Genomic DNA, 72,089 nt, shown 5'->3' on the forward strand with positions numbered 1-72,089 from the left:
TGAATGATTATGAATAATTCATCCGTTCACACTCGGATGACTAGAGTTCTTATTTAACCAAAAATGTGCATAAGTCTATTATTTCTCCATTATTTAGATAGATATGATTGTTAATCCTTATATTTTTCTATAATTTCCAACCATTCATCATTACATTAAAGGTCGTTGGTTCACATATTATATTTTAATATAAAATTGCTTATGAGTAGATTGATAATGAATGGATTGTTATACATGATTACTTACTTTAAAAGAATTTTATCTTTAAATATTTTAATATATGTATTGCTAATACGTTTACTCTTATTTCACATTTTATCTCACATCAAAAAAATATATAATGTGATATTTATTTTATATGTAACTAAGCAAACACTGTATTAATTATCTTATGCGAGATCTTATGCTAAGACTAATTATTCCACTCTTGTGTATATACATGTGTTAGCATTTCCCCTAATTTTCTACCATGATTAGAATTACTTCTCTCGGTGGAAAAGAAAAGGTTTTCTGGGTAGAAAAAGACTTTTTCATATTTCTTTTCTCGGAGGAAGAAGTTTTGTACTTTTTAAAATTGAGACTTCTTTCTCACGCAATGACACACAATAACATCCACAATTTAATCATTAAGAGAGCCTTGTTTAGGGGGAAAAATTATTCGTTCGGAAGGTTTTTCTTTTTTCTTTTATACTAGTAAATTTATGTAGGTCAATGGAAAAAATCATATGCATCTTTTAGTCTTATAATTCTCTTTTTTATTTTGTCTGATTTATCGTTACCCATGTTTGGTTATTAACTTTCGACGCGTTGTTATTTCGATCCCAAACACACTGTTGTATTGTTAGCTAAACAAATGAGAATTATGAGGTAATTCAGGATACATTTGCATTGAATATGATAAGTTAGGCCTATTCATAAGTGTCTTGAGGTTGATGAGATCATTCTGGTTTTTCATGAAGCGGCTTTGTGAGGTCAATGCCTATACAGCTACATTAACAGTAGTTATATAATCGATTCGAAGTATTCTGCGAGAAGGGGAGGGTGAATCAGGGACTGAAGTTTTATTAGGAAAGGAGGGACATTACATAGGATTTATAAATCTTAATTTAGAGTGTTGCAATGGGGGGCGCGCCGGTTAGAGGATGGATTGGGGTGCTATTAGACAATTTATTATGCAGCAATGGGATGGGAATGATGCATTTGAGCGTCTTGAGAATTTAAGAAGAGGGATAGGTTAATGAATGACAAGAGTTACAAGTCCTTGTTGAATACTTTCTTAATCAGGACTAAGAATCTACTAATTTGATACACCTACTGGTGTTGGTAGTTTGATGGTTGTAAATACTTCTATTTGCTCAGAAAATCCAGATTTTTCCCTTTTTAATTGTTGGGGGTAGGGGGAGGGGTTCAGAGTATCTGCTGTGGCACAAAGAGCTTATTATTTGTCCTATGTCTGCTGGAAGGAAGTGCCGTATGAATTCTTATCAGCCTTCGGGGGCTAAATACACTCTTCAACTAATTAAGTATTCTTACAGCATATATCAAGAACATCATCTGCTTAACGGACTATCTTTTTCTACCTTACATTTTGAATATTCTCCATTCTATTGCCTGAAAGGTTTATCCAAATTGTTGATTAAAAAGGGAGATTGTTTGAGCAAATGAGGTGATTATTCTTTGGTATAGGGATTCCGAAAATGATTATCTACAACTGTTGGGGATGTGAGTCAGATGTTGAAATGGAGTAATACCAGATTGAGCATTCATTGACCATATAGTCCAAGACCAAATTCTGCACCTTCTTATCTCGAGGTATTATCATACTGCAGAATGTAACTTCAGTTTTTTTCTTGCTTGATATTTCCTTCCCATCGATGTACCTTCTTTTATTTGCAAGTCTTCACGTCTGCTCACGCATTTATAGCCATCTTAATTATCAACGTAAGGGAAAAATTGAGTGATCTCGCAATGTCTCTGCATTGTTCTTCCCTGGCAGCCTAATTTTGGACACTTGCTAGGACCCATCAAGTACATGCTAAATGACACTTATATTTGTGATTTTTTACAAATTGAGCAGGACTTTTAGTTATGTACAATCAATGAAGAATTTTTACACTATGAATGCAATTTAGCTGGATATAGCAAGTTGTTATTCTATTTTATAAGTTACAATTTATGTGAAGTTACCTGTTGTTGTAGGTCAACGTAACCTGATGGTGCAAAAAAGTTATATATTGTCAGTGAACTTATAAACAATATGAGATATATAGATTAGTTGCAAGCAAAACCACCACAATTGTCCTACAAGGGCGTCTCTTTTGTTAATGACTTACATCGGCTAATTATCTAATGGATGCCTTGAGTTATCCCCCTTTTTGCTCTTTATAACTTTTACTAGTGGTTCCTTGTCAACGATAGCATCGCAATCTTTTTTTCTGGGCTTTTGCCCTTTTGGCCATAAGGGATTGAAGCTGGAAATCACTGAGCAAGTACGCTGTCAGGTGTATCACTCCACCACAAGGGTTTCTGGTTCTTTCAGTACATTGTTGAAGATTTGATCAGCTTAGGAATTCGAAACAACTTAAGAAAAAACATAATTCTTTAATCAACTCTTATAAACTAGAAGTATTTAGTTCTTAAATGCTCGACATTAGTGCCTTGTCACGTTTAAGGGAGGCAAGAGAGAAACCTGCAGTGATTGATAGGAGTAACTCCCAGTACTAATCTTTCTAGTAAATGCACTTATCTAAGGTTGCGCATGGGAACTTACATCTAGATTTTGTTGAAGCAAATATAGTTTTGTTGGATAAACATAGTATAAAGGATGTAGTACAGATTCTTTTATTTTTCTCTTGTAAAAAACATCACCTTTGAACACTTATACAGCTGCTATGAAGGAGATTTTAAGGAATATTAGTTGCGTAGTGGTAACTTTGTTTTCATTTAGAAGGAGGTCAAATGCTATGTGGACAATCTATATTTCAGTTTATGCTCTCAGGGTAAGTAGACGGTCGTAAATGGAGAATGTAGTAATGTTATTCAGATTCAGTCAATGATAATATGAAACTTTGTGGTTCCTCCTCTCCAGCATCATTGTCAATTCTTGTCAGAAAATCAAAATCTATAAACCCAAATGTCTACTTGATCCGAGATTTATGTTACAAAAGTAGAAACTAGATGTTATGAACAGTAAGAATAATTAGATAGAGAAAAAATGAAAACCTGAGACAGAAAAGTGTCTCTCTATGTCATTGGGTTCCTTGGCATTAATATACATGTCCCTTCCTCACAATTAAGTATCTTTACATTGTTCGCTTTAATCCACTGGTGTTCCTTTGTATAACTAAACGTACTTGTCTCACTCTGACACCTTCCTAAGTGCTGTTATGGACTTTGAAGTCCTTGAGGATGTGGTATAGTCACCATACATGTCTTCAGATAGCATCGAATCTTCGTTAGCTCTCCATCTTTGCAGGGCTTGAGGAAGGCTCATATTGAAGTCAATATTGAAACTATCATCTCCATTAGATGCAGTTGGAGTCCATTGCTCTACCAGAGGAGCTAAGACACTCACTGCGTGGCCCATATCTGGTCTCTGAGATGGTTCCCTAGCAGCACAGTGTCCTGCTAGCTCTACTACTTTGCAGATGCTTTGGTAAGTTTCCTCGTCTGGATCCACGGATGGGTCTAGAATGTATCGAATGTTCTCTTTGTTCATTACCATCCTTCTAAACCAAGGGACTAAATGACTTCTGTCTTCGGGCAGGTTTTCATCTAGTGCTTTTCTGCCAGTGATCATCTCCATCAACATCACTCCAAATGCAAAGACATCAATTTTTGTAGTCACTCTTCCAGTGGCTAGTTTCAACAGACAAAGATATATATGAGAATAAATTGTAGATACTTAGCATTTGTAAACTGAACATGCATCAAGAACATACATGATCATATTCCTAATCAAACATGAATATCCAAAATACTTAGCTTGTTTTATTAGGGATAGTTAAGCTAGTTGTTGCGTAGTTCCTTTGTTTGTTCTGTGTGTGTTAGTGGTTTAAATTAAACTAATTCATGCAATAGTAAAGGAGTGTGGTACATACAAGCATACTCTGGTGCAAGGTACCCAAAAGTTCCTGCTAGCTTCGTCTCGACGGAGTACTTCCCATCAGGTGCGTTTTTAACCAATCCAAAATCGGCGACCTTAGCCCTCATGTCATCCCCAAGAAGTACGTTAGAAGGCTTTAGATCTCTATGTATGAAACTCTGTTGTGCCAAACCATGCAGATACTCGACCCCTCTGGCCACGTCTAGTGCTATTATTAATCTTTGCTTCCAAGTGAGAGGTGGAAATCCCAAATGTTCATGATCAAACAAGTGCTGGCCTAATGTCCCTTGTGGCATGTACTCATAAACTAAAAGCCTCTCATATCCATTGACGCAGAACCCGTGAAGTGCAACTAAGTGTCTGTGCCTAACCTTTGTGAGTACTTCAATTTCAGCTTTGAATTCGTTCAGCCCCTTGTTACTAGCTATAGAAGCTTCCATCCTCTTCACAGCAATCTCTGTCCCATCATGGAGTTTACCTTTGTAAACAATCCCAAAACCGCCACGTCCCAATATATTTTCTTCGTTAAAATTGTCTGTCGCCTCTCGCAGAAGTTCCACTGGGATTGTTACATTCCCACCATCATATATATAGATTTCACTATTTGCAGCACTACTTTGACTGGCCGTGCTTGGAATAGCACCATAACCATTCACATTTTTAGGGGAATTGTTCTTCAGTTTTTGCTCCTTGCCTGTCTTAACTTTACTCAATTTTGATTTCCCATTACACTTGTATTTATATATCACCAAGCACAAAACTAGGATTAAGATGATAGCAGCAATAACAATAGCAACAATCACCCACGTAGGGACGGAAGATTTATGTGCACCTATTGTTGGAGAAGACGGATTATCTGTCCCACCAGGCGAACTAGGACTTCCGGGTGGAGAACTTGGTGGCAAATCTTTCCCCATAAATGGATTACCAGATGTTTTCACTATGACATCGGGACGGAATTTTGGTATCTTCCCAGAAATATTGTTGTTGGAAACATCGACAAGCTGCAGCTCTGGTAAGCTGGTGAGGCTAGCTGGAATAGGACCAGTGAGATTATTATCACTCATGACCAATTGTTTCAAAGCAGTGAGATTAGCAGCAGCAGGAGATATTGTACCAACCCAATTCTGTTTAGCAAAATTGATTACAATCACACTGCCCTTAGGATCGCATGTAACAAAGTCCCAACCTTTACAAGGATTATTACCAGCCCAAGACTCAGCCACTCTCATTGGATAACCCACAGCTCCAGCAACCTCAAGCAACACAGTTACCTGTGGATCACATGGTTCTGGACTAGGATTACAAAAATGGTTCATATTCCCAAGACTCACCTGAACACCTGTTTTAAAAACCGGCATTGGGCCCATAAATATGTTATTTTGCAAAGACACATTAGCCAGCTTAGGAAGGGAAGTTAAAGAAGCAGGAATCACCCCAGTTAAGGTATTATCGCGAAGTTGAAGATCAACCAAATTAGTACAAAGAGAAAGATCAGGAATTGGGCCCGAAAACTTATTAACATGGATCCAAACCTGAGTCAACTGTTCCATTGAACCAAGAACATCAATCCTACCTGAAAGTCCATTCTTTTGATTATTAAGCACCAAGTTTTTAATCCCAGAGTTAGCAAAAGACGCCGGCAAAAACCCCGTTATGTTATTATACGAAAGCCTCACATTCTCCAAACTAGGGAACGACCCAAAAATATCTGGAATTTGACCCATGATATTAGCATTAGACGCTGAAAAATCAGCCAAGGATGATGAGTCCGTTAAACTATCAGGGATCGTCCACGGAGGAAGACTGGGATTTTCATCAATGCTAAAATGTTCTAAACTCGTTAACCCTTTAAGGAAATTAGGAGGAACGGACGTAAAATTATTGTTATCAAGATGAACTTCTTGAAGAGAAGAAAGGTCTGATAAAGGAGGCAACGAACCATAAAGACGGTTCCTTTGGAGATTAAGGGATTGAAGACTAGAAAGCTGGTTAAGATCTGGTGGTAATTCACCGGCAACAGATTTTGATATAAGGCTAATTGAAGAAACTCTGCCTGAAGAGTCACATGAAACGCCTGGCCATTTACATACGTTGGGACCTGACCAGCCGGTTGGAGTTGGCGCAAGAGACTTAGCCAATTTAGCCATGACGGCTGCATCGCCGGCGGAGCCATCATCGGCGGAGGTAATTGTGGCTATGAGGAGGAAGAAGAGGAGGTAGCAGAGGAGGATTAATTCGTAGAATTTGTACTTTTTTTTGCCCATTGTGGCTACCTTTCTCTGTCACCTCATTGTTCCGATGATTAGGGTTTGTGAGAGAGGAGGAGAAAGAGGAGAGAAGGGTTTGGCTTTGTATTTGAATGCTTGAATTAAGGAAGGTAAGCAGAGAACGTATGGCATGGCGAGAGAGCTTGTTTATGGCAAGTCTCCAAAACTTTCATAATTGCTTTTGGTAAAAGGAAGGCCAAATAAATATTTTTGAATCTCCCACGCGTAAAACGAAACGACGCAGTATTGAATATCTTTTTGGGATTTTCTTGCCTTTATTTAACTTTTGTTCTATTTAATTAAATTTTACAAGACGCAATTGATGGAGTATCCATTTGGATCCTGGTTTTGTGGGTCTCTACAAATTTATTTTTAATTTTATGATCCTATCTTTTTTTTTTTTTACACATGGGAGATTTACTTTTACACATAAAAAATTTAAAAAGATTGTAAATGACAATGAAAGCTCATTTCCTCTAACAACAGAACATTATTTGTTTAAAATTATGTCACTCGGATAGATTTTACTCCCTCCGGTCCACTTTAAGTGATTTTTTTGCCTTTTTTGTGTTCCACAATATTTGATTTTTTCATATATCAAGAAGGAATTAACTTTTTCTTTCCAAAGTTGCCCTTGAGTAAAGTGCCTAGGAGTAGTTTGTTGTATTTTCAATGAGCAAATTAAGGTTAATATGATCAATTTTATTGTTAATTAATGCTAATAGGTGAATTTCTTAATATGTAAAAAAGGTTCTAAAAAACCACTTAAAGTAGACATGAGGGAGTATCAATCACGGGGCATAACTTGGACATAGCTTTGAAACCTATTAATTTTATATCGTTAACTAAAATTGACAAAAAAACAGGGATCAAAGTTAAACATAGGACATGAAGGGACATTGGGTGAAAATTTTTGGATGTCATTTTCCCTAATTAATTGACCAAGACGGAATATTTGGAGTGCAAGTTCAACGACGTGTCGGGGAAAGCGAATGTGGAAGTTGAAAGTCCAAGAGGAGGGGGGAGGGGGGAATTAGCCGATTTGTAAAACTTAGTTGACTATGTAGGAAATTAATCGACTAAACTTTACTCAGGAATTAATCGCAGCAGAAATAAACTAAGCAAACAGAAAAGTAAAGGAGGCGTAACAGTTTTATACTGGTTCAGTAACGGTGTGGTACCTACATCCAGTTTCCTTGGGTCACAAGGTTCTCTTAGATCTTTAGTAAGCGTTTACAACAGTGATGGTTTTAGTACGTTCATTACCAACGATATACAACAACAATGTTTCTTTCTAATGTTGACACAACTCTTATTTTATTTTCTAACTCTTCCTATCTTTTGCGACATTTGTAGACTCGGCTATACAGTATTTGTACTAAGAACTAGAAAGGTGTAGAAACAGATGTGATGCCCTTCTACTTCTTCCTTTATAGCTTGATGAGTCTTCTGATTCCTTGTCTTATGGATCGCATAGCAATAATTATTGGAGGCCTTTCCTTGTGAGGAATATATATCTAAGAGTGAGACCCATGGGTAGCCTCATAAATCTAGCTTGAAAGGGTAACTAGATTCATCCTTAATCATGACGAATTGGTTCCTCCATTTATCCTTGATTAGAGCTTCCGCAGATTGTTCTTGATTTGTTCTCTAGTCATGATTAGTTCACTTTCCTTTCTTGCGCGCTTGAGGATCTTTAGCAAGTCTGATTGATTGACTTTCCTTCTTTGTTCTTTGATTGATTGATTCTCTTTCCATTAGATGTAAAGTTCAAAACACATAGCCGTTGAGTTTCTCTGATTTCCCATATGATCTTCTTTCCTTTCATCAATGTCGTTGCTCTTGATCATAGAATCTGCACACAATGAGATGTCATTAGTCAAGGCTTCTTTAGATTATTGATCATTATTAAAATTCTAAACTTAACAATCTCTCCCTTTTTAATGATGACAATAATCTAAAAAGAGTTCGACTAATTTAGGGGATACTTCCCTTTACGAGTGTACTTCTGCTCCCCCTGTCTTTAAGTTTTGTTGTGCCTTGTTTGTTCCTCCCCCTGTCTTTGTACTCTTTTTCATCTCCCCCTTTGATATCAATCAAAAAAAGCAAGAAGAGAACTATCACGATCCAAATTCACGTGACCGGTACCCGGCACACTACCTGACCCGAGTGAACCAACCCATATGTCAAGACCAAGTATAATTGCGCAAGACAATTAAAAATATTGTACATTTTCAAATTAAGTCACAATATATTTTTTTCATTTCCAAAGTCATACATGAAACCTTTCATAAAAATGATATAATCAAATTAAATGATTATTCCTTTATGAATGAAGTCCACAGTCCTATTTTTACAAACCCACAACTATCTATGGAGCCTCTATACCAAAGAACAGAACCAACACTTGGAGTAATTCCAAAAAAATAAAATAAGAAAGAATATGATAGCTACCACGAAATAAAAGTGGTGCTTCATAATACCTCGGAAAGAGAGTCATCCTAGTATGACCGCATGCCACGTATCATATATCATCCTGAAACATATAAAGTAAGCGGGACCCTGGAGGGGGCCCCTAAGGACTGAGTACACCACAACGGTACTCAATAAGTGTCATAGACTCTCTCTAGCTTAAGTTCTTGGGACAAACTTTATAAAAATAATGCATCAATATTTGATATAAATGATAAAAAAATTTATCAATTCATGATCCTTGTCATTTTAAATAAAAGACAAGTAAAACATAACCCACAATATATACTTTTAAAATATTTATATCAACCCAAGATTTTAGATAAAATCATACAAAATCATTCTATTTGCTTTAAATCATCAAAATCACTTTAGGCTCCTTAGGCCTAAACATAAAAAAATCATCCTTACCTTTCACTAGGAGTACTATACTATCACCGACATAATAAGGTCAACTAGGTTATATACCTAGCGGCAAGTATCATATACCCTACTTGCTCAGGTCGTCTCATCATAGTGTCATACGAATCGACTCAGCCATGCTAATAATAGAACAAAATAGTACTCTCTCGAGGGAGAGCACTCTGCCGTAATCTATACCACAAAGTGGCCATCTACGCCTACACCAACACGTGTAGTTTCATGACAATGAACACAATATATCCGAAGTCAATGTCGGTGAACACAAGTAACCCCCAAAATATTTGATACTTCAAAAAATAGATTCATAGCATAGTAGCTTCAAAGGATCTATTTTTACCAAATCATAGCATTTATAGAAAATCTAAATTATTTGAACAAAATTAAATAAATAACCTTTTACATGCTAAAACCTTTAGCAATTTAACATCAATCTTTAAAAGATACCATAAGTGCTATTATGCTCATCAATTTTTAAAAGAAATACTTTCCATGAAAACTTATCTTTAGCACTCATATATGTATACTCTTTGCAATACGTAAGTTTTGATAAAAACTTATAACATTTACCTTGAGTGTCATTTTGCCAACAAGATTTAAAATAAAATTTTATAAAATAACATGACACTACATATGCAAAATAATATTTTAGTGCATGGAGATATCCGTACTTGTTTGTCCCTACAAGCACGAAAGAACATTTGCAAATAACTTAATTATTAACTCAAAACATGCTTTTAGAGAAAATTCCTCAAGTAGAGTAAGTTTTAATCAACTTACCTCGCTTTCGCTTTATTAACATTCACAAGTTTTCAATCCTCTTCCATAATTTCAATGTTGATTAAAATGCCCAAACATCACCAACAAGTCGATATCTATAATTAGATATCATAATTACATCAAAATATGACCTAAAATATTGATCAATATTCATATATGGCTCATAAGTTGGTCACGAGCCTCCAACAACTCAAATCGCTAAATAGATTCACATGCTAGACCATTCAACTTCATTCTTATATTTTAATACACATTCAAAGTCATTAATGATACTACATCAATAGTCCAATGCCACCAAGTTACTATTCATCATCTTCCATAATCAACACTTGCAAAATATACAATTCGGGTGATTACTTAGTTGATCACTTCCATCTTTTGCTAACAAATAATTTCATAGGTTTATTGTATTCATCAATTTCATCACCAAGATTACCATTTATCTTCTCTCTTATTTTCTTAAAAGTACTATTCATTCCATAAACTAGAGTTTTATAATACAATCTTTTAACCATTAAAACTTGTAACAAATGCTTCAAATATTTCTAACTACTCATAATAAATGAGTTTGAAGCATTGGAATTACCTCTAGTAGATCAATCTTGAAAAATCACAACTTTGGTGATTTTTGTGTTCTTGAGGATTTGATGATGAAATCTAGTATTTGGATATAAGAATTATGTTAGAACTCATGTATATTGAGTAAGAATCAATCCAAAACATTATTAACAACTTACCATAGTTGATTGGACTTGATTTGAGCTCAAACTCACCTCTTCACCTCAAGAACCCTAACCCCCAATACATAAAATACTCTCTTCCCCCAATTTTGTATTTATAGGCCCAGATTTCTGGGTTTCTGATGCGGCTCCGGATGCTTTGCATACCCAGTTCACTCCTCTTCGAAGCTCGGATGCAGACACGGATGTTATGGCAGTACTTCATTGCCAGCCTTTCTTTCGGATGCGGCCCCGGATGCTTCGCATCCCTAGTTCACTCCTCTGCCAGCGTTTGTTAAGCTGGTCATAACTTCCTATAGGAATATCCAAATAACAAACGGTTTGAAGCATTAGGAATTATACTCGAAGATCTTTCATTTGATAGTCTATACATCACATAACTCTTTATGTATATGTAGATATGCTCGTCCAAAGTTAGGTCTTGTGTGTACTCATTTGGAACTTTAGTCTATCAGGGAATTTCCAACTTGATTTGTCCCAAGGGCTCTCCTTATGCCCTATATCACTTCAAATACACCCCGTACACTAATTATCATATCCAATTAATATCTATCATATTAATAGTCCTCGTCTGCACACAAAATAATATAATTAGCACACATTAACTTTCTTAATAGCGCTTAAGTATTTCAAAATTTTTCGGGGTACTACAAGAACAATAGCTAATAATAGTACTAGTTAAGCATGCAAAAAATATATACAGCTAGCAGTTATACCGGGTATAGTCGACTGACATGCCCATTCAAACACATCCAAAAGAAGAAGTTTTAACACCCACCATACAAAACAAAATAAAAATATTGTCTAAACAACCCAGACACTTAATTCCTTCCAAGGAAATACTTCAAGGTGTTGATCACTTTGGTGTAGAAACTGTCATGTGAGGCATCAATATCCTTGGTGACTTGGTCAGCTTCTCAGTTACATCCTGCATTGCCCTGATTCCTTACCTCTTTGTGGCTTGGAGAGTGATCCTTAACCTAGCCACATCTGCTGTTTACTTGGTTACTGCCCTGATCTTGTCCACATGTTCCTGCATAGAGGTTAGCAATTCCTTGATACATGCAATGTTTTGTTGCATTAGCAGCAACTGATATGAGGAAGAGGATTTGATGGCTTCAGATTTAATCCCTCCAATTCCCTGTTGAGGGATGGATTCAGGTGCCTTATCTTTCTTGAGCCAAGTTCCCTCAATCAAGGTATATCCCATCGTGGCAAAGGCAGTCTTGTCATATATGCTGGAGATGGTTTTAGGGGCATAGAGAGACAGATCCACTTTCATAACTTGCAAGATGTGAAAGATTAGTAAACCATAGGGCAAACTGTTCGCATGATGCTTTCAAGCATGTACTACGTACCCAAGCAAATCAATTAATAGCCTTCCCGTTTACCAGGCAGTACAAGACAAACACATCTCGGAGAGATAGGGTGCTAAGAGAACTAGTATAGGGTAGCAAAGTGGTAGCAATAATGTAGGCTAGTACACAATGTTTAAATTTCAAACTTTTTGGACCACTATCAGGGGTTTTTTTAGACAACACACTTTTTGCTTTCTCAAACGAGACTTCAAAATTATCAGGCCAAGAATGTTGCACAAATAAACTATACCCAACAAACTTTGTTGCAAAAATTTTCTCAAACTGATAAGCGTCAAGAATAATACAAGTTCCTAAAATAATGGATTCTAGATCATCTTTATCATTCACAAACATATTGACATAAACATACGCACATGCTCTTCATAGACAGTGTCACCTACAGTAGCAAAATGATAGACACGTTTTTGAGTTTCAAACACAGAGATAACATCACAGTGAGAGTTTTTCATAGATTTCAAACTTATAGTGCGATCATAAGCAATCGACTTTCCTTTGAAAGCAACAAACCTAGCCTTCTCTTCGGGGCCATAAAAATGCATCTTGTATTCAGGGCCAAACTCTATGCTTTCAGTTTTCTCTCTTTTTTGAGACGATTGCTTAGGGATGGACTCCATTGGACGCTTTCCAGCCCTCTTTTGGGAGATGATAATATCTTCTTGAGAATCACTGGAATCATCCTCGAACAATGGATGATATGTGCTTTCTGAGTTTTCTACATCTACAGGATCATCAATTTGATGGTTTTTCTTGAAGCTATGGCTTCTTCTGAGCATGGAGGAGGAATGAGAGAGTTTGGTTTTGGCCTTGAGTAAAAGAGAGCAGAGAGAAAATGATTTTCTTTGAGAGAATGGGAGATATGATCGAGGGGAAATAGGTTAAAAAGAGTTTGAATGGACGCCTCGATTCTTGGAGAGACATGTGAAGGGCAACTGAAAAGTTGCCTTCTGCAAGCCCGCCGTCAGTTCAGTCATTAATGCAAATACAGAATAATCAAGTACTAAAAGATTTTTAGGGCGAAAATTATGAAGAACAATTATGGAAAAATTTATAAACTTATACAATTATGGAAAAATTTAGCACAGTTAGACGGAAATTAAACAAATACCAGTTTTGTCATGAAGGAAACAAAATCTTGCTTCAAGTAATGATTTTATAAAAATATCTGCTAACTGATTTCTAGTATTGATAAATTGTAACACAATATCGCCTTTAGCAACATGATCACGTATAAAATGATGCTTAATCTCAATATGCTTAGCCCTGGATGATGCACATAATTTTTTGAAAGACAAATAGCACTAGTATTATAAAACATAATAGGAACACAGTTAAGACGTAAATCATAATCTAACAGTTGATGCATAATCCATAGAACTTCTGTGCAACAGTTGCCTACAACCAAATATTCTGCTTCAGTAGTGTATAGGGCAACACAACTTTGTTTCTTGCTGTGCCAGGATATGAGAGATTTTCCAAGTAATTGGCACGTTCCACTTGTGCTTTTCCTGTTAATTATATCTCCTGCAAAGTCTGCATCTGAAAAACCTTTGAGATCAAAGACATTTAAACTTTCGTACCATAATCCATAGTCGACTGTCCCTATTATATATCTGATAATACATTTAACAACAGTCAAGTGGGACTCTTTGGGAGCTGACTGATATCTTGCACATTTGCAAACACTGAACATAATATCAGGTTGACTAGCCGTAAGATAGATTAGAGAACCAATCATACCTTGATACATTATTTCATCGACACTCTTACCATCTTTATCTTCATCCAGGGTAGTTGACGGACTCATATGAGTCCTTATGGCCTTTGCATTAGACATGCCACACTTTTTGATGAGCTCTTTTGTGTACTTTGTTTGACTAATGAAATTTTTTTTCTGTACTTGCAATTGTTTGATTTGAAGCCCAAGGAAGAAGGTTGATTCTCCCATCATACTCATTTCAAATTCCCCTTTCATGATGTTTGAAAAATCCTTGCATAAAACAGGGTTAGTACTGCCAAAAATAATATCATCTACATAGATTTGTACTATTAAATTACCTCCAGTCAATCGTTTGATAAAAAAAGTAGTATCAATATTACCTCTGTCAAACCCATGTTCGACTAGGAATGAACTCAACCTTTCATACCAAGCTCTAGGAGCTTGCTTTAGACCGTACAAAGCTTTGGACAGTTTGTAGACATGATTTGGAAATGATTCATTTACAAATCCTGGAGGTTGCTTAACAAATACTTCCTCATAGATGAACCCGTTTAAGAGAGCGCTTTTCACATCCATCTGAAATAATCTGAAATATTTGTGAGCAACATAGGATAATAAGATGCGAATAGATTCTAACCTGGCAACAAGATCGAAAGTCTCCTCGTAATCAATTCCTTCTTGCTGTGAATAGCCTTGAGCAACCAGTTTAGCTTTATTTCGTACTACTTGTCCAGACTCATTCAACTTATTTCTGTACACCCATTTTGTTCCAACAATTATGTATTTGGAGTTTAGAAATGAGTTCCCATACCTTATTATTCTCAAATTGATCAAGCTCTTCCTTCATTGCAGTTATCCAGCTTTCGTCTCCAAGGGCCTTATCCACATTTTTTGGTTCAAACTGGGATATGTGACCAATATTTGATGTCTGCTTTAGTGATCTTCTAGTTTTCATTCCTTCCTGAGGATCTCCAATGATGTACTTATGTGGATATCCATGCTCACTTTTCCATTCATTTGGAACAACTAATACTGGCTCCTTTTCAATGAGAATTGACTGTTCAACTGTAGGAAGTTCCTGATTATCTACACGACTAGCAGTCTACTAATCTTGCTGATCAGTCACCTCATCACGAGAGTTTTCACCTTTATTGATAGACTTTGTAACTATGGAAATTTTCTCATCTTCAGGAAGTTTTTCATTCCTTAAGCGAGGGTTAGTATCCACAAAAATAACATGTATAGATTCTTCAATAGAAAGAGTACGCTTATTAAAAACTTTATATGCTCTACTGGAGGGAGAGTATCCAAGAAAAATACCTTCATCGCTTTTGGGATCAAACTTACCAAGATTGTTTTTTTCATTATTGTGGATGAAACATTTGCAACCAAAAGGATGAAAATAACTGATATTGGGTCTTTTACCTTTCCACGGTTCATATGGAGTCTTCTTGAGAATAGGTCGAATTAAGCATCTGTTGATGATGTGACATGTTGTGCTTACAACTTCTGCCAAGAAGTGGTGTGGAAGGGAATTTTTCACAATCATAGTTCTTGCCATATCTTGCAAGGTTCTATTTTTGCGTTCTACCACTCCATTTTGTTGAGGTGATCTTAGAGATGAAAAATTGTGGGAGATCCCTTGATCATTACAGAAGTTCTCAAATGCTTTGCGTTCAAATTCTCCTCCATTGTCACTTCTTATAGAAGATACGTAGTAACATTTTTCCCGATGTACTTTCTTGCAGAAGACTTCAAAATTTCTTAATGCCTCATTTTTATGACTTAGAAAAATAACCCAGGTAAATCGAGAAAAATCATCTACTATAACAAAGGCATATTTTCTACCACATATACTACCTGTTCTAGTTGGACCAAAAAGTTCCATATGCAAGAGTTGAAGAGGCTTTGTAGTAGATACTATGTTTTTAACTTTAAAAGAGGACCTGGTTTATTTTCCTAGTTGACATGCATCACAGATTTGATCTTTTGAAAAATCTAGTTTTGGAAGACTAATGACAAGATCATTTTTGAAAAGGTTATGAATAGTATGCATGTTGGCATGATCAAGTTTTCTATGCCACACCCAAAGATCATCAATCATAGAGGCTAGACAAATTACTGATGGTGTAGACATTCCTACCTCTATTTCCAAAAAGAATAACTTTACCTGATTCGTCTTTAATAAAACAACCATATTTTTTTTAAAACGAACATCATAGTCATTGTCACATAGTTTACTGATACTGAGTAGGTTATAGCCAAGTTCATCAACTAGGTACACTTCGTCTACATCACATGTTGAGCTGAGAAGAACTTTTCCAACTCCAATTATATTTCCTTTTGATTTGTCTCCAAAGTTGTTTGTTTCTCCATCTAGTTTGGTGACAATTTTGAACATTTGTTTGTCACCTGTCATATGTCTGGAACACGCTCTATCAAGGTAGCATTTCCCTTTTCAATTCTTCTTATGGTGTTCCTGCAAAAATAGATTACTTATTTTTAGGTACCCAAGCCTGCCTGGGTCCTAAATGGTTAGTGTTTCTAATATTAGCTTGACTAGAGAGCTTGGGTCGCCAGACCCATCTCCTGTTGTTCTTAAACTGCAATGATTAGAAGTATGACCAGGTTTTCCACAATAAAAACATGAGTGATTATTGAAATTTTCAGAGACTTTTTCTCCTCTAATTCTAAGCCTGCAGTAGTTAGAGCTGTGGCCATTTTTGCCGTAATGAGTGCATGCAGAGCGATTTCTAGTTCTAGTTGGTAAATTATGAGGAGCAAACTAATTTGATCTAATTGAGCTATGATCGGTGGATTTTCGCAATCCATTCAGTTGAAGTTGAAGTTCATTAACTTCATCTTGAATCATATCTCTCTCAATTTCACAAACTTCTAATTTCAGAGCCCAGTCTTTCTTTTCTCTTTGGATTTTTTTAAGTTCATTCAGAACTTTTTCAGTCTCTTCAAGAGCAATATCAATAAATTCTTGGAGTTCATGATAGTTAGGATATGTAGAAAGACGTACCTCACTTGTTCCTTCGTCTGCCATGAGACCAAGCTCACCCGAGTCTTTATCGCTATCTTCTTTGATGGCCATGAAACATATGTTGACAATTTTCTCATTGTCATATTCTTCTTCATCACTTCAAGCTCCAAAGGATTTCTTCTTTTGGAAATTTCTGCTTAGTTTCTTTTTCAGTTCAGGGCATTCAACTTGAATGTGTCCATGTTTTTCACACTCGTAGCATCTTCTGTCATTTTTGTCATTTTCAGTATTCATCTTACTTTTTTTTAAATTTGATTTACCTCTTCTGCTATTTCTGTTTTTCCTCATCATGCTTGTTACAACTTTAGAGAGCATAGTTATATTCTTATCTTGTTCACCTCCTCCTTCTTCTTCTGCTTCTTCTTCTTCTTCTTCTTCTTCTTCTTCTTCTTCTTCTTCTTCTTCTTCTTCTTCTTCTTCTTCTTATTCAGTTATAGTTGCTTTGAACGCAACTGTCTTCTTTTTTTCTTGTTGGACTTTCCTGTCTTAATGTGTTTTCTCAAACGCAATTAGATCACCTCCGAGTTCATCATAGTATATTTTGTCAATATCCCGACATTCTAAAGCAATAACTTTGGGTTGCCAAATTGTAGGGAGACTTCTCAGAATTTTTCTATCTTGTTCTCCACTTCTGATTGGTCTACCAAAGGATTTCAAGTCTCCAAGGATTTTGTTGAACCTAGAGAACATTTCCTCCACTGATTCTCCATCCTTCATTTGAAAAAGATCACAATCTCGAACCAGGAGATTGATCCTTGTCTCTTTCACTTTGTTAGTTCCTTCATATATGACTTCTAACTTATCCCACATTTCCTTTGCAGTTGCACAACTAGATATCTTTTCATATTCTTCTCCGCTTATAGCATTGCACATCAGATTTTTTGCCTTAGCATTCACTTGGATAATACTGCTTTTTCTTCAGTGTAATAATCTAAACAAATGATACTATGATTTCACCATCTTTATCCTTCTTTGGCGGAATTGGAAGATTTTCCTTTTTGATCACACACTAAACCTTAATGTCATATGACATAGTATAGGTCTCCATGTGCACTTTCTAATGAGAAGTGCTGGCCATTGGAGTAAGGAGGTCGTACCTCAGAAGTTCCTTCTTGAAATAGTACTCCAATGACTGTGTTTGATGCCATGATCTTTTCCTCACTTACTGTTAAGCAATGTTCATGAGTCCCGCTCCGATACCAATTGAAAGTACAAGAGGGGGATGGGGGGAGGGGGGGTTAATTGTAGCCGATTTGTAAAACTTAGTTGACTATGTAGGAAATTAGTCGACTAAACTTTACACAGGAATTAATCGCAACAGAAATAAACTGAACAAAGAGAAAAGTAAAGGAGGCTTAGCAATTTTTATACTGGTTCAGTACCGGTATGGTACCTACATCCAGTTCACTTGGGTCACAAGGATTCTCCTAGATCTTCAGTAAACGTTTACAACAGCGATGATTTTAGTACGTTCACCACCAACGATATACAATAACAATATTTTTTTCTAATGTTGACACATCTTTTGTTTAGTTTTCTAAGTCTTCCTATCTTTTGCGACACTTGTAGACTCATGAATACAGTGTTTGTACTAAGAGCTAGAAATGTATAAAAACAGATGTGAAGTTGCATGCTCTTCGATGCCCTACTATTTCTTCCTTTATAGCTTGATGAGTCTTCTGATTCCTTGTCTTCTGGGATCGCATAACAGCAATTATTGGAGGCCTTTCCTTGTGAGGCATAGATATCTAAGAGTGAGACCCAAGGGTAGCCTCATGAATCTAGCTTGAAAGGGTAACTAGATTCATCCTTAATCATGACGAATTGGTTCCTCCATTTATCCTTGATTAGAGCTTTTACGCAGATTGTTCTTGATTTGTTCTTTAGTCGTGATTAGCTCTCTTTCCTTTTTTGCGCGCTTGAGGATCTTTAGCAAGTCTTATTGATTGATTTTCCTTCTTTGTTCTTTGATTGATTGATTTTCTTTTCATTTGATGCAAAGTTCAAAACATATAGCCGTTGAGTTTCTCTGACCTCCCATATGATCTTCTTTCCTTTCATCAATGTTGTTGCTCTTGATCATAGAATCTGCACACAATGAGATGTCATTAGTCAAGGCTTCTTTAGATTATTGATCATTATTAAAATTCTAAACTTAATAGATCGACGAGGATATCACGCACCGTATATGGGTGAGGTGGATAAAATGTAAGTTAGCGTCTGGAGTCATGTGTGACAAGAATGTGCCACCAAAACGTAAAGGTAAGTTCTATAGAGTTGTGGTTAGATCGGCCATGTTGTATGTAGCTGAGTGTTGGCCAGTCAAGAATTCACATATCCAGAAGATGAAAGTAATGTTGAGATAGATGTGCGGGCATATTAGGCTGAATAAGATTAGGAATGGAAATATTAGGGAGAGGGTGGGCGTGGCTCCCATGGACGACAAGATGCGGGAGGCGAGGCTTAGATGGTTCGGAAACGTGCGGAGGAGGAGCCTAGATGTCCCGGTTAGGAGGTGTGAGCGGTTGACTTTGGCAAGTACGAGAAGAGGTAGAGGGCCTAAGAAGTATTGGGGCAAGGTGATTAGGCAGGACATGGTATGACTTCAGATTTCCGAGGACATGACCCTTGATAGGAAGGTATGGAGGTCGAGCATTAGGGTTGTAGGTTAGGGGGTAGTCGAGCGTTTTTCCTCGTTGTACCGACTAGTTTGATAGTGTTGTGTCTAAAACTGCTAGCGTTTTTTGTTGTGTTTTACACTTTTTATTTATTTATTATTATTATTATTCCCCTTACATTTACTTGCTATCTCTTACGGTGCTTATATTATTTTTCTGATTTCTGTTGTTACAGATCTTTTGTCAATGAGCCGAGGGTTTCCCGGAAACAACTTCTCTACTCTTTTGTGACAGTGGTAAGATCTTTTGTATTTTCCATGATTAATTGGGCCCTTCATTGATGACAGGGACGACATTGTACAGCTCGTCCGCGTGGATTTCATGATCGATGACGTGGAAAATAATGATTGGTTCCGTGGTTCTTTTATTACGTTGGAGATCCGCGGTGGCTATTGTGGATCTGCCTTTATATTTAGCGGAAGGAAAGAAGAACAAGAGGAGATTCGCAGTGTGAAGAAACAGAATCGACAATGAAATTCAGCCGCGCATTCAATGCCGCTTCAGTTCTCTTAGTTCTTCTTCTGATTACCATAGGTAATCTCTTTGAAGGTTATATGTCACGCTATTGATTTTTGTATCAGATCTGTTAATGCGATATTCAACGTGCTAAAATTCTTTTCTTTTCTTTTGAGCTAAAAATCAAATATTAAGTCAATAGGAATACTGTCAAATACGGTCTAAGTTTCGATTTGTATTTTCCAGTTACGGCTAAGAAGTCCGGTGATGTTACGGAATTGCAGATCGGTGTGAAGGTAAAATTTTTGGCATTTCTATTCTTCGACGATTCGTGGTACTTATAACTGATTAAAGAATGAACTGCGTTTTGTTTATATAGTATTAAGTTTCGTTTTGTTTGAACTTCTTCATTTAAAGATCTCTCGTGTATGACTTCCATGCGTGGCAATTTTTCGATGAATATTAGACTATTGTATTTCAAGTTTCTTATATTTTCAATTTCTAAAGAGAGAAGCTCGCGTTGGAGGATACTAGAATCTCTTGCTTCAGGCATAGTTTTAGGTTGCGGGTATTTAATTAAAAATTTAAAAGGAGCATAGCTTTAGGTTACAAATGTCATTTCGTTCAACATTCTGCTTTAGACTAATGATTTGCGAATTGAGTCATATTTTCTCTATACTGTTAGCTTTAGCGGAATTGTATAGAGAGATTCTGCACACACAGGGGGGGGGGGGGGGGTCTGTTTCTTTAATTGCTTCGACTGAATCCCCTCACCAAGTTTGGATATACATCAACTGTATACTCACACTGCTGAGTGGATAAGAGAGCATGAAAAGCTAGTATCTTTTGGTGGTTCATAGCTATGAGAAATAGTGTATTTGGCAGAGAACAATTGGTGAACAGGAGAAAAATAGATAAGCATTCTTTCTTTCCGTTACGCGTCTCTTACCTTCCATACTTGTCCGTCATATAAATATATTTTGTCATGCTATGGGATTTATATCTATGTTTTTTGTCCCTCACGGAGCATTTGTCAACTGAAAGTATTGTTGATCCATCTTGCAGTAAAGTAACTGTGTTGCTGTGTCCACGAAATTGAGACCTACTTGTCCAGGAATTAAGTATGCATAAATTTATCAAATCCAGTGCCACAGCTACCTGGAGAAAAGCATTGATTATTGTTACTCTCATGGGATCTTACTAACTATTTGTTCTCAAATGTTTCACTACTATGATGTTATTAATAAATACACTCTGCATTTATAGTCATCAAACTTTTATGTTTCTCAATGTTGATAGTAATGCTTGTAAATTGTGCACAAGTCTCCTTCATTTGGTGATTCCGTAGTCTAAACCCTAACCTATTATTTTCTTGGTCTTTTGCAGTTTAAGCCAAAATCTTGCGAACTTAAGGCTCACAAGGGTGATAGAGTCTCAGTACACTACAGTGTGAGTAGAAGTGCTTCTCTACTTAACTATTTAAAAGCTCCTAATTGTGGATGGAAGGAAAGTTACCCACTAAGAATGAGGTGTTTCTAATTTATTGCAATCCCTAATGGTAGATTAGCAAATTATTGTGTTTACTCCTTTAAGCAATACTTACTTAGCTTTATCCAAAAACAATGGCAATCCTTAAATTGATTACTGGGTTTCTGTCAATTATGTTGGAGAATTATATTCATGCATATGGGCTAGAAGATGAGAATGGGGTAGTGAGGTGAAAGATTTCACTTGATTATTCAGATTTTTTACATAGTCCTTTTCTTTCCTTAAGACCAACTCAATCTCTACGAAAAGTTCTATCTCTTTCCTCAGTTATTAAGCTTCATTTTCCTTTTCTTGTTTCTGAAGTTGCTCCTTCTTCTTCTTCTTTTTTTCTCTAAAGAAAGCTTTGGAAGCAGGTCAATCATTAACTCAAAATAAATGTATTTGATAACATATACATTTCAGCATTAGATCAAAAACACAATTTGTTTTGTATACAACATAAAAGCCTAGACAATGCGTGGATCAGAAACATAATGATTGAAGGAGAAAAGGGATCGGGTGTAGAGGAGGAGGTGTGCTTGAAGAAGCTAGGTCCTGTGCATTTCTCTTTCAGATTCCTTTTATTTTCAATCAGGGTAACGAACCAACTTAGGGGCACTTGAATGATCAAAAGAAAGTTAAAAAACTTTTCTCTTGATTGAACCATCCTCTTTCACTTGTCTTCGTCTTATTCTTACTTGTTTGGTTCTCTTTCAACTTATGGATTTGATAGCTTAGTTCTTCTCCACTTAACTGTATGTATATGAGAAAGGCGTTCCATGCTCACAAGGAACTTGGAGTAATGAATACATGCCAATCAGGAACTATGAAGGAAATGTCATGTGACAAAGGAAGGAGGCAGCATTAGCATTGGCATATGTGATTAAACAAACGGGAAAGGATTGGGGAGGGAGAGTTAGTGGTTGAAATTAGGCAATCCAGTGAGGTTACTAATAGAAACTTACGACAATATTTTGCTGACTTCATCTATATTTAACGGGCATATATTTTGCTGACGTCATCCATATTTGACTGGCATATCCATATTTAACAGGTATATGTACTAACACTTTAAACTGCAGCGCAGTTTCTTGTATTTTCTATGTAAGAGGGGAGTTTGGTTTAGTTTTGTTGAGCTAGAGGTAACGTCCAAGTGATTTACCCTATATCTTAATGTGCCTGCAGGGAAAACTTACAGATGGAACTGTATTTGACTCCAGCTATGAGAGGAATGACCCCATTGAGTTTGAGCTTGGAAGTGGTCAAGTGATTAAAGGTTTGTTTTGCGTTTTTTTTATCAATACCCACTCTACATCATTTCTAATCCTTTGGAACTATGGCCCACGTGAAATAATTGCATTGGTGCATTTTCTTCCTTTCTTTTTCTTCTTTGATGGTTTCCCTCAATGATAAGCAGTTGTGGGAAGCATATTAGGAACTAGAATCTCAGCGAAAAATCATTGAGTTCTTGACAATGATAAGTGCTAATATCCGCACGCAGTAAATGGGTGTAGTGGTGACAAAACAAAAGATGACATTGTTTTTGTCTCTTGCTTTTCAAGGTCTAGTTCTTTTCACTTTGTGGGAGCTTATGAATATAGTCATATACATTGGACTGTAAAATTTTTCCTTTTGATATGTCAAAAAATCTCTCATTTATAATATACCAAACTCGTTCCAAATATTGACATATAGGGTTGTGGCTTAACAAAGGAATTCTCTCTTTACACCAAAGTGAAAGTTGGAAAAAGAAGAGCCTGGTTATTACTTAGCAAGAGAAAAGAAAAAGGAAAAACAGCTTGAGATGTAAATAAAATCTGACAAACTGAAATCATAACATTGTAAAAAGTGTGTGCCTTTTCAAGATATGAGCCCTTTTGGGCTGTTGGCTCCTCATAAAGTATGAGAACCTCTTTTGTATGTCCTATTCTTCAAGGTAACACATCTACTCCTCATGAAGTAAAGCAGTCTATAGTATGAATTCCTATAAGCTAGATTTATGTTTCTTTGTTCTGAATTACCTTCTATGTAGTTCATTAAATATGATACTCTCGCAGTCCACAATGAGTCATATTTATGGACATAGACAAATATAGATGTTGACTGGAGATATATAGAATATTACTTTTTCTAAAAAGATATATTATGCGAATGATGGTAAGCTGTCCTGAAAGGGTTAGTTAACAAAAGAACAGAACAAGCCATTGGATACTGAATGTCGCCTTGCAGGTTGGGATCAAGGACTTCTTGGAATGTGCGTGGGAGAGAAGCGAAAGTTGAAGATCCCTGCTAAACTTGGTTATGGCGAGAGTGGATCTCCACCAAAGATTCCAGGTAACATCAGCTACTTCTTTAGTAACTTAAATTCTGCTTTATGCATTAGCTGAACCTATAGACCACAAACTTTAAGCATTATCCTTTGGTACACTGGTCAACTATTTTCCGGTGTTTATTTCTTATTCTGAACAAATAGTTTTAATAGACTTGCTTTCAGTAGCCGTTAATGTACTCTCCTGCTGGTGGCATTGCTTCTGTTCCATTTAGCAAGGTTGCATTTGTTTTTGAGTTATTGGAGAACTTGCAAAGGGATTTTGCAAACATTTCTTGCAACTGTTTTTAGGTTTCCAAAAAGTGTGTGTTTGGTGAAATTCTCTTCTCAGAATTTGCAAATTCTGGAAAAATGGGCAATTTTTAAGCTTGGAATTCTTTTTTTTTTTTGTTGCAAAAACTTGGAAATAAATGAAGATTTCGAAAGAAGTTCAAGAGTTTTGCCAAAATATTGTAAAGGTCTTTCTTCACTCCGAATGAACTGTCTTTGTTGGCGTTGCTTTCGATTTATATGTGATTAGCCACAGTAGCAAAACATCGTAAAGGTTTTTCTTCAAAGTAATTTTGGGTCCGCTGTCTGGATTAATAACTGAATTCATCTCCATGATTCCTCTATATATATATATAGAGAGAGAGAAAATGGGGTAGGGTGAGGGGCGGTAGGCTGTATTCAGCATGTGGGTTTAATGCTTCTTAAGTTCATATGACGCGACATCTATCCTCTATCGAGATCCTCTATCGAGATTCTTTTACTTCTTGCTTGAGTTTTGTACTCTCCCTTGTTATGTAAATTTTTCCTTGAGTTAGCCAGAGTCGTATTTTTATATTTTCTTATCTGTTCAAACATATAGGTGGTGCTACACTTGTCTTCGACACTGAGCTGGTTGCTGTGAATGGAAAGAGATCAGCAGCTGATAGTGAACTGTGATTTAACGATGTCTCTACACTCTTCATTAGCGACTTCTAAATCTATTTTTAGGTTATCTTATAGTTATATTTGCTTCTTTTTGATAATTTAGATACTAAAGTATTGGCTGCTGGCAAAATGACACCTCAAGTGTGTTTCCTTTTGTCACTAGTTTTTTCCTCTGCTAAAGTTAAGTGGATGGACGATGAACTCCCAAGATGGTTTTGCCATCATTACTTTTAAATTCTGTACCATTGATAGTTTTTTTCTTTTTCTTTTCTACCTCAAAAGTATATGATAGTGGATACCACGAGTATATCTACGTAACAATCGCGGAGCTAAGTAAACTAAAATTCTTGTCAAATTCCACGAGCATGTCGATGACTTCCAATGTGTATTACTGCCTTCACCACATTTCCAATCCCAAATCTACCTCCGGACATACGTTTAAGTCCGAAATTACCATCCGGACCTAATAGAACCATCAAAACTCCGAATCGAGATCAAATACGCAGAAGTCAAACTTGGTTAACTCCTCCAACTTAAAGCTCCTAAAATGAGAATCATTTTTCCAAATCAATTCTGAACCGCTCGAAAACAGAAATCAGCCATCGCAAGTCATAATACTCATATGAAATTACTCGCGGCCTCGAATCACCCAACGAATATGCAAATGATCAAAATGATATGAAGCTACTTGCGACCTCGAACCACCGAACGAATATACAAATGATCAAAATGACCGACCGAGATCGTTACATTTAGCCTTTTCTTTTCTTTAGATCTAATTTGATGAACAGTGGCTGTAGTCTTGCAATATGCGCCAATAGATAAAAAAAGAATAATAGAACTAAATACCACCAGAAAGAAAGAGTATAGTGTTTTAGGCCATGACATGAAACATCCTTCTGTATAATATATAAACATAATATATTTACTAATTATGTATATTATGTTATATATATATATATATATATATATAACATAATGTATTTATTAATTATGTTGTTGACAATTGATTGTTGAACTGCATGCAGTGAATATATCAGAGAAATATATATCGGCATAAAGAGAAGGATAGACAGTTCTCTTTGGCAGTAAACAATCATAAGCTCTAACACGCAAACCATACGCTTGGGCCTAATTTCTAATACCGTGATCTTCAAACTCTAAACCCAAAAGCTTAATTCCGGCACGTGTAAACACTAACCCATATGAACTATATAGAACAAAGATGACATAAAGAAATATAAATATTTTCTTCATTACTTATATAAACATAAAGATATGGGAATACTTTCATTGTTTCAAACAGACCCAAGAAAATGATAATAATGCAAATCCCCAAACGTGCATGCGTAAATCAAATACAATTATTACATGCATATAGGAAATCCAACAATAACTATCCAAAAACAGAAAAGTAATAGAGTAGCCATAAATACAGCGCATTAAACAAATCAAAATGAAGAACACATTATCTGAACTAATTCATCTTAAATCCACAATCTCTTTGTAGACCATGCTAGATGAATATCATTGTCAAGATCTTGCCACACCTCCTTTTTTGGGGAAATGAGTTTTTTCACTTTAAGTGACATTATTGAAAATAGATTATTTGATTTAATTAAGAGTCGCCACTTGAAATTATTTAATTGGGGTATTCCAAGTCACTAGTTTATTTTAATTCCAATTCAAGGAAATTGACTCTGTTTAAGTCTGCGAAATACAGAAGACCAGGTAAGGAATTCTGTTAACCCGGGAGAAGGTGTGAGGCACTCCCGAGTTCCGTGGGTCTAGCACGGTCGCTTTCATAATCTTACTTGGATTAATTATCTGATTATTGCGTATTTTAAACCTTTGTTCATTTTTATCTTTTGTACCGCTTTTTATTTGCATATTTTAATTTGTCTTAGGCATTTATGGAATTATTTTAGAACAAGTTACGATGTCGTATACTTGTTGTTTTATACACATCGCAGATTGCGCCAAATAAAACGTACCCGCAATTTACAACATGTTTATTTTATCACTTTGAAGTTGGGGTCAAATGACACAAGCGTGCACTCGAATTTGGAGTTACGTATCACGACTATGCCACGGGAACCGTACCCATAGTTATAATAATTTATTATTAACTATGCCTAAAGCAAGCTACGATATTCGAGAGTTGTTTATTTCCTAAAGTTTGGGATTATTGCAAAGGGTTCAAGCGTAATGCAATTTTGTAGAAGTACGTACATCAGCGAATTACTACACCAATTTTGGTGAAATATTTTGACTCTATAATTTAAGAAATTAGCGCTTTACACACGCGAACATTTTAAAGCCAAAACTGTTGTTACTCTATACGATCCTAAATTGAAATCTGATAATCCTTTTAAAAAGGTTCTGCTGATATGAAGTATAACGATAACTCTACTTTGGTTCAAATTACTTCAGCCAACATGAATGTGTATATTTTCTGAAACCCAAAACCAGGCCAGATAGAGTGGCTGGTGAGTAAAGCACCCAATGGGCCAATTGAAATTGGTCACATAGGCCCAACTGGACTCTCGACATATTAAGTGCAGCTTGTTTCATTCAAAGAAGACCAGTCCTCTTAGATCGGGCCCAATAATTTCTAGGAAACACGACCCAACAATTCACAAAAAGAGAAATAAAAAACTCCATTCAAACTTTTACATGATTTGCATATTCGATTTGCATATTCAACTACGAAATCATAAGCAACAATTATATAATACTTTGAACATCAATGTATGAATACCTGAATTTTAGAATTAGCTCATTACATCAATAGCCCTAATTGAAATCATATGATAATAGCCATTTGTCAAATCTATCTATCTAATATCAAATTAAAACGTGTTATTACAGACTTTTGTAACAAATGAGTTCTAAGCAGTTTATTCTACTCATGCTTTTGATTCTTATACTCCTAGGCTCGACAGTCTACTCTTCAACTTCAAACCTCGAAAACTCCAAGCTAAAACAATCACAAACCTCTTATCATAACAACACCAAACTTTAATTTATCAGAACGTAAAGATAAACTCAAATATTAGTTGTTAAATCTTAAACAAAGCATCATATATTTTACGAAGAAATTTATAGATTAAACTCGAACTAAACATATGAGATCAATTACAACTCTAATCACAGAATCCATTTCAAAACAGCTTATCATTACTAAGTAGATCTACAACATATTTTAAGTGTTAACTAAATAAAACACTTCAAATAAGTTGATAAATATTTTATTTATGCTCAAAACAAAATGGATAACAGATTCAACCAATCACAGCAAATGAATTTAGAAGAATAGCCAAAATTTCATTGTAAATCAAAGAGTAAATACAGATTTGAGATGTGTACAATTTGTGAACTTACTAGAATTTGCCAAATAAAGGCTAGATGAAGGAAACAAGATGAAGTTCAGCTACTACTCCAACAGAAATCAACAACAATTCAGCACCAAATCACCTAGAAATTATAGAGTAAAGCGTGGTTCGAAACAACTTATAAATTCCTTTTTTTCAACGATTTTCCTTCTTTTTTGAAGTTTTGTTTTTTGTGTTTGAAGACCTTTTTTGAATTTTAAGATCTGAAAAACCCAGTCTCTCAGCTTTTTTTTTTTTTAGAGATCTTATGTATGTGTGCGAGTGTGGATGAGTATGAATGAATGGAAAGGGTAAAGGAAGATTCCCTTTTATAACCAATTTCATAGATGCTTTCGGTTGATTCCTTTTCTTTTTTAATCCCTCTATTTTCTGTTTATTACCCCTCAGTCCCCAATACTTGACCTCCTTGTAGTTTTCCTTTGCTAACAGACCCCTAATCCCTATTTCTGGAAGCTTCTAAGTTAGTTATTCAAAGATTTTTTCAGGTTAAAATATAAATTAATCCTTTACCCCTTAATATTTACCACTAGTTGTCAGCATATGCCTAGGCTTCTTGGCAAAAAGGCCCATGGCCATCACCTCCAAAACCAATAAACTCAATCTAGTGGGCCTATAAGTCCATATTCAAAATGGAAATAACAATTAAACTACTATAAACTCAAACAATAGAAACAAAACAAACACATAAATCAATTCACCCTAATATATAACTAAACTAATTTAGACAAGCAATTTAACTATTAAAATAATAACTAATTATGCTCAACAAATAAACTCAAAATATTTAAGGAGATAAGGAAGGAAATTACCTAGAAGAAATACACCCCTGCCAACAGCAAATACGGCGGACAATGACAATAAAGAGGAACGACAGACATGGGGGAAAGAGGGGGGAGGGGTAAACTTCTGGCCGGTTAACGACAACTTGACCGTATTCCAATGACTTCGAATTGAGTCAAAATTAATGTCAATAGAGCAATTGATCAATGTAAATTTCAAGTTAAAACGAGTTGAAATTATTGAAAAATAAAAAAGGGGACATATTGGGGTTTTGGTCTTTCCTAGATCTACTAAACATTGCATTCTAGAAATATTTTGATGGAATTGAAGGTAGGAGAGGTACGGGGAGAGGGTGGGGATTGTTTGGTGATGTTTTGGAGTGGTTTGGGGTTGGACTGCCGCCGTAGGCAATTTTTGGTAGGCGGCAGAAGGTGGAGTATGAGAGAGAGAGAGAGAGAGAGAGAGAGAGAGAGAGAGAGAGAGAGAGGAGAAAAACAGTTCTGAGAGAGTTTTTGGGGTGGGGGGTCGTTCTCTTAGGATAGTTTTAAGAGGAAAGGGGGTAAGTTCCTAGCCGTTAGATGAGGGGAGATGAAGGGTGCAGATTACCTGGGCTAAAACGGCGTCGTTTATTTTATGGGGGGAAGGCTGGACCGGGTTTTGAAAGTGAACCGGGGTAGCTATTTTTGTGAATTTTGGGCTTCAAATAACTGTCCCAATCGAATTTGAAACACTCAGCAACCCACTTCCCTCTTATTCTTTGTTTTAATTGCATTATTAACAAACTAATTCTAACTGGCACTAATTTTGCAAAGCTATCCTAACTAATTAATTTTCTAACTGATGGATATTGTGAATTAAAGAAAGGGAAGTTAACTAATTTTAAACCTAAAAATGCTAAAATGCAAGATGGCTAATGTATTTTTTATGATTTTTGTTTGACAATGCATTTAACATGTAATTAAATCCTAAAATGCAATTAGAATATAAGAACGCAATGAATGAAATAAAAAGTATTTTAGGTGATTTTCTATGATTAAAATGTTCCTAATTAATAATGCAAATAATCTAAAAATACAAACAAACAAGGAAAATTCTTTAAAAATTCTATAAAAATCTAAAATAATTGAAAAATCTATTTTTGTGTCTTTTTTAGGAGTGATTTAAGCTTAGGGCAAAAATCATGTGCTCACAGCTGCCTCTCTTTACTCAAAAATATGAAGAGTTTTCGGACAAAGATAAAGTGAGTGATTATGAACAATTTTTGCCCGTTTGATACTCCATGGGAAATAATTTTTATAAAGTTTGACCGAACCTTGCTTCTGAGGTTGCCTACGTATCCTTGGCTATAAAGAAACCATGTCAGTATAGTTCTGGAAGTTTTGGTAGCTGGGACTACCGAAAAGCTTTGATTTTACAGCTGTTACAGTTTGCTGAACTCCTTGTTACACCAAAAATCAAAGTTAAAAAAAATAAACATGCCTATCACCTATGAGTTACAAAATTCCTATCTATAAGTCTTCTGAAACTCGGTCTTGAGTCTTGACTGGTTATTTGTGCAAACTTCAACTTAAACTTTAATGTCTCTCAACTGTAGGTGCTAATTCAATATTCTATGGCTTCTTCAATCATCAAAGTAGGGGATGTAATGCTTGTGACTTCATTCATGTCCTGAGCAGTCTACGTCCTCTTCTATCTGCTTTTCACCTTGAATTGACTTCTTTTCTTTTCTTTCCTTTATTTCGGATCAAGATTCCTTCTTATAGGCATCTAAGACCATGTGCCTTGAGGTAAGATGTGCTTAGACACCAAAACAAACAAATGACCGAATTTTTCTGTCCCAGGTTTTACTAGAAAATTTTTGCTAGTTATTGTAACAAAAATTCTAAACTACTTCTTTATTGAAATCACTAAAATGCCGGGAATTGTGTATATTGAGAAAATCATGATTCTTTGGGGAATGGTGTACCCTCGTTGTGAAAATGATGTATCAACTAAGTATTGATGTACCTTACGTTAAAAAACATGCGACAAGGAAATGGTGTACCCTATACTGGTAATAGAATCAGGGAATGGTGTATCATGCATTTAAGATCATCAACTAGGGAGTGGTGTACCCTGTGTCTAAAATATCATCAACTAGGAAGTGGTGTATCCTACGTTGGAAAACACAGTTAAGGATTGGTGTACCCTATACTGGTAAATAAAACTAGGGAGTGATGTACCCTATTTTAGCAATAAGATCAAGGAGTGGTATACCCTGCATTTAAGATCATCAACTAGGGAGTGGTGTACCCTACGTTGGAAAATACAGCTAGGGATTGGTGTACCCTATACTGGTAAATGAAATTAGGGAGGTACCATATTTTAGCAAAGAGATAAGGGAGTGGTGTACCCTACATTTAATATCAATAAATTAGGGAGTAGTGTACCCTACGTTAGAAAATACAACTAGGGATTGGTATACTCTATGCTGGTAAATGAAACTAGAGAGTGGTTTACTCTATTTTAGCAATGAGATCAGGGAGTGGTGTACCCTGTATTTAAGATCAATCAACTAGGGAGTGGTATACCATATGCTGGAAAATACAGTTAGGGATTGGTGTACCCTATACTGGTAAGGACTAGGGAGTGGTGCACCGTATGTTGGAAAACACAACTAGGAATTGGTGTATCCTGTATTAGTAAAGAGACTAGGGAGTGGTGTACCCTATATTAGCAATGAAATCAGGGAATGTTGTACCCTGCATTTAAGATCAATCAACTGGGGAGTGGTGTACGTTAAAAAACACATCTAGAGATTGGTGTACCCTATATTGGTAAAGAGATTAGGAAGTGGTGTACCCTATATTAGTAATGAGATCAAGGAATGGTGTACCCTATATTTAAGATCACTAACTAGAGAGTGATGTACCCTACGTTGGAAAATACAGTTAGGGATTGGTGTACCCTATACTAGTAAAGAGCCTAGAGAGTGGTGTTCCCTATGTCTAAAATCATCAATTAGGGAGTGATGTACCCTATCTTAGAAAATAGCTAGGGATTGGTGTACCCGATACTAGTATGATTTTGAATGCATTTAAAAGTAAGAGAGAATTTTAAGAAGACTTCCCTTTTGTGAGTTTTGTCTTGCGGAGTTGTTTTCAATCTCTGCATGATTTCTTTTTTGTTGTACCTGCCTCTTGCAAGGTTGTTTTTCATTGCACCTTTTTTCCTGTTTTTCAACAAAGAACAATTGTTAGTTCGAAACAGTGGTTGGTTTTGTGGATATGAGTGTTTCCGTCACTTGATCTTAGCCCATCTTCTTTTGATGATGATTTCAACTGCAACAGGTTATTTCATGAACACTAATTTGCCTTTTTGGCCCCCCAGGAGCCTTTGAGTTTTCAAACTTTTTAGTATGATGTTTAATCACGCAGTGGTACTTAACCTTTTCAACTTTATTTTGTTTTTGTGGGCATTTCAATTTGACTTCTTTCCTCCGAAGTTTTCAATGTTAGAGCAGTGGGGAGCCTTTGGATTTTCAAACTTTTCCATGACCGTTAGTCTTGTGAGACTTAACCTTTTCAACTTTTCTTTGCCTTTACGGGCACTTCAATTTTATTTCCTTCTTCCAAAGTTTTTAATTTTAAGGTATCGGCCAATCATGGCCAGTCGGGGTCGACTTGATGCCCTTGCCGAGGCTGGGTGCCTTTTGAATATATCAGCTCGCTTCAAACGAGAACCCTATAATCGGTCTTGTTTTCTTTTCTTCGCTTTATTTTGACACAGAGTTAGACCGAAAGGGATTCAAAGAAAAACTTCAATCGAAGAAAAGAAATAGCTTAAACAAGATGTGTCCTTTTCGAGAAACATAGAAAAGGACTTATCTAGGAGTACATGCGAACTTCAATGAACATGACATGCGTCTTCGACTGGATGCCCGATCCGTGTAAACTGTTTGATCCTCAAAAACTTCATCACAACTCTTGTCTTGAAACCGAGAAACCCTGCCCAGGACTATGTTGATGCTATGGCTGTGTAGATCCTCTTTTCATTAGTAGTACCCTTTGCGGGTTTTCACTAGATGACCTCTCTCATTTCTCTTCTCACCGTCGCCTTATAGTGCCCTTTGTGGGTTTTCACTAACAAGACTCTCTCATTTTTATTTTCTCTACTTACCATCACCATACGGTGCCCGTGAGGGTTTTCACTAATAAGACTCTCTCATTTTATTTCTCTCATTTTAGTAGTACTAGGTCCAAGTACCCATAGCCTCCAATCTTGAACATTCTTGCCGATTAGTCGGAAGGACTTGAAAGGGATTTGGGTAAAAAGAATTTGTATTGAACTACAACTTTAGAACCTTTCAGGCGGAATCATTACCGAACTATTATAACAGCTTCCCCCATGTTTACTTTGGGAAAATATGGATTTTTTGTTTGGTGTGACCGAACCCAGAGTGAGACTGCCTACGTATCCTTTCGGAATCAGGTTGGATGTAGTTAAATTAACATGAACTTATTTTTGATTTTTTTAATTCTTTTATCTTTTCTTTTCTTTTTTCTTTTCTTGGTTCCAAAGAGGGTGATCAAGGAAAAAGTATCCGGCTCAAAGGGTTTGCAAAGGGTTATAGTGTTTGGGTAGCGAGAATGAAAGTATTCGTCATACGAATCAAAGAATTTAACATTGAGAAATTGGACAAACATAATACCTTTTGACCGCATCTGCGTTGATTATTATCTCATGGACATTTTCTTCGATGTCTCCCATATGCAACACTCCTTTGGAAAAACTCTAATTATAATGTATGGACCTTTCCAATTTGGAGAAAATGTTCCTTTAGCTTCTTCATGATGTGGGAGGATACACCTCAAAACGAGCTGCCTCACTTCAAACTTCATGGGTCGCACTTTTTTGTTGTAAGCATTGGCCATTATTTGTTGGTACAACTGCTTGTAACAAACTACGACTAATCATTTTTCATCAATCAAAGTCAATTATTCCAAACGAGTTTTGACCCATTCATCATCTTCAATCTCGGCTTCGACAATGATCCAAAGAGAGGGAATTTTAACTTCTGTCGGTATCACGACTTCAGTCCTACAAACCAATAAGTAGGGGGTAGCCCCAACTGATGTCTGCATAGTTGTACGATATCCCAATAGTGAAAAAGGAAACTTTTCATGCCACTGGCTGGAGTCTTGGACTTTTTTTCTAAGAATCTTCTTGATATTCTTGTTTGCGGCTTCAACGACACCATTGGCCTTGGGTCGATAAGGAGTAGAATTACAATGTATAATCTTGAACTGCTCGCATACCTCTCTCATCAAATGGCTATTTAGATTTGCGGAATTGTCCATAATGATAGTTTTAGGAATACCAAAATAGCAAATGATGTTGGAATGCACGAAATCCACCACTGCTTTCTTAGTGACGACTTTGAAGGTAACTACCTCAACCCATTTTGTGAAATAAGCAATGGCTACCGAGATAAACCGGTGCCAATTTGAAGCTTTCAGCTCGATTGGCCCAATAACATCCATGCCCCAAGCGATGAAAGGCCAAGACGCTGAGATATGATGCAACTCCAAAGGCGGCGAGTGAGGTCACTGTAAATCTGACACTGATGACACTTGCGTACAAAACTGAAACAATCCTTTTCCATGGTCATCCAATAATAACCTACTCGGAGTATTTTTTTTGCAAGGACGTACCCATTTATATGGGCCCCACATACTCCTGAATGCACTTCATTCATGATCCTCTCAACTTCTCGAGAATCTACACATCTCAATAGATTCAGATATGGATAGTTCTTTTGTATAGGATCTCTCCACTTAGAAAGAAACTGCTGGCAAGCCTTATGATAGTTCTCTTTTGACCCCACTGGCTTGTTCGAGATATTCCTTTGCCTTCAGTAACCTTTTGATATCGTGATACCATGGCTCGCCATCCGATTCTATTTCGATACGAGTATTACCCGGGTGCAGGAGCATTGATGCCAAAGTAGGTAGTGCATCTGCTAGCTCATTTTGGAATCGAGGAATGTACTTGAACTTAACAGACTTAAACCATTTACTGAGGTCTTCCACATGTTTCTTGTATAAGATGAGTTTGATCTCCCCAGTTTCTTATTCATATTGAGCTTGCCGAATAATTAAGTCAGAATCTCCTATGATCAATAATTCTTTCACATCCAGATCAATCTCCATGTTCATTCCCATTATGCAGGCTTCATATTCGGCAGTATTGTTCATGCAAAAGAACTGAAGTCGGGCTATAGCCGGATAATGCTGACCTGCGAGCGAGATGAGAATTTCCCCAATCCCTACACCTTTTGTGTTTAAAGCTCCATCAAAGAACATTTTCCAGGCCTTGATGTTTTCGGGAACTACTTCAACTGAATTTACCTCCTCATCCAGAAAGTAAGTATTCAAAGGCTGGTATTCATCATCATCTAGGTTTTCAACCAGATGATCTGCCAAGGCTTGGGCTTTCTTCGTCGTGCGAGTGACATAGACAATGTCAAATTCAGTGAGCAAGATTTGCCATTTTTCTTATATTCCAATTGGCATCGGCTTCTGGAATATATACTTCAGGGGATCCATTCTGGTTATGAGGTACATCATATAAGCAAGCAAGTAGTGTCTTAGCTTCTGAGCGACCTAAGTTAGGGCGCAACAGGTTCTCCCCAACAGAGTATGCTTAACATCGTAACTTGTGAACTTCTTGCTTAGCTAATAGATTGCATGTTCTCTCTTCCTGGTCACACCATGTTGCCTTAGGACACATCTGAAGGAATTTTCCAAGACTGTCAAGTACAAGAACAAAGGTCTTCCCGGTTTGGGTGGAACTAACACATGCAGATTTGACAGATATTCTTTGATTTTGTCAAAAGATTCTTGACACTCATCCGTTCACTTTATCGCTGCATATTTCTTTAAAATCCTAAATATGGGCTCACAAGTCGTAGTGAGTTGATCAATGAACCTGCTAATGTAATTCAATCTTCCGAGCAGACTCATGACCTCTTGCTTACTTTTCGGAGGTGGCAAGTCTCGAATGGACTTTATCTTTGACGGGTCCAACTCAATGCCCTATTGATGACTATGAATCCTAGAAGTTTCCCAAATAGAAGTCCAAATGCGCATTTACCCGGGTTCAGTTTCAAATCATATTTGCGAAGCCTCTCGAAAAACTTCCTAAAATCCTGCACATGATCCTCTTGCAATCTGGACTTGATAATAACGTCATCCACATACACCTTAGTCTATTAATGCATCATGTCATGAAATATGGTGGTCATGGCCCTCATATAAGTTGCTCCAGCATTCTTCAGACCAAAAGGCATGACCTAGTATGTGCCCCTGGGTGTGGTAAAAGCGATCTTTTTTGCATCTTCTTCATCCATCAGAACCTAGTGATACCCAACATAACAATCCACAAAATGATGTATCTTATGTTTGGCATAATTATCAACGAGGATATGTATACTCAGCAAGGGAAAGTTATCTTTGGGACTTGCTTTTTCAGATCCTGGTAATCGACACAAACTCGGGTTTTCCCATCTTTCTTTGGTACTGGGACCACGTTGGCTAACCATGTGGTGTATCGGACAACTCAAATCATACCAGCTTTCATTTGTTTCGTGATCTCTTCCTTTATCTCATCACTGATGTCAGTTTTAAATTTCCTTTGCTTTTGTTGGACAGGCGGAAAACTGGGATAAGTAGGCAGTTTGTGCACCACCAAATCAACACTTCGTCCTGACAAATCATCACAAGCCCATGAAAACACATCTTTGAACTCAAAAAAAAGTTGGATCAAGGCATCCCTGATTTCCTGGTCCGTATGGATGCTTATCTTTGTTTCCCGGACCTTTTCTGAACTGCCCAAATTAATTGGCTCGGTTTCATTTAAGTTTGGCTTAGGCTTATTCTCAAATTATTTTAGTTCTCGGTTTATTTCTCTAAAAGCCTCATCTTCTTTTATTTCGTTTCTTGATTCATTATTTAAAAGTTAGACAACGTTTTAGAATATGGGCACGAAGTCCGCAAGCATGTAATTTTATTAAAGTCCATATTATTATAACTGAAAAGAAGAAAAGAAAAATAACAATATTAGTAAAAAAAGGAAAAAACATTCATGGACGATGAAATATTGATTTCATTGAATTGAATTAGAAAGATAGAATGGTTTACATCAGAAAGTAAAGGCAGTAAAGTGAAAACATTCGGATTACACCCTGAAATAATCCGAAATGTAGAAAAGACAGCAAGACTGACTACCGGGATTCCAGTCTGACAGGGAATAGGGTAGCCTCCCAGTTCTTGAGGTTGAAATCAGGTCCCATGTATTGCACTTCAGCACGACTTGTGCCTTCCCTTGGCTGGACCATATTGGACTCATATAGTATCTGCTTCAAGGCTCCGCAAATCTCATATATTTCCTCCATCATAAAGGGACTTGATCCCGTGATCTTGGAATTATGCCATTGGTACCAGGTATGCTTGGCACAAGTAGGCCTTTCTGTATGGCGAACGGTGGCTTGCCTATGCCGGTTGTGTGCAGAGACTGGGGAAACCCTAACCCTAACACACATTATGAATCTCTACTATCACAAAATCTTCGGTAAGGGAGTAATAAATTACAATAAACGTGGTCACCATGCCCTACATACCAGCATGGATGATGACAATGACTGTGGATGGATGGAGCAATTTTTCATCATTGCTTCTAGGGATATCATCCCGGCCACAACTCCATCATTTCCTTAATCATGTAGTCGTTCACGTAAGTTTGTAATTTATTCATCTTTTTTCCCCGTTAAAAAGGATGTTCCTTGTCATTGTTGACCCTTTTTGCCTCCATTATTTCAACTACTCGGTGGACACCACCAAGGGTTCAAGGTCTGGACCAATGGGTTCAGAAGATTCTGGATATTAGAACACCGAAAACCTGTCGGTGGAAGGAGATGGCTCCCAAATATGGGTGGAAGGCCAAGAACCACGGTAAACTGAGTCCTTCTACTTTCTTCTTTTGTATGTACATAAGTAAATTTGCTAACCATATCTTTTGTTTGATTTAGGACTCCAGCAGGGCATGTCACCTGCCCCGAAGTCGAGATTTGGGCCGACCTTGCGGAGGCCGCGAGATTGTTACAAAGTGCTCTCGCTCGAAGTGGTGCCATCGGGTTTGCTTCCGGTGGGGTCACTTCCTCTCGGAGTCCCCAGCTAGAGAACAAGCAACCAAAAAGGCGGCGTTCTTCCTTGGATAGGGATAAAAATAAGAAAATAAAAAAAGGCCACAAGTGAGCCAGCCGTGGCCACAGTGGTCATTGAAGACAACTATCTTCATAAGCTCAACCAAATGCTCAACCGGGAGAGTTTTTAGAACCGATCGATGAAGAGGCCCAAACACTGTGGGGCGATATGGATCTAGTAGAGAATGCCAACTCTCGCTGTTTTGTCCCCGTTGTTGTTCCTAGTCTAAGGAGTTCAGACCCCGGGCCTTTTCTGCCTTCGGTTGATGAGCAACTAATAATCAGTGTTGCTCCCGTTGCAGCTGCTTCTCATCCTACAACACTAGAAACTTCACGCCCCTCTAAACCAGCTGCACCTTTGCCATCATTATCCAATGTATCTCTTCCGCCGGCCACGCACACCTGAGAGAAGGGTGCTTCTCTCCCCAGTGCCCTGATCACGGGAATTTGGGGCACAATTACTCACCCCTTCCCTAGATCCCCGAGGGAGGAGGAGTGTCACTCTCTTGGTTTCAAAAGGGTGCCATCTGTTGTCCAGGCCGCTGGATCTGGCCAACTACCTGAAGCCACTGGCTTTAGAGAAAGATAAGAAAAATATACATTCCTTTTAGTGGAGTGCATGTCGAATAATACCATGCACAATGCGGTAGCGGTACCGTACTTGTTCTCTAATTGCTTGTTCTTTACTTATCTATTATAACAAGGTTTCTCACTTTGATGTAAGTTTTGCAGGCCAACTTCCTTACTTTCGAGGGCCTTCAGATATTGATCCTTGATAAAGAGGGACCTATGTACGAACGAGATCAGTTGTTGGCCGAAAGTAATCAACTTGTTGCACGCCTCCTAGTGTTGGAGGCAAAGGCTGCTGAAGCGGTCGAGCTTGAGGCTCGGTTGCAGCATAGTGAGCAGGAAGTGATGGCCCACAACCAAGAAGCCACTCAACTACATGCACAACTTCAAGATGCTAAGGCTAGGTGGGTTGAACTTCAGGATGTTGTTCTTGCTGCTGTCGAGCGCGAGTCTGCCTCCATTAAAAGGTGAATAATTTGGAGGCAGCCTTGAACTCCGAAATAGAGGAGGCTAATGCCGCCGAGGAGAAGCGGGCCTCGATGGAGGAGAGATTCAAGAAAATCATAAATCAAAACCGGCTTCACTTTTCCATAATATGTGATCTTGATTCTAGCCTGATCCAAAAGGGATAGCCTTTTGGCTGAGGTTGATAACTTAATGGAAAGCTCAACACCAAGGGGATTCCCTCATCTTTGAAATGACGTACGCTATGTATCATATGAGGAGAAAAACCTTGGAGTAGGCCAAAGCGGGCATCATTGACGCGAGCACTGGAGTTAACTGCTTGAGAACGTCTCCTGGCTCAACCTGACACAACTGATTCTTCGAGTACCGATTCTGAATATTCGGGAACCAAGTGGAACTTGAAGAGAATAATGATGAAGGAACAGGTCCCACACCGGCAGCTGATCCGCCCACTTCTCCTAGGGGCGTAGATGCCTCCTAGGTGGCGAAAATGTTTAGATTTTTCTTCTTTTCTTTTGCTATTATCCTTTTTACTTTTGTACTTAAGTCGTTTGGCATTTTGATAAATAAAGAAAACTTTTCTTAAGTATTGCGCAAAGTTTATTCTTTTTGTGCCGAATTAGATAAGGCTTCGGGTGTATTTTTGCCCGATAGCTTTTGATTTCGGGCATAAACTCTTCCGGAACCAATCCTTTACTATGAGGATTTCATAAGAGAGGGCCCTCTTATGTTTATGGTGTTCTTGAAGAGGACCTCTCACGTTCATTTTGGTACAAGCATTTTAAATTTTCTGTTAACTTTCAAATGATTAAATTAACTCATCATTTGGAAAAGAAACAAGATAAAAACAAAAGAACTTTATTTTATTCCTTCCATCTTTAAAAGTACATAAGCGTTTCTATTTCTAAAGAAAAGAAATTTCCAATACATGTGGCTAACTCGTACAACTTGTTCCTACGGGGCTGGCCATGCAGTCCCCGGTCCCGATGAGACATTGTTGTTCCCAGGTTTCAAAGTCCCGATTTTCGTGGTATCCTTGTTGCCATATCCAATACTATTTCCCCCAGTGTCCGAATCTGAAGTATGAAAATTGGAACATTGGAGGTCTTGCTATGTTGGTTAAACATTTGTGAACGGTTGGATAGTCTTTGGCTCATTGGCAAGTTTTGTTTCCCATTAGGTACTTGCCATGGAAACAAAGATTATCTAACCATCCCATAGTGGTTTATGATCTCAATGCCTTGTTATTTAAAGGTGTTAATTTTGCCGATGACGCTCCCTTCGTAGTATGCTTTCGGTTGCTGCCTCATTAAAAACCCAACCAAAAAAACCCGATTGGGACAAAATTTGGTCGAAAGGAAAAAAAGTGCAGCACATACTTTCAGTATAGGTAGGATCCATCAGCAGTAATACCTTTTGTGGTGAGTTACTTTCCAATTACTGGGAAATTTGACCCCATCTTGATTTTCCAGCTCAAAATGTCCTTTTCCAGTGACAACTGAAATCCGGTAGGGACCTTCCCACATTGAACACAACCTCCCAGCACTGATTTCTCAAGTTTTCTAAGTTACTTTCCTCAAAACCAAGTCTCCTACTTTAAAATAGCAGAGATTGGCCCTCCGATTATAGCATATTTCCATCCTTTCCTTCTGATCCACCATCCTCATGTGTACCAAGTCCTTGCATTCATCAAGCAATTCCAGCTTCACCAGTAATGCCTCATTATTTGCTTCTTCATCTGTTCGGAGAACCGTAAGGTTAGTTCTCCTACTTCCATAGGGATCAGAGCTTCTGCGCCGTATATGAGAGAGAAAGGTGTGTCTCCTGTGCTTTATTTTGTGGTCGTCCGGTACACCCATAGCACGCTCGATAACTCTTCGGGCCCCTTGCATTTAGCCACTTCTATCCTCATTTTGAGGTTTTGAATGATCCCTTATTGGCCGAATCCGCCTACCCATTAGCGCTTGGATGGTATGGTGAGGTTGTAATCCTTTTGATTTTCAGGTCTTCAAGAAGTTTTTGCGACTTTGGTGCCTATGAACTATGGTCTGTTGTCGCATGCAATCTCCTATTATATTCCGAACCGGCAAATTATGTGTTCCATAGGAAGTCAATCACTTCGTGCTCAGCGATCTTTTGGTAATGATCTGCTTCAACCCATTTAGTGAAGTAATCAGTTAAAATTAAAAGGAATCTTATCTTTCTGGGACCCAGTGGCAGTGGACAACTATATCCATTCCCCATTTCATGAATGACCATTGGGACAGTACCGAATGCAATAGTTCTGCCGGTTCATGCACCAATTGTGCATGGCGCTGACATTTATCGCATTTTTAAATGAAAGCCTTTACGTCTTGATCCATTCAGGGCCAGTAGTATCCTTCCTTAACTAGCTTTAGCACCAATTTGTCTGAACCGGAATGGTTCCCGCAAATTCTGTCATGGACCTCTCTCATCACGTAGTCCGCTTCCGAGGCTCCTAAACATCGAGCCAACAGGTCTTGGAATGATTTACTATATAATTGTCCACCCAAGAGGCTGTAGTGAGCCGCTTTGGTGCATAGTACCCACGATGCCTTCGGATCTTCAGCAACTTGCCATGCCGAAGATACTCGATGAACTCATTCCTCCAGTCCCAGACTAGGTTGATTGTATTTACTTCACAATAGTCATCCACCTCTAATACCGAATGCATAATTTGAATGACAGCACCGGTGTCAGATCTTTTTATCTCCATAGACAACCCCAAATTAGCCAATGCATCTGCTTCCACATTATCTTCTTTTGGAATGTATGTGATTGACCATTCCTTGAATCGTGCAAGCAATGCATGTACTTTGTTTTCATACTGCTGCATGCATTCCTCTTTTGTATCAAAAATCCCGTACACTTGGTTTACCACCAGCTGGGATTCACACTTGATCTCTATGAGCTTGGAGCCAAGTCCCCGGGCCCGTTCGAGTCCTGCAACAAAAGCCTCATACTCGCCTTCGTTGTTAGTTAATGGAACAGTTTTAATGGCCTGCCTCAGAGTTTTCCCCGAGGGCGTGATTAGAACCACCCCGAGCCCGGACCCTTTCACATTGGAATCCCCATCAGTGAACAAGGTCCAAACTCTTGATGTCATTTCTGACACTAGCACCGCTTCTTTAGCAGCCAAGGTCAATAACCCGGGACTAAAATCGGCCACACAGTCGACCAAAACTTGTGATTTGATTGCAGTCCTAGGTTTGTGTTCAATATCGAACTCAGTAGTTTCGACTGCCCATTTGGCTAACCGGCCTGACAACTCAGGCTTTTGAAGAACATTCCGCAAGGGGAAGGTTATCACATCGGCTATCATGTGGCTATGAAAATAGGGCCTATGCTTTCGAGAGGCTACTACGAGAGTTAAGGCCAGTTTTTCAAGGTGCATATAACAAGTCTCCACTCTTGAACAAATTTTGCTAACATAATAGATAGAAAAGTGTGTACCTTCATCCTCCAGGACTAGAACGACACTTACCGCTAACTCCGAGACCGCTAAGTATATTAGAAATTGTTCACCTTCCTCCGGTTTTGATAATTGTGAGGGGCTTGATGTATAAAGTTTCAAGTCTTTCAAGGCCTGATGGCATTCCAGACTCCATTCAAAATTGTTCTTCTTCTTAAGAAGTGATGGCATTTTTCCAAGGATCGAGAGATGAACTTGCTTAATGTGGCCAATCTTCCGGTTAGCCTCTGTACTTTTTTTGTGCTTGTTAACTGGTCCGGGATGTCCTCGATAGATTTGATCTGATCGGGATTTACCTCGATCCCTCTTTGTGAAACCAAGAAATACAAGAACTTATCGTAGCTAACCCTGAACACGCATTTTTCCGGGATGAGCTTCGTGTTGTGCATCCTCAAGATATCAAAAGTTTCTTGGAGGTGCTTTAAATGATCAACTGCATTCAAAGACTTGACCAACATGTCATCTATATACACTTCCATCATTTTACCTAATTTCTTCTTGAACATCTTGTTCACGAGCCTCTGATAAGTGGCTCCGGCATTTTTAAGCCCGAAGGGCATTGCATTGTAACAATATGTGCCAAAATTCGTTATGAACGAGGCTTTTTCCTGATCCTCCGGGTTCATATTGATCTGAATGTACCCAAAATAGGCATCAAGGAAACTCATTAACTCGTGCCCGACCATTGCATCAATCATTTGATCAATGTTTGGAAATGGGAACAAGTCTTTAGGGCACGCCTTATTCAAGTCTTTATAATTTACACACATTCCAAACTTGTTATTCTTTTTCGAAAACACAACTACATTAGCTAACCATTCGAGATACTTTACCTCCTGAATTGAACCGATGTCAAGTAGTCGAGTTACATCTTCCTTAACAAATATGTTTCTGATCTCGACTATTGAGCGTTTATTTTGCCTTACTGGAGGGATACTCGGGTCCAAGCTTAGCTTGTGCACGACCACCTCTAGTGTGATACCTGTCATATCTGAGTGTGACCATGCAAAACAATCAATATTAACTTTAAGGAAATTAATATATCCTGACTTGAGTTTGGGATTGAGTCTTGTTCCCAAATGAAACTTCCTCTCGAAGATTTCCTCGAACAAGGCCACTTGCTCGAGTTTTTCTGCTGTGGATTTGGTCACGTCTGTCTCTTTCGGTACCTGAAAGTATCTTGGTACATGGTAGGATTCCGACGACTCCTCGCCCTTATCATCTTCACTTGGCACGGGAGTAGGGGTCGGTTCCTGCAATTTTTATTTGCTGGGCTCCTTCCTCTTACTGCTGGAAATCGACACTATGTTCATTTCTCTTCCTGGAGGTTGATATCTGTTAATCTGTTTGATTCCCTCTGGGTTCGGGAATTTCAGCAGTTGGTGATATGTTGATGGTATGGCCTTCATCTCATATAACCATGATCTACCAAGAATTATGTTGTAGCCCATGTCTCCGTCCACCATTTCAAATAAGGTGGTATTTGTTACCCTTTCGACATTCGTGGGCAGCAGGATCTCTCTTCGGGTCGTCACACTTGCCAAGTTGAACCCAGTGAGGAGCTTCGTTGCCGGAATGATACTTCCGGTTAATTTGGCTTGTTCCAGCACTCTCCATTGAATTATGTTGGCTGAGCTTCCTGGGCCAACCAAAATACATTTACTCTTGAAATCTAGAACATTATGAGATTATCAGGGCGTCGTTATGTGGCAAAAGAAGTCTGCCAGCATCCTCCTCCGTGAAGGTGATGTTGTCTTCGGTGATTTCCCTGAGTCTCTTGCTGTGGGTCACCGATACCTTTGTTTTCTTTGTCACTGATACCTACAGATCTTCGGGTAACTTGCTATGCCGAAGATACTCAATGAATTCATTCCTCTAGTCCCAGACAAGGTTGGTTGTATTTACTTCACAATAGCCATCCACATCTAATACCGAATGCATAAGTTGAATGACAGTACCGGCGTCAGATCCTTTCATCTCCGTAAACGACCCCAAATTTGCCAATACATTTGTTTCCACTTTCTCTTTTCTCAGAATGTGTGTGATTGACCATTCTCTGAATCGTGCAAGCAATGCATGTACGTTGTTCACATACTGTTGCATGGGTTCCTCCTTTGTGTCAAAAATTTCGTACACTTAGTTTACCACTAGCTTGGAATCACACTTGATCTCTATGACCTCGGAGCCAACTTTCCGGGCCAGTTCGAGTCCTGCAACCAAATCCTCATACTGGGCTTCATTGTTAGTTAACGTAACAGTTTTAATGGCCCGCCTCAGGTTTCCCCCGAGGGCGTGATTAGAACCACCTTGAGCCCAGACCCTTTCACATTAAAATCCCCATCCGTGAACAAGGTCCAAACTTCTGATGTCATTTTCGATACCAGCACCGCTTTTTTAGCAGCCAGGGGCAATAAACTGGGACTAAAATTAGCCACAAAATCGGCCAAAACTTGTGATTTGATCGTAGTCTTGGGTTTGTAATCAATATCAAACTCACTCATTTCAACGCTGCCCATTTGGACAAGTAGCCTAACAACTCAGGCTTGTGAAGAAAATTCCGTAAGGGGAATATTGTCACAACGGCTATCGGGTGGCACTAAAAATAAGGCCTAAGCTTCTGAGAGGTGACTACGAGAGCTAAGGCCAATTTTTCGAGGTGCGGATAATGAGTCTCTGCTCCTGACAAAATTTTTCTAACATAATAGACATGAAATTGCGTACCTTCGTCCTCCCAGACTAGAACGACACTTACCGCTACATCCGTGACCGCTAGGTATATTAGCAATAATTCACCTTCCCCTGGTTTTGATAGTAGTGGAGGGCTTAATAGGTAATATTTCAGGTCTTTCAAGACCTACTGACATTCCGGAGTCCATTCAAAATTGTTCTTCTTCTTTAGAAGTGAGAAGAAGTTATGATATTTTTCGAGGATCGAAAGATAAACCTGCTTAATGCGGCCAATCTTTCGGTTAGCCTTTGTACTTCTTCTACGCCCTTCAGCTGGTCCGGAATGACTTCGATGGCTTTGATCTTATCGGGATTTACTTCGATCCCTCTTTGTGAAACCATGAAACCCAAAAACTTCCCGGATCTAACCCTAAATGTGCATTTTTCTGGGTTGAGCTTTATGTTATGCTTCCTCAAGATATCGAAGGTTTCTTGGAGGTGCTTTAAATGATCACCTGCATTAAAATACTTGACCAACATGTCATCGATATACACCTCCATTGTTTTACCTATTTGCTTTTCGGACATCTTGTTTACGAGCCTTTGATAAGTGGCTCCGGCATTTTTAAGCCCGAAAAGCATCACATTATAACAATATGTGTCAAAGTTCGTTATGAATGAAGTTGTTTCCTGATCATCCTGGTTTATCTTGATTTAATTGTACCCGGAATAGGAGTTGAGGAAACTCATTAACTCATGCCCGGCCGTTGTATCAATCATACGATCAATGTTTGACAATGGGAACGAGTCTTTAAGGCATGTCTTATTCAAGTCTTGTTTTTGACCTCGCCTATCGGGCATTTCTTTTACCTTATCGGAGAGACGCTCGAGTCCAGGCTTAGTTTGTGAACGACCACCTCTAGAGGGATATGTGTCATATCCGAACAATCAACCTTAGCTTTAAGGAAGTTAATAAATCCTGACCTGAGTTCGAGATTGAGTCCTGTTCCCAAGTAAAACTTCCTCTCCAAGAATTCCTCGAACAGAGCCACTTGCTCGAGTTCTTCTGCTGTGGACTTACTTGTGTCCGTCTCTTCCGGTACCTGGAAGTATCTCGGTACCTGGTGGCATTCCAAAGACTCTCCACCTTTATCATCTTCACTTGGCATGGGAGATGGCAGCAGTTCCTATAATTGCTATTTGCTGGACTCCTTCCCCTTACTACTGGAAATTGATATTGCATTCATTTCTCTTGTTGTCAGTTGGTCTCCTCTTATTTGCTTGATTCCCTTTGGGGTCGGGAATTTCAGCAGTTGGTGATACGTTAACGGTACGACCTTCATCTCATGTAACCATGGCCTACCGAGAATTATGTTGTAGACCATGTCATCGTCCACCACTTTAAATAAGGTGGTCTTTGTTACCCCTTCGGCGTTCGTAGGCAGTAAGATCTTTCCTCGGGCTATCACACTTGCCAAGTTGAACCCAACAAGGAGCTTTGTTGCCGGAATGATACTTCCGGTTAAATTGGCTTGTTCCAGTACTCTCCATTGCATTATGTTGGTTGATCTTACTGGGTCAACCAAAACAAAATTAATCTTGAAATCTAGAACATTAAGAGAAATTATCATGGCGTCGTTATACGACAGAAGAAGTCCATCTACTTCTTCCTCCGTAAAGGTGATGTCATCTTCGGAGACTTCCCGGAGTCTCTTGTTGTGGGTCATCGTACCTTTATCTTCTTGTCCGCCGATAAGGTTACACCATTGATTTCATTCCCTCCAAAAGTCATGTTGATAGTCAACCGAGGAGGGTATTCTCCTATCTTCGAGGGTTTTGTGTTATCCTAGTCGTGCACGTAATTGCTCTTATCTCGGTCGCTCAAGAATTCCCAAAGATGGCCATTTTTCAATAACGTTGTCTCCTCATCGCACAGGTGCCGCCAGTCGCCAGTCATGTGGCAGTGAGTCTCATGATACTCACACCATAAGTTAGGATCATGCCAGTTAGGATCCGGTCTGATTGGCTTCGGGAATCTTACTTCTTTGATATTCCTCATCGTCGATACTAACTCCTCTACACTTATGTTAAAATTGTAATCTGATAACCTGGGATATGTGGAATCCTGGGTCCCCGGTACTTCTTTTTCTTACAACGATTATTTTTTCCACCCACAGACAGTTCTTCTTTCGGGAGCGAACCTATCCAAGGACCGGAACCCTTTGCTGCCGCCTCCCTCGGCTCTATCGTAAGGCAAGAAGCAGCTTTTAGAAGATCGCCGATCTGTATCAAAATCATCCTTAAACTTATCCCGATTCTTGTGTGGGTCCTACCCTTTGGTTGATGTCGGGAACCCGAGCTGATCATCTTCTATCCTTATTTTTGATTCATAGCGGTTATGGACATCCACCCATATGGTTGCTTGGAATTCGAGCAGGATTTCCTTCAACTTTTGGGAGGCGTCGGAGCACCTCAGGTTCAAACCCTTTATGAATGCCTCTGCTACCCATTTGTCTGGTATGGCCGGTAGCAACATCTTTTCTTTCTGGAATCTAATCATGAACTCCCGCAGCAATTCGGACTCACCCTGTGCGATCCTGAATATGTCCACCTTCCTGGTTTGGGCCTTTCTTGCCCTAGCAAGGGCCTTAATAATGAATATTCAAGCATTTCAAAAGAGTCAATTGAATTCTCGGGTAAAAGCGAATACCATGTCAATGCCCCCTTCCCTTTCACAGTCGTTATATAAGTTGTGATGTGCTCCCAAGGGTCCGAAGTCCCATCGTATTTTGGTATGTCCGGCGTCTTGAATCTCTTTGGGATTAACTTTGGTGCTGCGCTCGGTTTGAATGGAAACTAAGTTTATGTTTTCTAATCTGGGCCCTTCAAAACTGGTGGTGCCCCTGAAATATGATCCATCTAGGCGTGAAACGTCTTCGCGTTCTGATCTATCCGCTCGTTCATCTACCTCATGAAACTCATGAGTTCAGTTTTTAACGGATCATTACAATTGTCATTACCGGACCCGCTATCAGTCCCCCGAGCACCGTCGAAGCTGACCTCACCTCGCAGGGTATTGTATTAACTCTTTGAGCCATTTGATTTGCAGGAACGCCAGGAGGAGTCTAGCCTCTTCCGTTTGCATTGTTGGGAGCGCCTGACAACGCTTGCTTTAATTCCGTCATAACCTGATCTTGTCTTGAGAGGTGGCCCGTGATGGCTTTCTGCTGCTCTCTCAATATCCTTACAATTTACGCAACGTGTTCATCTTCCGCGTCATCGGGAGTTAGCTCCCGTATATGTCGGGGGCACTGTCCTCCACGGATCGGGGATTCCTCGTCCCCATCGTTGAATGTGTCACTGATTGAATACTCGTGTTGAGGTAGATCCTCATGTCCCTCAACGTTGTATGCGATGTTGACATCGTCAGCCGCCATTTTTTATTTTTGCTAAGAAATAAAGAATCAAACAAGTTAGTAACAAACGCAAGGATCAACTCAATTACTTAGCTATCTAAGCCCCACGGTGGGCGCCAAACTGTTTACCCGTAAAATCGTACAGTTGAATCTGTTACGTGGTTTATAGACAAGTGAATTGATTTGATCCAAAATGGTAAATAAACTAGATTAAGAATAAGACTTAGCGATTAAAAGCAAAGGAAATGACAGGCCTGGCTCCGGGAGAAATGTCTTCGAGGACAGAATTACGAACAATGCGAAGCAGCAAGTAAAGTTATTTTATTTAGCTTGAGAATAGAATGTAGCATACGTTTTTTCCAAGGATTTCGTGTGTTACAATGGCTATTAAGTCTACTATTTATAGCTATACCTAGGAAAACAAGATCCTAGGATCAAGCCCTCTTAAATGACAATAAAGAGGGACATTGATGAATAAGTAACGGTAGGCCATGAATGCAAATATTCTCTGCAACGGCTGCCCATTTAATGCAAGGGAATATTCTTCATTGAATGCTATCTGATGGCAAGCATTTGATTCTGCCCACGTTGATCATATTCCCTTCGGGGCCAGCCTGATGTCAATTGCAGTTGTTGTTCTCGGTGCTGGTTACTACGCAATTTACTTTCTACCTGTCTCCGGTACGTGTCATGTTGTCATTTGATCATTTAATGTAAACCAAATTTACCCAATACAATGTGCAATTGGAGTACAACGTGGACTTGAGAAATTAATCCTTTCTCAACTACAATTTATGGGTATTTCCATCAAGTAACGTGAGAAAGAACATAATTCAAAGGAACAAAGCAGTTTCTCTATTTACCCGTAAAACGGTACAATTGAGTTTATTACGTGGTTTATAGATAAGAGATTTATTTAATCCAAAATTGATGAATAAATTGGATTAAAAATAAAACTTAGCAATTAATAATCAAAGAAAATGACAAGCCTGGCTCCGAGAGTAATGTCTCTGAGGACAGAAATAAGAGCAATATAAAGCAGCAAGTAAAGTTATTTTATTTAGCTTGAGAATGGAATCTAGCATAAGTTTTTGCTGAGAACTTTCTGTCTTACAATGGCTATTGAATCTACTATTTATAGCTATACCTAGGGAAACAAGATCCTAGGATCAAGCCCCTCTTAAATGACAATAAAGAGGGCCATTGATGAATATGTAACGGGAGGCCATGAATGCAATTATTCTCTGTAATGTTGCCATTTGCAGATGTTGTTCCCGATACTGGTTACTACACAATTTACTTTCTACCTGTCTTTGGTTCCACATGTCGTGTTGCCATTTGATCATTTAATCTAAACTAATTTTACCCTATACAGATAGTCTCCATGCTTTTCGGCGTCATATCTTTGTGTCACCAGAAAGTTGGTGAAGATCCCTTTCTTGGCAAGAAATCTTCTGAAACCCTTTTGAACAGTCTCTAGCGGAGGCCCGAAGAGAAGCAAAGATAAAGAGGTATATGTCGATGCTGATCCTCCCACGGTAAGCACCATCATACCCAAACACTTAAGCACCATTAATGACTTCCAAGAGAAGTTTCGCTCTGTTCATCCACGGACTTGGGCTGTTAGCAGGTATCATTCTTCTAATCACCCTTCCAATATTCCTACTGTGAAGGAGGACTGTAACTGCCCAGACCGTAACATCATTGCTCCTGACCAAAGAAGGTTTTACATATGTCTATACGTACCCCTTCACCTTGGGTCCCTTTTCTGTGAGCGGGGGGCTCGACCCGTGATCTTGGAGCTCTGCCATCGGTACCATGTCTGCTTGGCACAAGTAGGTCCCTCTATATGGCGAATGGTAGCTTGCCTACACCGACTGTGCACGAAGACAGGGAAAACCCTTATCCTGGCACACATGATGAACCTCTACTCCCCCAAAATCTTCCGTAGGGGAGTAATAAATTTCAGTAAATGTGGCCATCACGCCCTTCTCACCAGCATGGATGACGACAATGACCGTGGATGGATGGAGTGGTTTGTCATCATTGCTACAATGGATATCATCCCGGCCACAACTTCGTCATTTCCTGAATCATGAAATCGTTCACGTAAGTTCGTAATTTATTAATCTCTTTTCTCCGTAAGAAGACTGTTCCCTATCATTGTTGACCCTTTTATCTCCATTGTTTCAGCAACTCCGTGGACACCATCAAAGATTGATGGACTGGACCAATGGGTTCAGAAGATTCTAGATATCACAACGCCAGAAACCCGTCAGTGGAAGGAGATGGCCTCCAAATATGGGTGGAAGCCCAAGAACCATGGTAAGCTGAATCCTCTTATCCTTTGCCTTTGTACGTATGTTGACGATCAGTTTTGACCCTCTTTTTAGAATAATTTACTTACACTTATTGATTTTCAATAAATATGTTAAAGATATTTTCTAATTAATAATACTTATTTTTAAGTATTTAATGGTGTTAATTAGTAATTTAGTAATTATATAATTACAAAAATATTATATTTGCTATTTTACCATTTTTAAACTATTAAAATAATTTTCATACTCATAACATAGGTATATGATTAATTTAATAAAGTTATTTCTCAATTTTTGGCAACATAACCTTTATTTCAAAATAAATCCGAAGTTAGTGTAGCTAATAGGAAAATAAGATAGTTTATTAAATAAATTAACTAATTATAGTAATTAGTGGTATATTTGATGATTATAATTCATATTTTATTTTATTAGAATTATTTCAATTTAATTAAATTACTTTTAAAAAAGTTAAAGACTAAATGACTATAATTGCAATTGCACTCCTAAAAGAATTGGCCATTTATTTAATTAAAATTGGCCCAAACACAAGCCCAATCCGTAATTAACCCAGTCCAAGTCCCCCCTCTCTTTCCACTGTGGCGATTTGTGTCCCTCTCCCTAAGCCAATCTAAGCTTGCCACGTCACCCATTTTCCTCACTCATAGAGAAAGCACAATGGATCTGAACGTTGATCTAACTCATCAACGGTCCACTTTTAATCCCTATTTTCTTATTTTTCTTTAATTTTGTTGAGGCCTCATCTCCCTCGTCAGATTAGAGAGATCCAACGGCTGCCCGTTTTAGGGATTAAAACATTTCCATAATTCTCATCTCCCCAAAATATGGGTCGTTGATCAAATGATCCAACGACCCAGGTTCACTCTCATGTTTTTAACTCGGAGACGACCCCAAAACCCTACTCATTCCCTCTTTTGACGGCCGCCCTAATTTCCCCTTTCCCTCTATATTCTCTCAAGTTGCCAGCCCATCAATCTCCAAAGACCTTGCATAAATTTGTGCAAGGTCACTCGAAATCACTCAGAATCATCTCTTTTGTCCCTGCTGCACCGCGAATCATGTTGTCTCTGTTCCATTTTCAACATTGAGATTCAAACGCCAAAATCCGAAAATCTTATCCTAAAGATGAAACTTCAAATTGTTCAATATCTCTTATGCTTCGTCAAATCGGAGCATGCATGGAGTTCTTTCAGGGATTCATCATGAGGATTCGACACCCAGAGGTCAAACGTAGTGACCTCTAGGTTTTAGAGTTTTACCCGATGGATCTTTGCTCTCAATGGTCGACCTCTCTCCTCTCGGGTAAAATTCTCACTATTTTCCCCTTTGTTTCTTCAATTTCCACCCGTCTTTGCTTGCATCATCTGGTAGTCGTAAATCTCCACTACCACTATTTGAATCTACCGAAACCTTAAGGCTTGAAGGAACTATAAATAGTAGCCTTAATTGCTTTCACCTAACAACACCTAACAACCTAAGAAACACATCTAATACGAGCTTACAGAGTCTATCAGAAACCCTAGTTTCTAACGGGTTCTTCATCTTCCTCTATTTCTGGTTTTGAGTTCAATTCGTTGGTAGTTGTTTGAGCTTCGATTCCTAAACGGCTAACAAGAATCCTTGTTTGGTTTGCTACTCAAAAGAAAGTTAGTACTTCAACCCCTTCCTTTCTTTTAATCGTTTTAGTTGAAATCATGTCTACACCATTATTCTCTAATGATTGTTTCTGTTCGTGATGTGTTGTAGTTAACTTATGTTTGATAATCATGCTTTGCATATGAACCAACTATTTCTCTTAATGTCTTGATACTGAGTTAATATTAATTGACTAGTCTTGCAAGATTAATCAATGCTCCTTAAGTTAAGTAATTTGGGTGCTAATTAAAACTTATATAGCTGGCTAAAGAGCCTTAATGGTTCTGTATGCTTGTTCTAACTTTATATTCTCTTGATGGTTCTGCTATGGTTCTCATGTTTACTCTATTGATCTTTACCTTGGAGTTACTTGTTGATCTGTATCATGCAATTGTTATTGCTTACCTGATAAACTAAAGTTAAAAAATAAGATGTGAACACTTAAGGTTAATTGAAGGATTGGAATATATCAATTTAAGTTGTTTGGTTTGCTTTCTCCCTTCCAATGTGTCTTTTGTGATTCTGTAGCTATTGAAAGAGCATTGTAATGAGTCTTTCTTTTAACCTTCATGACTGTTTGATCATACCTATGAGTTTCACTGTGTAAGTATGTCTATGAATGAACTTAACTATGCTCTAATGAATCTCTACAATTGATTTCATATGTGTTCTGCTAGTCTAGCCTAAGTTGTGCCTTTGATTGTCCCTAAAAGATTGATAGGTGTTGTATTTGTGCATCCTCTTATCACGCCCTGAACCAGGGCCTGGACGTAACACGACACCCGATGCCTGACTATATGTGACCGAGCAAACCAACTGGCTCGCCAAATCAACATGTTATATCATAACATGCTGAATGCGGAAGATAAACTAACACATGCTGATATACAAAAAGTCTGAATAATATAAATCAAAGTGTGAAAACATTAATACAAGTCTCAAATATTTCTGTAGCCAACATTGCTTAACATGAAATGCATGTGACTCTGTCTAACTGTTATATAGTCTATAAAGCCTCTAATAAATTACTGAGAACACTGACTGTCTGTCAATACTGAAAGACTAAAAGTAATGATAATGCCCTGAAAGAACTGGGCTCACCAAATAGTTGGTACGAGAATCCTAGCGCTCTGAATCGTCAACCTGTAAATTGTTACCTGCATCGTGAGATGCAGGCCCCGGGTGAAAGAGACGTCACTACATTTGAATTGCACTGGTATGTAAAACAACTGAAAAAATAAACTATAAATACTAAAAATGAAACTGAACTGATAACTGATAACTGATAACTGAATTGATGACTAATAACTGATAACTGAACTGATAAATGATAACTGGACAAAGAAGTAAGGATATGAATACTCCCTCTTCTGAATGATGAACCACCTGTTTATCTGAATAAACAAATTGTAGCCTCAGGCCCAATATATATATATATATATATATATATATATATATATATATGTGCACGAGTTGCGGCTTCGAGCCCAAGTATATGTATACATAACTGTGTCCTTGGGACCAAAGATGCATAAATCATAAACTACGGCCTCAGGCCCAAAGATGCATAAAGCATAAACTTCGGCCTCAGGCTCAAATACATGTGTTCAATATTCAGGGATTTAAAATCAGGAGCTGAGAATCATACTGCAATACATGATACTGAAATATTGAATCATATTGAGTTACATGATACTGGAATGCTGAATAGAACTAGACTGGACATGTATTCATGAACTGATTATGAAAACTGAATCTTCAACTATTTATGACATGCTGAGTAATCTAGACTGAGACTCATGAGCATAAAACACAAGTCTATAATGATTACACACTGTGCTCACAATAATATAAAGGAAAGTCATGAACGAATTACGAAGCTAGAGAATAGAAGTTCTGCAACTATTCAAGAAACTAAGATTAATTATATTTCTGAGGAAATTAGTAATGTTGTAAAAGAAACGTAGTGTAGGGAGAATCATTAACATTCCCAAACATAGAGAGTTATCCTCACATACCTTAACATCCTACTCTTGGGCATAATACAACGTTCACCATCCCTTTCAACTTTAATTTATAGCAATATAAGTCAAACGGACTCCATATTAGCAATAATACTCATGTTTTGGTCACTTAGGCATTTTATCAAACACCTTATGGGCGTAAAGTCTCATAGCCCTTATTATTTGTGTTTTCTTCAACCAATTCTCATTCTACTACTTCTAGGTGTTTCTATAATCCCAAAAAGATGTAACTAACACAATTTCTCATCACCCAAATATTTACTAGAAGTAGCAACCAGAACCCTAGCATAGTTCATATGATTCTCTTTATGAAAATCATCTACTATTCTCCCAAGAACTTATCAATTCACATCTATAAATGATTAGGGAGTAAGAACATTACCTTTTTGAATTTCAATCCTCTTGAATTCGAGTTCTAAGGTTTCTTTTCTCAGCAATGATGTCTCGATAGAATATCTATTGAAATGAAGGATTTACCCATGTTAATAAGGTTTTGGAGAATTGAAATTAACTTAGAATCATCGTTAGAACTTACCTTGGATGATGGAGGGACCTTGGGGGAGCTAGGTACTTGAGAGCTTCCATTTCTAGAGTAAGTTTTCGTGTTTTGGGGTGTGGGGTACTGTCACGACCTAAATTCACCCTCCTTAGGATGTCGTGATGGCACCTAAACTCTAAGACTAGGTAAGCCTAACAAATTTGCGGAATAACATAATATAAAACTGAAGCCCAATTCTCAACATGAAATAAATGTAAAACTGCAAATCAATAATTACAACTCCCAAAACCCGGTGAAAATAAGTCACAAGCTTTAAAGAGAAATACTATGTGTCTCTATACGTTAGAGTTTAGAGAGAATAAGGAAAAACAACATAACAAGGATAGAGAGGGACTCCGAGGTCTACGGACGCTGGCATATGTACCTTGAAGTCTCCGTGTACATGCTAGCTCACTAATATCTGGTCTGGTAAGCGGTACCTGGATCTGCATAAAATGATGTGCAGAAGTGTAGCATGAGTACACCACAACGGTACCCAGTAAGTGCCAAGTCTAACCTCGGTAGAGTAGTGACGAGGTCAGGTCAGGGCCCTACTAGTTTAAAATAAAAGTAAGGCAGAAGATATAATAATATTTAGAAATGACTGAGATTTAAACAACAAGAAGTTTCAGAAAGATAACAGCTCAGCAATTAGAAGTAAATAATAGGGGTACTACCGAGGTATCGCCACGTACTCCAAAATGTAAATATGCAAGACAGAGGGGATCTCCCGAGTAAATGCCTCACAGTCCCAAAGTAAATATGCAGTACAGGGGGATCTCCTGAGGAACCGCCTCGTAGTCCCAATGTAAAAATGCAGTACAGGGGGATCTCCCAAGGAACCGCCTCGTAGTCCCAAATTAAATATGTAGTACAGGGAGATCTCCCGAGGAACCTCCTCGTAGTCCCACAGTAAATATGCAGTACAGGGGGATCTCCTGAGTAAATGCCTCGTAGTCCTAAAGTAAATATGCAGCAGATAATCGAACCGAACGAATAACGAATTTACAGCAAGAAATCTTACAGTTTAAAATTTAATTCAAATCAAGGGAAGCAAGTAATTCAACTAAGCATGTTGAACAATTTGCAAGTAGGAGTTAAGGCACGTAGACATGTGATACTAGGCTAAACAAAAATCACTACATAATCTAAGGCAACTCAGTTAAGGAATTTAAAATAAGACAACTCAGCAAGAACCGAAATTTCCACAATTAGCCTGTGTACGCACTCGTCACCTCGCGTACATGGCGCTCACATATCACAAAGTGTTACAACAGTACCAAATCCTTAGGTGATTTTCCCCACACAAAGTTAGACAAGTCACTTACCTCAAATATCGCTCAATCAATCAGTAAGAATGTCTTTCCCTCGATTTTCCTACTCTGAATGGCACAAATCTAGCCAAAAGAAATTAAATATCATGAATAAAACTACAAGAAACTAATTTAAATACTGAAATTACGACTTAAGCAAAGAATCAAAAAATCGCTCAAAAAAGTCGACCCGGGCCCACGTCTCGGAATCAGGTAAAAGTCAAAAAATACAAACACCCATTTGATATCGAGTTCACCCATACCAAAACTACCAAAATCCGACACCATGTCGCCACTCAAATTCTCAAATCAAACTCTCCAAATCCCTAGCCTCAACTCCCAAATTCCACCTTAAATACACGCTAACTAGGTGGGAAAATCAATGGGAAAACAAGATTATTGATCAAAATAAACACAAGGGACTTACCTCAAGAAATCCCTCGAAAATGCTCTCCAAAATTGCACTAGACCGAGTTTGCAAAGGTCAAAGTGAGAGAAATCATGAAACCCTTCAGTTTTAAGCACTGTCGAGGCTTTTCGCACCTGCGGCCAATTCCACCGCACCTGCGAAACTGCTTTTGCAGTAAATTCCTCTGCTTTTGCGGAAATCACTTAAGTCTCTCAAGGACTGCACCTGCGCTCCAGGTTCTGCACCTGCGGATGCGCTTTTGCGTTCCCAATTCCGCTTCCGCGGGTGCGCATCTGCGCAAACACGTCCGCTTCTACGGACAGGCCTCCCCACACTCGCCCGCTTCTGCTATCAATCTTCCGCAGAAGAGACTCCGCTTCTGCGGCCTTCACACCGCACCTGCGACCACTGCCCATCCTCCTCGCCTCCGCATATGCAACTCCCAGCTCGCTTATGCGAGCCGCAGGTGCGAGTACACCAGTACCAAAAATCTTCAAAGTCCAAAAATGATCTGTTAACCATCTGAAACTCACTCGAGGCCCCCGGGACCTCAACCAAATATACCAACAACTCATAAAACATCATACGGACTTAATCGAGCCTTTAAATCACATCAAACAATGCTAAAAACACAAATTGCACATCGATTCAAGCCTAATGAACCTTAAAACTTCAAACTTCTATATCCGATGCCGAAACCTATCAAATCAAGTCCGATTGACCTCAAATTTTGTACACAAGTCATAATTAACATTACATACCTACTCAAACTTCTAGAATTGGAATCCGATCTCGATATCAAAATGTTCACTCCCGGTCAAACTTCCCAAAAGTCATCCCATTTTCCAACTTTCACCAATTGTCGTTAAAATGACCTACGGACCTCCAATTCGACATCCGAACATGCTCCTAAGACCAAAATCACCCTACGGAGCTATTGGAACCGTCAGAACTTCATTCCGGATTCATCTTCACATAGTTCGAACAAAAATCAAATCCTACGACTTAATCTCCCCTTTTAAGGACTATGTGTCTCATTTCACTCCGAAACCAAAGACAAATCCTCCCGGCAAGTCACAAAACCCAAAAATGAAATAGAGGGAGCAATAAATAGGGGTTCAGGGCTAATTCTCTTAAAATGACCGGCCGGGTCATTACATCCTCCCCCTCTTAAAACATACGTTCGTCCTCGAACGAGTATAGAGACATACCTAAAGTGGTGAAAAGATAAGGATAACTGTTGCGCATATTATGCTCGGTCTCCCAAGTCGCCTCCTCGACCGTTTGACCCCTCCACTGCACCTTCACTGATGCGATGTTCTTCGACCTCAACTTTTGAACCTGCCTATCCAAATGGCCACTGGCTCCTCAACATAAGATAGATCTTTGTCCAACTGGACTAAGCTGAAGTCTAACACATGAGACGGATCGCCGTGATACTTCTGGAGCATGGAAACATGGAATACTGGATGAGCTACAGAGAGACTAGGTGGTAGTGCAAGTCTGTAAGCCATCTCTCCAACCCTATCAACAATCTCAAAAGGCCCGATATACCTAGGGCTCAACTTACCCTTCTTCCCGAACCTCATAACACCCTTCATGGGCGAAACTCGGAGCAAGACCCGCTCCCCAACCATGAATGCAACGTCGCAAACCTTTTGATCTACATAACTCTTATGCCTGGACTGGGCTATACGAAGTCGATCCTGAATCAATTCAACCTTTTCCAAAGCATCCTGAACCAAGTTTTTACCCAATAGCCTAGCCTCGCCCGGCTCAAACCAACCCACTGGAGACCAGCACTGTCTACCATACAAAGCCTCATACGGCGCCATCTGAATGCTCGACTGATAACTGTTGTTGTAGGCAAACTCCACAAGTGGCAAGAACTGATCCCAAGCACCCCCAAAATCAATCACACGCGCACGAAGCATATCCTCCAATATCTGAGTAGTGCACTCAGACTGTTCGTCCTTCTGAGGATGAAATGTTATGCTCAACTCCACACGAGTACCCAACTCACACTGTACGACTCTCCAGAACCGTGATGTAAACTGCGTACCCCGGTCAGAGATGATAGATACTGATATGCCATGAAGTCTGACAATCTCGCGGATGTAAACCTGAGCCAGCTGCTCTGTATAGTAAGTAGTAGCCATAGGAATGAAATGAGCTGACTTGGTCAATCTATCCATAATCACCCAAACTGCATCGAACTTCCTCTGAGTCCGTGGGAGCCCAACAACGAAATCCATAGTGATCCACTCCCATTTCCACTCTGGAATATCTAACATTTGAATTAATCCACCCGGTCACTGATGCTCATACTTCACCTACTAACAATTTAGGCAACGAGCTATATATTCCACTATGTCCTTCTTCATCCGCCTCCACCAATAGTGCTGCCTCAAATTTTGATAAATCTCCGCGGCACCTGGGTGAATGGAGTACCGCGAACTGTGAGCCTCCTGAAGGATCAACTCATGCAAACCATCTATATTAGGCACACATAGCCTACCCTGCATCCGTAAACCACTGTCATCTACAATAGTGACTTCCATGGCATCACCGTGCTGAACTGTGTCCTTGAGGACAAGCAGATGGGGGTCATCATACTGACGCTCCCTGATACAATCATAGAGAGAAAACTAAGAAACCACAAAAGCCAAAACTCTGCTCGGCTCAGAAATATCCAATCTGACAAACTAGTTGGACAAGGCCTGAATATCCAAGGCTAAAGGCCTCTCTGCTACTGGTAGATATGCTAAACTACCCAAACTCTCCGCCTTGCGACTCAAGGCAACAACCACAATATTGGCCTTCCCGGGATGATAAACAATGGTGATGTCATAATCCTTAAGCAACTCCAACCATCTCCGCTCCCGTAAGTTAAGATCCTTCTATTTAAACAGATGATGTAGACTTTGGTGATCGGTGAAAACTTCACAAAGAACACCATATCAATAGTGCCGCCAGATCTTCAAGGCATGAACAATAGCTGCTAACTCGAGGTCATGGACATGATAGCTCTTCTCATGCACCTTCAGCTTTCTGTATGCGTGGGCAATCACCCTACCATCGTGCATCAACACCGCACCGAGACCAATATGCGACGCATCATAATACATCGTATAGGACCCCGATCCAGTAGGTAACACTAACATTAGGGCTGTAGCCAAAGCGGTCTTGAGCTTTTGAAAGCTCTCCTTACACTCCTCAGTCCACCTGAACAGAGCACCCTTCTGGGTCAATCTGGTCATAGGTGATGCAATAGACGAGAAACCCTCTACAAATCGACGATAATACCCTGCCAAGCCAAGAAAACTCCGGATCTACGTAGCTGAGGATGGTCTGGCCAACTTTGCACAGCTTCAATCTTCTTCGAGTCTACCTTGATCCCTTCATTAGATACTATGTGACCCAAAAATGCCACAGAATCTAACCAGAATTCACACTTCAAAAAATTTGCATACAACTTCTTTTCTCTCAAGGTCTGAAGCACAGTCCTCAGGTGTTGCTCATGATCCTCCCGACTCCGGGAGTACACCATAATGTCGTCAATAAATACAATGATGAAAGAGTCAAGATAGGGCTGAAATACAATGTTCATCAAGTGCATGAATGTTGCTCGGGCTTTGGCAGCCTAAAAGACATCACAAGGAACTCGTAATGACCATACCGAGTCCTGAAAGCAGTCTTCGGGATATCTGGCTCCCGAATCTTCAACTGATGATAGCCTGAACGCAAGCCGATCTTAGAGAACACTCTAGCACCCTGAAGCTGATCAAATAGGTCATCAAAACGTGGCAATGGATACCTGTTCTTCACTGTAACCTTGTTCAACTGGCGATAATCGATACACATTCGCATAGAACTATCCTTCTTCTTCACAAACAAGAAATGAGCACCCCAGGGCAACACACTGGGCCGAATGAAGCCCTTATCGAGCAGCTCTTGCAAATGTTCCTTTAATTCTTTCAACTCGATTAGGGCCATCCGGTAAGGTGGAATAGAAATGGGTTGAGTGTCTGGTAACAAATCAATCCCAAAGTCAATATCTCTATCGGGCGGCATGCCCGGAAGATCTGTCGAAAATATGTCTGCAAAATCCCTCACTACCAAAACTGACTCAACGGTAGGAATATCAATACTAACATCTCTCACATAGGCCAGATACGTATCACACCCCTTCTCAACTATTCGTTGAGCTTTAAGAAATGAAACAACCCTGCTAGGAACATGATCCAAGGTACCTCTCCACTCTAGCCGTGATAGACCTGGCATAGCCAACGTCACTGTCTTGGAATGACAATCAAGGATAGCGTGATAGGGTGACAACCAGTCCATGCCCAAAATAACATCGAAATCTACCATACTGAGCAATAATAAATCATCTCCGGTCTCAAAACTACTAAGAACAATCAAACATGACCAATACACATGGTCAAAAATAATGGAATCACCCAAAGGTGTAGATACATAAACATGTGAACTCAGAGAATCATGGAATACACCCAAATACAAAGGAAAATAAGACAACACATAGGAATAAGTGGAGCATGGATCAAATAAGACTGATGCATCACTATGACAGACCGGAACAATACCTGTGATAACAGAATCTGATGTACCTGCCTCTGTCCTAGTAGGAAGAGCGTAATATCTGGCCTGGCCTCCCTCTCTAGGGCGACCTCTACCTGTCTGACCTCCACCTCTAGCTGAATGTGCAGGTGGGGTGGTAGCTGGTGCTGTAATCATAGCCTGAGGACCCGGCGGGGCACGCGGTGCCTAAGAAATATGTGGAGGTTCACCCATATTGAATCTAGGGCAATCCCTCACCAAATTAAGAGTGTCGCCACACTCAAAACAAGCTCCCGGAGGACATGGCTGCTGCAACTGGATCAGGCCTGATCGACTAGACTGACCACTGGAAGCACCCTGTACATGAGACACACTAGACACTGGCAGTACATAATAAGGATCATGGGGCCTAGAAGTGGCCGGAGCACCGCTGGCGGCTAGAAGTGCTAAATGAACAGGGCGACCAATATAACCTCTGCACTGAAGAGTTGTAGCTGGGGCACAAGTACCACTATAAGTGCCTGACTCTCGAGACCTCTTGACCTCTCTCTCCTCTATATCCCGAGTCAGCATAACCTCTAACCTCCTACCAATCCGTACTACCTGCTGGTACGCAATATCCATCTCTAACTCTTACGCCATGATCAACCTGATACTTGGGTTGAGCCCCTCAATAAACCGACAAACCCGCTCTCAAATAGTAGCAACCAAGGCCGTTGCATACCTAACAAAATCACTGAATCGGACCGCATACTCTGACACGGTCATAGCACCCTGGCGCAACTGCTCAAACTTTGCGCGCCAAGCGTCTCTGAGACTCTAGGGAACATACTCCCTCAAGAACATATCTGAGAACTGAGTCCAAGTGAGTGAAGTTGCCTCAGCCTTACTATCTAACTCGTATGTGTGCCACCACTGATAGGCCACTCCTCTAAGCTGGAACGTAGTGAAAGAAACCCCACTAGTCTTTGTAACACCTATAGTACGAAGGATACGGTGGCACTCCTCAAGAAAATCCTGGGCATCCTCTAAAGCCAAGCCACTGAAAGTAGGAGGGTGGTACTTTTTGTACCTCTCGAGCCTGAGCTGCTCTGCCTCAGAAGCTGATGCCTTAACCCCGGGCTGAACTGGAGCTGCTGGCAGCATCGGTATGATCTATGGAACCTGGTAAACATGAATCCGCTGCTCTGTGGTACCGGCGATGGGAGTCTGTGCTCCTCCCCCGACCTGAGATGTGGCAGGAGCAAGCAATATCAATCCTGCCTGAGCTAAGGTACTGAACATGCTCAGAAACTGGGCTAGAGTCTCCTGGAGGGCTAGTGCAGTAGCAGGTGTCTCAGGTGCCTGCCCTTCAACTGGAGTAACTGGTGGCTCCTCTGTAGAAGCTCGTGCGGGTGCTTTGGTTGCACCACGTGTAAGTCCCCGGCCTCTACCCCAGCCTCGGCCTCTCGTGTCTCTAGCAGGGGGCGCGGGTGTTTGATCATCCGATCCAGTTGTACGTGTTCTCACCATCTATGAGAGAATAGAAAGACAGAAGTTTAGAGTCTGAAGTCAAAATCATGCATAATAAGGAATCAAAGAAAGTGAAACCTTTTCTAACAATTCCATAGCCTCCTGAAGATAAGTACAGACGTCTCCTTAAAGATCCACGAGACTCTACTAAACATGTTTGTGACTCATAACACCTATGACCCTAGTGGTCTGATACCAACTTATCACGACCCTAATTCACACTCCTTAGGATGTCGTGATGGCACCTAGTCTCTAAGACTAGGTAAGCTTAACAAATTGGCGGAATAACATAATATAAAACTGAAGCCCAATTCTCAACATGAAGTAAATGTAAAACTGCAAAACAATAATTACAACTCCCAAAACCTGGTGGAAATAAGTCACAAGCTTCTAAAAAAAAATACTATGTGTCTCTATACATAAGAGTTTAAAGAGAATAAGGAAAAATAACATAACAAGGATAGAGGGGGACTCCGAGGTCTGCGGACGCTGGCAGATGTACCTTGAAGTCTCCGCGTACAAGCTAGCTCACTGATATCTGGTCTGGTAAGTGTTACCTGGATCTGCACAAAAAGATGTGCAGAAGTGTAGCATGAGTACACCACAACGGTACCCAGTAAGTGCCAAGCCTAACCTCGGTAGAGTAGTGACGATATCAGGTCAGGGCCATACTGGTTTAAAATAAAAGTAAGGCACAAGATATAATAATATTTAGAAATGACTAAAATTTTAAACAACAAGAAGTTTTAGAAACATAACAGCTCAGCAATTAGAGGTAAACAGCAGGGGCACTCCCGAGGTACCTCTCGTACTCCCAAATGTAAGTATACAAGACAGGGGGGATCTCCCGAGTAAACGCCTCGTAGTCCCAAAGTAAATATGCAGTACAAGGGGATCTCCCGAGGAACCGTCTCGTAGTCCCAAAGTAAATATGAAGTACAGGGGGATCTCCCGAGAAACAGCCTCATAGTCCCAAAGTAAATATGCAGTACAGGGGGATCTCCCGAGGAAACACCTTGTAGTCCCAAAGTAAATATGCAGCAGATAACCGAACCGAAGGAACAACGAATTTACAGCAAGAAATCTTACAGTTAAAAATTTAATTCAAATCAAGGGAAGCATGTAATTCAGCTAAGCATGTTGCACAATTTGCAAGTAGGAGTTAAGGCACGTAGACATACAATACTAGGCTAAAGATGATCACTACATAAGCTAAGGCAACTCAGTTAAGGAATTTAAAATAAGACAACTCAGCAAGAATCGAAATTTCCACAATTAGCCCGTGTACGCACTCGTCACCTCGCGTACACGGTGCTCACATATCACAAAGTGTTACAACAGTACCAAATCCTAAGGAGATTTCCCCCACACAAAGTTAGACAAGTCACTTACCTCAACTTTTGCTCAATCAGTCGGTAAGAATGCCTTTCCCTAGATTTTCCGACTCCAAATGGCCCAAATCTAGCCAAAAGAAATTACATATCATGAATACAACTACAAGAAACTAATTAAAATACTGAAACTATGACTTAAGCAAAGAATCAAAAAATCGCCCTAAAAGTCGACCCGGACCCACGTCTCAGAATCAGGTAAAAGTCACAAAATACAAACACCCATTCGATATCGAGTTCACCCATACCAAAATTATCAAAATCCGACACCAAGTAGCCACTCAAATCCTCAAATCAAACTCTTCAAATCCCTAGCCTCAACTCCCAAATTACAACTTAAATACACGCTAACTAGGTGGGAAAATCAATGAGAAAACAAGATTATTGATCAAAAATAAAACATAAGGGACTTACCTCAAGAAATCCCTCGAAAATACTCTCAAAAATTTCCCTAGACCGAGTTTGAAAAGTCCAAAATGAGAGAAATCAAAAAAAACCTTCGGTTTTAAGCACTGCCTAGGCTTTCGCACCTGCGGCCAATTCCACCGCACCTGCGGAACCACTTTTGCGGTAAATTTCTCTGCTTCTGCGAAAATTACTTAAGTCCCTCAAGGCCCGCACCTGCGCTCCAGGTTCCACACCTGCGGATGCGCTTCTGCATTCCCAATCCCGCTTCTGTGGGTGCACATCTGCGCAAACACGTCCGCTTCTGTGGACATGCCTCCCCACACTCGCCCGCTCCTGTGATCAATCTTCTGCAGAAGCGACTCCGCTTCTGCGGCCTTCACACCACACCTGCGACCACTGCCCATCCTCCTCGCCTCCATATCTGCGACTCCTAGCTCACTTATGTGAGACCGCACCTGCGGCCAAATCCACCGCAGGTGCGAGTACACCAGCACCAAAAATCTTCTAAGTTTAAAAATGATCTGTTAACTATCTGTTACGCACTCGAGGCCCCCGGGACCTCAACCAAATATACCAATAAGTCATAAAATATCATACGGACTTAGTCGAGCCTTTAAATCACATCAAACAATGCTAAAAACACAAATTGTGCATCGATTCAAGCCTAATGAACCTTAAAACTTCAAACTTCTACATCCAACGCCGAAACCTATCAAATCAAGTCCGATTGACCTCAAATTTTGTACATAAGTCATAATTGACATTACGGACCTAATTAAACTTCCGGAATCAGAATCTGACACCAATATCAAAAGATCCACTCCCGGTCAAACTTCCCAAAAATTATCACATTTTCCAACTTTTGCCAATTGTCGCTGAAATGACCTACGGACCTCCAATTCAATATTTGAACACGCTCCTAAGACCAAAATCACCCTACAGAGCTATCGGAACCGTCAAAACTCTATTCTAAAGTCTTCTTCACACAGTTCGAACTACGGTCAAATCCTATAACTTAAACTCCCCTTTTAATAACTATGTGTCCCATTTCACTCTGAAACCAAAGACAAATCCTCCCTATAAGTCACAAAAACCAAAAATGAAATAGAGGGAGCAATAAATAGGGGTTCAGGGCTAATTCTCTCAAAACGATCGGCCGGGTCGTTACAGGTACAGGGTAGGGTTTAAATAAGTGCACACATCCCAAAACTTGAGGAGGAAATAAAAGTAGCTCGGATAGACATCATTGGCGCGGGGCATCATCAGAGGCGCCAAAATAACAGTGCAAGGCTCCAAACCTGCACGGTCTTGCATCATTAGAGGCACTAAAGTTAATGCCCTGGACAGTGCCTTGCACTGTCTAAGGCTGTGAGTTTTCATGGCCTTACATTGTCTAGGGCTATGAGTTTTCATGGCCTTGCACTGTCTAAGGCTGTGAGGCAGACCTTCCATAAACTTAGTCGATTCTATCGAATTTTATGTACCTCACTCTCGGTCTTGATTCCAAAACAACTATTTCTACCTATACTCATCCCAATAGGATTTCACATGTCTAAATGGTCACATTAATATTCATTTAACGCATCCACACCTAATTCAAATTTACGGAGTACTACACCTCTCTTGGTTGTTGACACATCTGGAACTAGAATTTCATCATATTAGTGCTAATCTACTGAACCTGTTTAGGTGGACTCACAATCCTGCTACAAGGACTGTGCATGCTTAATATGAAGCAATCTATTGTTATGAACCCCCTGTAATTAGCATGTTTGTCTGATTCTATAATCTACCATGTTGTAGTCTTGCACTCTATAGGAATGTCTCATGTGTGTATATCTCCTAAGGGTTCTGCACTTTTTCTTATTTTGAAACAGACCTTTGTTTGTCTTCATACTCATGCTTATGTTCTCATATTGTACTATCACATAAGGGAAGTTGAACTTTGCTAGGCCTGCATAGTTAAATGTAACTCACTTATAGACTTAAGGGAAGCTCTTAATGTATACCTACCCTGTCAGAACATTACCTTGTATTTATATGAATGTCTTAACTCCTAATGAGCATAGTTTGAATGTGAGGTTATTAATCTTTAATGATCATGCCATATGCTTATGTAAAGATTAGTTTGCTTGCTTAAGTGTCCTTGTTAATATTGCTTTAAGGATACTGAATAAGGTTGTAAGCGCATACTATTAGTAGAGATGAAGACTTAGCCTATGAATAAACTTTTAATTAATTCAAACATAGTCTAATAAGCTGTCAAGGTGTTATGAGTAGGAACTCATGTAAAATTTGAAATTATAAGTTGATGAGTGTGTCTTTTTAATCATATGACTGAATGTTGGATTCCTAGATAATCTACTAATGTTCCCTCTCTTTGGTTGTACCTATTATTGGTTTCTTTGAGTATTCTTACGCATGTTGAAGATGTTGGCAGTGTACCACACCCTTGTGTTCGGATTGTGATCCTTATAGTGTAATTTGTTATCACACATTCATAGTAGTATTTTGTACAACTTCTAAGAGTAGGGTATATACCTTTGTGTTATTGTTATTGTCTTAAAACGATTGATAATTAGCTTAAAGTATATATATTTATATGTATATCGCCTCATGTTTTACTTTTGTTCCATGGATTTAGGATGTAAAATATTTGGATTTATATAAATTTGAGGTGTTTTTATGTGTAGGAATGATCAGGGAGCAATTGGGGGTGAAAGGTGCGACATTAGAGCCAACGAACGAAAAAGCAAGGAAGGGAATTTCCAGCGCCACAGCCAGCGCCAAGCGCTACCAGTGGCGCCAAAGACAGTGTGCTCCAATTTAACAGCCCAGGGATAGCGCCTAGCGATGGGCTGGGCGCTGGTGGCGTGAATCCTGTCCAATTTTGCCCAGGACAAGGTTATTTCGGCCCTAGACCTACCCAACACATATAAAAGCAAGACTAATCTTATTTTTAAGGGAGATACTCAACTTTCAAGGGGGAAGACACACGAGAAACATCCGGGAGAAAAGAGATCTCAGTTTTCTTCATCTTTTCTTAGTATTTTCAATTATCCAACACTTATGAAATTGTTTGCTATTATCATGAGTGGCTAAAACACATAGTTCTGGGGTTGTGATTTAGCTATGAATATTATTGTTTACCGTTGACTTAACCTTGATTATAATTCACTAATATATGGTTGTTTCTTCAATTCTGTGATAAATTGCTTAATTGTCTGGCCAACAGTTAGGTTCTATTTACTATCTATGCTATACTTGGGAAAACCATGTTTAGATTAGAGAAGAATTAAAGAGAGCATGATCTTAACTCTTAGGGGGCGTATTTGTGGTTAGGATAGGAATATACCTAGTCACCGTGCTTAATTTAATACCGTAATCTTAATACGTTCTTGATAGATTGATTCCATAGAAATATAGGCGTTGATCTATTTTGAATAGGCGAGTAGTACTTCGGGAGAAGGCTATGAGAGCAATTATCGATTAATTAGCAATCATGAGTGAATTGTATGAAAGGGAGAGTTAACTAGAACACAATAGGATTGGTGAATCGATCACAACCCTGGAATATTTGTCTCTACTGAATACCCAACAACCATTTTACTGCTTGATAATTTAGTCACTATTTAGAAGTATAGTTAAATATAATCACATTCTTGAACTTGAATTTGGCTTGACTGAATAACAATCTTGGTGAATTTAGTGGGTAGTTGATACAAGTCTTTGTGGGTTTGACACTCGACTTATCATTTTATTACTTGTACGACCACGTATACTTGCGTGTGCATTTGGGAGCAACAAGTTTTTGGCGTCGTTACCGATGAACTTGAATATTGACTACTTTCTAGTTTTTTCTTTTTTGTTTATTTCGTTAAGTCTAACGTTACTTGATAGTTGCTCTGATCATAGGAACTTTGATTGAATGCGCAGGGTCAGAATTCTGGACCGACTTCAAGGCTTTGACCCCGAACCTGAGAGAACATTTCATAGGAGGTTGAGGGAAGCAAGGGACATATATAATATTCAGGCACTTGTTCAATTTTCTATGAACATGGCAGAGGAATATATGGTTGTTCAAGAGGTGGAAATGCCCAACATTGCTAATGTCACCTCCAGCATAGTGAAGCCCAGAATCACTGGGCACTTTGAGCTGAAACAGAGCATGATCCAGCTACTTCATACGAATGGGCAGTTTATGGGTCTTCCACATGAGGATCCACAACAACATATCCTGAACTTCTTAGAGATTAGTGATACTTATATCACTAACGGGGTCACTCCAGACTATGTGAGGCTCACACTTTTTCCATTCTCTCTATTGGGCGAAGCAAAGCGATGGCTGAAGGCAGAACCAGCTAATTCTATTCCATCATGGAATGATTTGGCAAGGAAATTTCTGGCAAGTTTCTTCCCTTCAGGCAAAACTGCAAAGATCAGAAGTGAGATAGTTGCCTTCAAACAGAAAGCATGAGAGTCTTTATACTCAGCTTGGGAGAGGTTCAAGGGGTTACTCAGAGACTGTCCTCATCACAATCAGACAAACAAAGTGTTAGCTCACACTTTCATAGAAGGGCTACATCCTGAAACAAAAATTGTGGTAGATGCTGCAGCTGGAAGTCAAGTGTTGGAGAAAAGCTTTGATGAGATATATACATTATTGAACAAATTCTCCAAAAGCAATCCGGATTGGCAAGGAGAGATGGGCAGACACACAGTGCAAAAGTCTGCAGGGGTTCTCGAGTTAGATGTCGTCTCGGCATTATCAGCGCAGATTTCCACATTGACCAACCAAGTCAATCAGATGACCTTGGTTATTAACAAGCAACAAGCCCAGCCAGTGCAACAAGTTCAAATATTTTGTGAAGTCTGTGGAGAAGGTCACATGAGCAATCTGTGCCCAGCAAATCTAGAGTCTATATATTTTGTGGGTAATGCAAATCGAGGCCAGACAAATTAGTATGGGGACACTTACAATCCCAATTGGAGGAACCACCCAAACTTCTCTTAGGGTGGAAACCAAGGTGCTCAGAATCAATACCGACCACAAGCACCTCAATAACAATATAGACCACCTCAGGCTGAACAATATGCAAACTCGATGAGTCACCTCGAGGAGATGATGAAAAGATTAATGGCTGACCAGCAAGCCCAAACAACAGAGATGATAAAAAAAAATTAATGGCTGACCAGCAGGCCCAAGAAGCAGCGATGGGAAATTTGGAGCGACAAATGGGGCAACTTGTTAGTGCCCAAGATAATCGGGCAGTTGGGGCTCTTCCTAGTGATACTGAGCCAAATCCTAAAGCTCAAGTCAATGCGGTTACCTTGATAAATGGAAGATTATTAGAAGAAGTTCCAAAGAAAAAGAAGTATACAGCTCGTCTTGAAGGAGAATTAGTTCCCAAGCCAGTTGAGGAGAATGAGAAAGAGAACAAAGGGTCAGAGCTAGTAATTGTGACAAGGCCACCACCTCCGTTTCCACAAAGACTGAAGAAGCAAACAGAGGATGCTAAGTACAAGAAATTCTTAGATATTTTGAGCCAAGTGCGTGTGAATTTACCTTTGGTGGAAATTTTGCAGGAAGTGCCTAAGTATGCAAGGTATCTCAGAGATATTGTGGCAAACAAATGAAGACATACAAAGTTCGAAACAGTTGCACTTACTGAAGAGTGCAGTGCCAGAGTTCAGAGTAAACTTCCTCCTAAGTTAAAGGATCCTGGGAGTTTCACAATTCCTTTGTCTCTTGGAAAACAAGAAGTTGGTAGAGCCCTGTGTGATTTAGGGGCTAGTATAAATTTGATGCCATCCTCTTTGTTCAAGCAACTCGGATTGGGGGTGCTTAGACCTACTACAATCACTTTATAGTTAGCAGATAGGTCAATAGTTATGCCAGAAGGAATTATTGAGTATGTGTTAGTTCGAGTGGGAAAATTTATTCTTCCTGCTGATTTTATTATTCTTGATTACGAGGCAGATGAGGAAGTGCCCATTATTTTGGGGCGACCATTCTTAGCTACTGGTGGAGCGATTATTGATGTGAGGGAAGGGAAGTTGAAGATGATAGTTGACGATGAGTAAATCACATTTAATGTGTACAAGGCACTTAAGCTTCTTAAGCATTATGAGGACTTGTACATGATTACTGTGGTCGAATTGAAGGGGATAGAGCAGAGTCCTTATGTGAATTGTAGTGATCCGGATGGGACAAATAAGTTAAAGGAGGTGGTGTTGCAAGCTGAGTGTGTAAATATGATTGAGAAAAGAGCCAGAGATGAAAGAGGAGACCTTCCGAGAGCGTGCAAAAAGGCTAGAATTCATGGGAGAAAGAATAAGAGAAAGCGCCCAGCCTGAGCAGAGTAGCAGAGTCATGCCACGACTATAAATAAGGCGTTTGTTGGGAGGCAACCCAGCCTGTATATTTTTATTTATTTATTATTATTTTTAGTGTCAAGTTTTGTGTTGTTTTTATTTTGCAGAGTAGGGGAAGTCTGAGTACCCAAAGTTGAAGTTGATGAGCATGTTTGAGCTTAAGTGTTGGGTCGTCCCAATTCTAAAGATTGAGGATCTTGTCTGATCTAGGCCCGAGAGGGTCTCAGGGAGTATTTCTGACCCTTGTTTTAATAATTTTCTCTGTGATTATGCATCGAGGACAATACATAATATAAGTGTGGGGTGGGAAAACTACTTTCTGAAGTGTAATTGTATCAAACTATTTTTTTATTAATTTTTCTTTTAGAACTCGTAGTATACATAGTATAGGTTATCAAAATAAATAAAGAAACGAAAATTGAAAAACAAAATCAGAAAAAGCTCGGACTTTTCCCGACGATGGATCTTTTGGATAATTTTCTTGAGGGATAAAGTCCGACTAAAAATACCAAAAAGATTTTTTTTTTTTAAGGATAGCTAGATAGTATCCCTTGGTTTTTCTTTGGGCGCCGATTCTTTTCCAAGGATGTTGCTCAAACCAGGTACTTTAATTGTTTTTTAGGATTAGTTAGGAAGAAAATAAGTTGCTCTGAGCTACCTAGTAATATGTTTGGTGCTGGCACATTAGGCTATGACA

General features: G+C 39.1%; 3 protein-coding genes, 1 long non-coding RNA gene and 1 other non-coding gene across 5 annotated transcripts; 1 reads left to right on the top strand and 4 right to left on the bottom strand.

The window, feature by feature from the left end:
- Positions 1-3,180: 3,180 nt before the first annotated feature.
- LOC104104226 (receptor-like kinase TMK4) lies at positions 3,181-6,552 on the bottom strand. The gene is made up of 2 exons (XM_009612249.4): positions 4,101-6,552; positions 3,181-3,858 (listed from the first exon to the last, which is right to left on the bottom strand). The coding sequence occupies exons 1-2, from the start codon at positions 6,370-6,372 to the stop codon at positions 3,359-3,361; spliced, it is 2,772 nt and encodes a 923-aa protein (XP_009610544.1). The 5' UTR covers positions 6,373-6,552; the 3' UTR covers positions 3,181-3,358.
- Positions 6,553-17,031: 10,479 nt separating this feature from the next.
- LOC138909005 (uncharacterized) lies at positions 17,032-17,805 on the bottom strand. The gene is made up of 2 exons (XM_070199970.1): positions 17,451-17,805; positions 17,032-17,351 (listed from the first exon to the last, which is right to left on the bottom strand). Exons 1-2 carry the CDS (start codon positions 17,803-17,805, stop codon positions 17,032-17,034), a joined length of 675 nt encoding a protein of 224 aa, XP_070056071.1.
- Positions 17,806-19,987: 2,182 nt separating this feature from the next.
- Positions 19,988-25,097, top strand: LOC104104228 (peptidyl-prolyl cis-trans isomerase FKBP15-1). Its single transcript, XM_009612250.4, has 6 exons — positions 19,988-20,144; positions 20,313-20,362; positions 21,453-21,515; positions 22,779-22,869; positions 23,823-23,927; positions 24,773-25,097. Exons 1-6 carry the CDS (start codon positions 20,081-20,083, stop codon positions 24,847-24,849), a joined length of 450 nt encoding a protein of 149 aa, XP_009610545.1. The 5' UTR covers positions 19,988-20,080; the 3' UTR covers positions 24,850-25,097.
- Positions 25,098-27,538: 2,441 nt separating this feature from the next.
- Positions 27,539-28,506, bottom strand: LOC104104227 (uncharacterized). Its single transcript, XR_688095.4, has 2 exons — positions 28,222-28,506; positions 27,539-27,817 (listed from the first exon to the last, which is right to left on the bottom strand). It is a non-coding gene; the product is annotated as an uncharacterized lncRNA (long non-coding RNA).
- Positions 28,507-69,452: 40,946 nt separating this feature from the next.
- On the bottom strand, positions 69,453-69,557 carry LOC117278735 (small nucleolar RNA R71). The gene has a single exon (XR_004509082.1). It is a non-coding gene; the product is annotated as a small nucleolar RNA R71 (small nucleolar RNA).
- Between the last annotated feature and the right edge of the window lie 2,532 nt (positions 69,558-72,089).

The sequence above is a fragment of the Nicotiana tomentosiformis genome, chromosome 1 (assembly GCF_000390325.3).
Source record: "Nicotiana tomentosiformis chromosome 1, ASM39032v3, whole genome shotgun sequence".
Taxonomy (NCBI): Eukaryota; Viridiplantae; Streptophyta; class Magnoliopsida; order Solanales; family Solanaceae; genus Nicotiana; species Nicotiana tomentosiformis.

Coding starts and splice junctions, on each gene's coding strand:
- LOC138909005 (XM_070199970.1), bottom strand. CDS start 17,805: ATGTGCAATGCTATAAGCGGAGAAGAATATGAAAAGATATCTAGTTGT. Junction 17,352..17,450: donor ATACTATGATGAACTCGGAG/GTGATCTAATTG, acceptor CTGAATAAGAAG/AAGAAGAAGAAGAAGAAGAA.
- LOC104104228 (XM_009612250.4), top strand. CDS start 20,081: ATGAAATTCAGCCGCGCATTCAATGCCGCTTCAGTTCTCTTAGTTCTT. Junction 20,145..20,312: donor TCTTCTTCTGATTACCATAG/GTAATCTCTTTG, acceptor TGTATTTTCCAG/TTACGGCTAAGAAGTCCGGT. Junction 22,870..23,822: donor AAGTGGTCAAGTGATTAAAG/GTTTGTTTTGCG, acceptor GTCGCCTTGCAG/GTTGGGATCAAGGACTTCTT.
- LOC104104226 (XM_009612249.4), bottom strand. CDS start 6,372: ATGGGCAAAAAAAAGTACAAATTCTACGAATTAATCCTCCTCTGCTAC. Junction 3,859..4,100: donor CCTTGCACCAGAGTATGCTT/GTATGTACCACA, acceptor TGTTGAAACTAG/CCACTGGAAGAGTGACTACA.